Here is a 72,089-nt window from a genome sequence, read left to right as displayed (position 1 = left end):
TTAGGCAGAGAAGAAAAGCCACGGCAGAAAAGCTCTCTGTGCTCAGACATTAAGTATTTTCTGTGTGTTAATGTTTTCCTGTTTGTTTTGAATTGTTTGGAAATAATGACCCCAGAAACTGTGTACTTTGACTTGATCATACCTGATGCACAACAACAGTGAAAGTAATGGATGTTTACCCAAATTCTCCTGTGTCCTTCTCCATTCCAATCCTCTGCCTTCACTATGTATTTCTTTAGAAGCAACCCACTGCTATTAAAGCTGGTGGTTTCTCCCTTGGAAGTAGAACAGGATCCCCATGTTTATTCCTGCCATTTCATAAAACCAGTACCAATTAAGCTCAGCAGTAATCTGAGCAGGTTTATATCCAGCAATCAAGTGTGTGTGGGTCTATTTATTTTTCTCTTCAGTGAAGGATAAATGAATCTGTACCAGGTTAAGGAATATGGCACCTTTCATCTTGAAACTCTTGGAGGAATATTTATATTATTTCCACTCATTCATTCTGTGGGGTTTTGCCTACAGCATTGAGATGGATATATTTTAATCATACAGCCATATCCAAAAGACATTTTTCCCTATGTATTGAATCATGTGTGATCCTCTCCAATGAGTTCAGGAAACACAACTTTCCTGAGTTTTCAATTCAGGAAAGCTTTCTACATGAATGTATTGGAAACTTTCTTCCAGCTTATTTAGATGCTTTACCAGAACTCAACAGTCAATATATAATCTATTTTTACTCGGACTTACATCCAGGAAGGACAAGATAACATTCACAGAAGTTTATTAGTACTATTTATTTTTCCCCCCCCAGTTTGATTTCCATTTTGGCACCGATTTGGCTTCTTGAAGACTGAAGTTGCCATGTTTGGGTGCATGTGACTTAATTCAGAGTGATATACATCCTGCAAATATTTGCAGCCACAGGCAGACAGTTCTTTGCTGAGAAAACAGGGCTATCTGCTAGACTATCTTCACAAGTGGTCAAAACTGTGTAGAAATTCTCCTGCTCACATCTTCCAGAAGGAAAGGGGTTAGATAAAATAACATAACTGTATTTGTGAGTGCAAGGCAGGATTTGAACAATACTACAAAAGACAGACCCTTCCCTTCAGATTGTGCTTAATTACAAGACTGCCACAGGAAGAAGTATATAAATAAACAATACAACTGCAGTAATCACACTAAATGCATTAGTTGGTTAACAATGCAATTCAGGAGTGCTGCAACAGACCCAAAGCATTGCTGTGGCTCAATGGGAAAATGCTTTTACAAGGTTGGTCACTCCTCAGCCTAATTATAGATTAATTCTGCTACTTCTGAGGTACCTGGCTCCAGACACCATCTGGGCTTGCTCTTGTGAGCACTGCAGTAACACCTGCCTTGACTTCAGCCTCATCTCTCACATAGTCCATCTCTCACATAGTTGTCCTCAGCTTCCAGCTAGAAGTTACCAATGCCCAATGTGCCAGCCTCAGTTCTGGTGGATTTTAGCACAAGTCACCCTTTTGGCTTCCACTGGAGCTGAAGCTGATTCACTCCACAGCTGGTTTCTCAGTGACAGAGAGAGGAGCTCCTGTGACATGAACTACTCCAGTTCAGACACTGGCACAGTAACTTGCAGTTGAGAAACAGTGACAAGGTCCATTGTAAAGTGGCACTTTCAAACTCTCATAGCTGTTTTCACCCACATGTGATCACACTGCTGGTGACAGGATAATGTCCCCCGTTGGACCATTGTCTCTAGTATGGTCATGTCAAATTTTAATGCCTAAATGACAGATCAAGAAAGGAATTTGAGATAGTTTCTACTGGTTTAAAGGTATTGTTTTGAAAATGTATTACAGAAATAGCATGTAACTCCAGATACAGGGACACCATCTGAAAATAAAGTCCATTTAAATAAATTATGAAAAACAACTTTCTACGCTGCCATGGTCAAAGTATGTTAACAACTGCTTGTTGACAGTAGATGATTTAAGCTTACTCAAATCAAGTCTCTATACAGGACTTTCAGAATGGCAAAATTACATTTTCCCTCCTAACTTTTAAAGGTATCTTGAGAAGATATGTATTTTCAGCTGTAGAAAGCTTAGTTGAAACATTCCCTATCATTTTGAATAATTCAGTGGAAAATAACAGCATGGAAAATATATAATTTTGAGCAGTTAAATTTTTTGTCACTTAAAAAGAGAATGATGCAAGTTACTATATTAAAAAATATAATTAGAAAAGCAGACATCCTTCTCCCTGTATTTCAGGCAAGCTGGCAATTGCTCAAGAGTGATCAGAGACTAGCCTATTTCTCAAGGACCTCAAGAGATCATAAGAGTTTAAATCATAATCTCAGGAAAATGCCTGAAGCAATTTTTAAAATTTTCTTCTACTATGGGGGGGATTGGGGTGGGAAGAAAGGAAAAAGAAAGCTTCCTGCTCTCCAAACTGGCAGAGATACTATAAACAATGGTTTGAGGAGAGCTTGAGACACCCTACCCTGACATGGACTGAGGCAAGTCTGAACATCTGCCAGAATAAACAGACTTTATCTGGAATAGAGTAGCATACTTAAAACTGTTTTTCATGAGCAAAAGCAAGGCAGTTCAAGTGGTCATTAGTCCCAAGCAGTCCTGGTCATTATGAGCAGGCTGGAAATGAGGTGTTGATCTTTCCAAATTCCACATAACCAGAGGAACACTGGAGAAAGCCAAGACAAACCTGGAGAGAGGAGCTGTTCACACTACAATGAAAATGTTCCTCTCTCAGGGGCAGGGCAGGATGGGGACACTTACTCCAGGAGACTCCACAGCTTAGGGACTGGCCCTACATTTAAATATTACCTTTAAGGATCTGCCCCCTTTAAGTCAGCCCCTGCACTGATAAGACCTAAACTTTCTCTACAACTCTGCAGCAAAAATGATTTTCTACCTGTCATGCACTTTGATGCCAAAAAGCATCCATTAACATTTTTTGCAGAGCTTACACCACTGGAGTGTTTGGGAACCAAGCAGTTTAGGAAATTGGGGTCTCAATTCCTCTGTGTTGATGGTCTTCCTAAATAAAAGAAAACCAAATAAAAATAATTGAAACCATTTATCCTCACAATAAATTTGTGAGGTTTAATACTTTGAAGACCCTTCTAAGTCCTCATATAAACCTCTGACGTGAGGTCTCAAAATGGTGCTCTTTTGAGAAGTTTTACCTTAATTTCTCTTTAGGTTTGCTGTTATTAATTCTTTTAGCACAGAAGTTCTCAACATGAGACACCCACATAATCTGTGGTATGTTAAAACAATTTCTTTTATCAGCTAGAAAGATCTAGTTTGGCCTTTCATATGAATGTCTAGCACTAAGTAGTTTTAATTAGATCAGGATTGATAAACATGAATATTCATCACTAGTTTCCTTAACGCTAAAGTTATAACATATATACTTTTTCCTGTGGGATATAAATGTACAGATTCTCTCCTAATCTAGATTTCACTGTGTATGGCAGTCAAGCATTTTAGAGCAGACAAACACAATTTTGGTATCAACTTCAGTACACATTTGCATGATAGAAAGACACAAGCAAACAGAAGGGGAGGAGTAAATGCCTCTGTAGTGTTGCATTTCAATGAGAATTAGTGATGTTAGATTTCAGATTGTCCTTTGGGTTAAAAGTATGAAAAACCCCAAAACACAGGTATCTTTACATTATTTCAAAATTACTTAGTCTGCTCAAATCACTGCATCTTCTCTGGAAATTTCACATTTATGGGGGGTGGGGAAGTGTGATATTGAAGGGAGAATGTACCTAGCTCATAGCAAGCAATTTAACGTCTGTATGCAAGCAAGGAAAGAAGGATGAATTTTCCTCTCATTGACCCAACTCACAAACATCTTGTTTTACAAGTTCAGTCCAAATTAGAGTCATCAAAGAACGCAAAATAGCCTACAAAATAATTAATTATATTCCCATATAGTTGCCCAATCATATGCCATTTTAGTTTCTGAATATTTTTAAGAGAGTCTGATGCTGCAGCAATCAGTTTAAGACTATTATTTTCCAGAGCAGCCTTATATAATTTGGTGAGATGACAGAAATAAAATATTCAACATATTTCCCTTCTTGTGTAATTTTTGATATTTAAAGTTCTTCAGAAACAGTAATAATGAAAGAAACTTGCAGAGAAGTTTATTTTAGACCTTACATTGTTGAAACAGAGAAAGTTTATTATCTTTGTTTCTGACTGTTATTGTCCAAGCTGATAAACCAAGTGAGTGATGTTTTTCCTTGGTAAGCTTTTATTTATTTTATGTGCATGTATCATGGATTAGTATCAATATAGGTTAGGCAGTAACAATCAGAATTTAAAATAATAAATATTTTGCCAAGCACTTTGAGATGAAGGTCTGGGGAGGTTAAAAATCCAGCAAAAAACACAAACAAAACTCTTTGCAAAGGTTCTGCCTTCTCCACCCTCACTTCACAGAGCATCACTAGGTCTGACTGAGGTTAATGGCTTCAATACTATTTTCCATAACACCCACATCTGCTTTTTGCTGTTCCTGTGACATTAAACACTACATTTTCCTATACATCTGTGCACACAGTCCAGTGAAACCAGGCTGTTCAGTCCTCCTGCAAAGGGAAATGATGTGTCTCTCACAGAGTATTGTGCAGCCTCATTCAGATACCTGAGCAAACTGCTCATGATGAACAGTCCTGCAGATCTTAATAAGCACTTGAAGAACTATCTCAAGTTTACTTTACATCCCCAGTTCTGCTAGTTCTGACCATGAGCAAAATAGCAGGCCATAAAAACAGATACATGAAGCAGATTTTTCTAGGTCAGGCTCACACATATAACTCCACAGCTCAGTCACAGACAAATATTTGCTTTCATTCTGCCATCAAGAAAGTACTGAATATATTCTTTAGCCAAAATATTGATATACATCTGAATATTCTATGTAAACTCAAATCTCTTCTTGTGAAAACAATGCTTTGTGTTTTGAGGCACTAAAGCATGGCAATACTAGAAAAGTCATCAGAGAGATGCTCATTAAAACCAACTCCAGCTTCCTTGTCAGACAGAATTCTGTTTAAATTTAATATAGTAATTAATATTATATAATTATATACTTATATAAATTTAATTATATGAAAATTTTACTTACTGTATCAGGCAGAGTGAGGTTTAATACAACAGATTTGTGTAACAAATGTGCCCTAAACTGAAGAAAGAGAAGAAATCTATAAAAAAATCTTTGTGAAATCTGTAGTCTCCAAATATATAGTTTTCTTCAATGACTTATTGAACACTTAAAATTTTTTGGCTTTTTCTTCTGCAAATCTCTTATTCATCACTGATTTTTCAGACAAATTGCAAGAGAACAGTGTTTTCCTTTCTTCTTCAGATATATTGCATGTTTGCAACCATGGCTGTCTCTCTAATACACCGTCCTTTACAAATTTACAGAATGGGAGTTGGATGTAGCTGTGCTGCACCCTCTAGCACTTCAGAAAGCACCAAAGTAAATTCCAGCCATGTTTTACTCCCCCAGTTCCTAAGAGTTTGGATCCACACATCTACTTGGTCTTAGGCAAGATCCAAAGCAGGCTCATCACTGTCTCTTGAAATCTATCCAATCTATTTGTCAGGGTAGAAGGTATGGTTCTGTGAGCTGCCCATGACAGAGAAGTTTTCATCACCAGCTGCAGCTGATCCACTGCAAACTGACTGGGAATAGCATGAGGTACCTATGAACAAGTCCCAGTTTGATTGAAGTGCTGACCCACAGTAACAGTGGATTTATTGGATCCCAGAGGATTCATTCGAGCAGGAAGACTCTGCTATTTTGGATTATGAAGTCTGGCAGGACCTTAAAGGTTTTTCCTCTGTGTGTTTGTGTGCAGCTGGAGTATCACAGTGTGTGCACCATCTATGAATGCTCTTCAATATTTTAACTCTCTGCTGCTACTTGAGAAGAGAGGACTGAGAGGGGATCTTATCAATGCATATCCATATCTCAAAGGGGTGCATGGTGCCAGGGTCTTTTCAGTGGTGCCCAGTGACAGAATGAGGAGCAATGACCATGAACTAAAACATAACAAGTTCCATTTCAACAGGAGGAAGAATTTCTTTACACTGAGGGTGGCAGAGCACTGGAAGAGCTGCCCAGGGAAGGTGTGGAGTCTCCTCCTCTGGAGACATTCCAAACACACCTGGACACATTCCTGTGCCACCTGCTCTGGGTGACCCTGCCTGGGCAGGGGGTGGGACTGGATGATCTCCAGAAGTCCCTCCCAACCCCAACAATTCTGTGATTCTATAAACTCTGATACTGTACTTTGATTTCAAGATGTAGAGTCAGCACCTGAATATAAACAAGGAGAGGAAAAACAAAAGAGGAGCATAATTTATATATTCTCTGTTAAAAAGTGTGTAAGAAATGCAAAGTACCCTATAGTTTGTTCAAATCTTTACAAATATTACTGAGAATAAAGAAAAGTACATGAAGAGAGAATACTATGAGAATTAAAATTACTGAGCTAAAGTATCAATAAGTGGCCAGCTCAGGACCTGGCTGACCTGTCACAGTACATCATATAATCTCCTGTTTTTTAATTTCTGCTTCCAGACAATTAGACAAAGTACCCCTGGGAGACTGTGGACCAACACAGAAGATGTTGTCATGAACTTACTATTTATAAATCAGGTAGGCAATATACTTTGAGATTATTTTTTGCTGACACATGAAGCATAACTAGAGTGGGTTTAAGGAAATAACTCCTGCCCTCAGCATTTAATTCTTCTAGATTCTGTATGAAGCTCAGACTATAGAGAAACAGAGAAAACATAGACAAACCTTTCTTTTTGAAAATATGATTTATCCTCCTTTCAAATATAAGAAAACAAAAAGATAGATTGGGGAGGGAAGCCACAGCCATGGTACAGTGATTTTTCAATCAAAACAACATTGAAAATAATACATGTAATACTTTTCATTACTTCATTTGCTATCAGTTAGGAGATCAGAGAACCAAACACCATTTATTGTGATTTAAAATGCATGATCCTGCAGTTATATGGAAGAGCTGGTTAAATGCATAGTTGCCCTCAGAGTAAATGGTAACTCCAAGGGCTGAATTGGCTCACTTAGGACTGACTGCCAGAAATGCTTGCACTTGTGTTGGACCCCTTGTGCAACAGTGGTTTAACCAATAATCAAATTGTCTCCTTTATTGTGAAAACACAGTTGATGTTACCTTCCATGAGCTCTGGTGACTGAACCCTGAAGTCTCTCAGTGAAACAACTGCTAAGGAAATGGGGAACCTTGGCAGAAATTCAGGGATGCCCTTCTTCAGTAAAGATGCACAGACCACTGTGGTGCTGGGAGAACACATGGCTTAGAGGGATGCATTTGTTCCTGTCTGATTTTCAGACTGCAGCAGAATCACCTCAAAATAAAAACCTGCTGATTAACACCATCACCTTGGAACCTAACAAAAACCTTGGAAGCTAATAAACACCACTGAAAGCAGACCACCTTCCTCCTCACTTGGACCTGCAGTCAGCAGCACCATGCTGAGAACAGGATTTCAGATCAGCTTAAGGCTCACAGTCCTTTACAAAGTACAACCTTAGTGAATGATTTGCCATGCCCTCCAATAGTGAGACTGTGACAGTGTATATCCCAAGTGTTTTTCTGAAGGCATAAATTCACAGAAGTTCTTGCACTTGAAAATCTGCTTGTTAAATTTAGAGGGTAAAAAATGGAAAGCATAGTGAACAGTGAAATATTTTTTAAATTTTTTCCAATTTTGCAATGTTGCAAGAAAGAGAATGTGTGTGTTAATTTGTCCATGAAAATAAAGGGATATCCTTTACAGATTGAGCAACATTTTTCTTTGAAATGACACAAATATATATTGTATTGTCATGCATAGTCAATATCACTTGTGAAAGTGATTAATAACACACCAAACAGAAATAGACTACAGTTTTAAAGTCAAACCATATGAGGAATAAAGTGCTTACATAAAAACCTGAATGTACCCTAGATCTTATTCAAGAACCATGACAATTACATTATAATTAAGCTGAAAAATAATCAGTATTTATTATTTTTTTTTCTGACTTTCCATCTTTTTGTAATAGGAATGAGCTGCAGAAAGAGGAAGACTTGAAGGACAGGAGCATGATGTCATTTTGGCAGCATTCTTAAAAATATTTTATCTTTTTCATTTTGAAGTACAATCTATAAAATTGATTAGAGTGAAGAACAGAGAAAAAAGAGATTGCTCTTCATCAGGCTAAGCATAGTTCTTTTTAGTGCTCTAAAAGCTTTCATTGCATCTCTTTCTGATCCTAGTTAGCATTAAGAGCTACACAATAGAGAATAACAAAGAGAGTCAGCTCACCCACTCAAAGGGGACATATAGAAAAGAGCAGTGGCAATGCACATGTCCTTGAAGCCATGAGAATTTCTACCATACCCTCCAAAAGACTGAGCAAACACTGATGTGTGCAAGGTGAGGTGCCAGAGAGGTAACCACACAGTAAACCAAAGATTTGTAATGTACATGCTAGAAACATCATCATTTTAATTTCAGGTGCTCTTATGACTATGCTTTTTAATTTACAGGTTTTGAAGTCCCATGATTGGTGTTGCACAAATATTTTTCATTTGTGGATCTCAAAAGAGGGAAAAAGTAAGACTACGTCCATTTTGAAAAAATGGATTCAGATAATTCCCCCAAAGGCCTTGAATCATCACTAGTTCTAAAGCTGTCATTTGGTGTCCACCTGTTGATTTTAACACAGGTCCCTTTGCCAGGAAAACTTTTGTCCTCACTTTTGTACTTAGAGGAAAGCCACATGTTTAGCATTCAGTCCCTTCTTTTTAATTAATGATGCACACTTGATTTCTCCACTGGAATCTGTAAGTTGAAACGTATTCCTCTCCTTGTTCTATCAAGATTCTGTTCTTGGTATGTGCTGCCAGACCAGCCCCTCTCTGATATTTGGGAAGTGGTACAGATATTTGCCTGTGGGATATTCTTATTTTGCCATTCCATTTGCCAGTTTTTCTTGCTGGAATTAAATTATGCCAACCACCCTCTCAGTAATTCTTACCAGCATCACTTATGGCACCTTCTCTAAGCAATATATTTATAATTCAGTTATTCTTGTTATTGCCTAGAAGTCTTTCCCCACTACCTTTTGAGCAGTTGTTTTTGTGAGCTCAAAACACCACACACCTCTGGGGATGGCAGAATGAACTCAGATGCCCTCCTGGAGAGAAAATCTGTGTTGCCCAGTTTTTCTCTTTAGTATCAGAGAACAGGTAGTCAAATATTGATACCTGGTACAAAGCAGGAGAAAGGATTTTCTGAGTTTTCCTTCTTTCACAGCAGGAACCCTGCACCAGGGAAAGCATGCCCAGCTCAAATCATCACTGCTAGAGGCTACAGTGAATTGATTTTAAAGGCTGTTCCTACAACCTACTGATATTGTATGTTTTATCCCATTTTGTCTGACCATTCTTAGCAGACTGACAAAATTTAAGGGTATGAGAGAAAATCCTCAAAAGTGAGATCAGCTTGGAGCAGAAAAGTAATTCCAGAGCTCACACCAAAGTTTTATTAGTAACCGTATATTTTGTTGGAGTGGATTGCAGGGTTAATTAATAATGCTGTATAGGTAATAATTAACCTCTCTTAGATTTGGCATTGCCCACTCAAAAAAAGATGTTACTTTAGGGAATAAAAATGTAGGTCACAGGAGTATTCTAAGGACATACTTTAAGGCATTCTTGTAGATTTTCCATTCTCTGCACAGATCTATCACCTACACTGCCTGTAATAGCCTTTTGCTTATGATTCCCCCTCCCACCCCCTTTTACATCTAGTGGGTATCTTCAAAAAGACAGGAAATAATTTGCTCCTTGTCTTTTTGGCCTTGAATTTTTTCCTGCTGAAGCCATAGGCAAAATTCACACTGAAGAGAATAACACTGAGTTTTACATCTCTATTACTCGACTGTTGCATTTAACATCAGCTTTCCCATTTCTCAGCTGCCACTGATTATCTGGGCCAACAAGTGCTCTTTTTCATAAAGGTCCTGCTTGCATGGCTCCATCTTTGGTGAAACAGATAACAAAGTAAACTACATGCAAGCCTCAGAAATATCTTGTGTAAATAGATCTCTACTGTATAAAAGCTGAACTGGGAATTTCTGTTACATTTCATCACTGTTTCACTATCCTTCAGGAGTGTTAATGTCCAAGCTAAGAATCAGGTAATAATCCTGAAGAAATCATCCCATTATAAGTTAATGGCTGGATTTTCAGTTAATGGACCAAGCTGAAGACAAGGGCAGTTAACACTATAACAAACTATAGTAATATAACCAATTTCAAGGGGATTATTGCTACCATAAACTGTATTAAATGCTTTGTAAAAGGAATGGCTTGGACTTTTTTTTTTTTTTTTTTTGAGTTATGTGAGGAAGAGTAAATGAGAGACTGCTTTGTTAGCTAAGCTGTTTCCAACCAATTTACAAAGCATTTTGGACAATGGAAATGCTGCTAATAATGTCACATAATGAATATTCTGAATGCACCAGAGGTTGTTCTTCACTCTAATAAGTGGGGGAAATCATGAACTCATTTTTGTGATGAGATTTCAATGAAGCTGGTCTATAACTCAGTGTAGAAAAGAAGCACCAGGTTCAGTCTATGCTCAGTTCCAGTGTCAGAGCCCATTGCTTCACCATTTGAAAATCTCATCATCTGTCAGCCAATTACCTTACAAGACCAAGAGAGGATGAAAATAAACATATTGAGAGCCCTGTTTTACATTAAGTTCTACAAGTAAACTAGATAAGTAACTGCCAGGGAAGAGTCAAGTTATATGTATATATTATATCTATATGTTATATTTTTGTCCTTTGACCATGCAGTGGAAATAGATTTCAGTGGGGTTTTTTTCAGATGTGATGCCTTTTTCTTCAAGTATAAACTTCTGATCTGAAGAATTAACACAAAATATAAGTCATTTATTCAGATAGCAGTGCTATGCATTTCACTAATTCTACTTCTAATTTCAGTGACCAGATGCATTCTCAACTCTCATTTCATCCAAACATATGAACAGCAAAGCTTTACATGCAAGAGGGTGGAGGGAATGGAAAGAGATCTCTAAGGGATGGTTGAGCAAAGCAAAACAAAACAAAAGGATCAAAGGGGTGAAATAGCATATCCCACTGTCTGTAGGTCCCCTGATGCCTGAGCTACAATGTGACAGTAGTACACACAAGCAGAGCGTAACTTCAGACAGGTATTGGGGAATTTTTCACAGGAGTAATAAAATAACAAAATGTTCCCATCTCCTCTTTGACCTCAGCCCCTCTTCAACACCAGAAGCAATCAGAGATGAGGCTGTACAGTCTGTACCTGTTCCTAGGTTTCCTGAAGTTCACTTCTTTCTCCCTTCAACAGCTGGAGTTTGCCATGGGCCTGCCTCTCTTCATTGCTCTAGTCCACCACAGATCATCTTCATTTAGATTACTGTAATTTAAATATTATGAATTGCACATAGTGATTTAGGTTAATAAAGATTTAAACCTCTTTCCAATAAATAAGTCAGAGGCAGTATCCAACATACAAAAATACTTGCTCATTAAGAGGGTAGAAATAAGAGAGTGGAATGATAACGTCTTGAGTTATTTAGATAACTTGCACATAAAAAACCTTGAAAGACTAAAGGTCCTGTGACCATAGACACTTTAAATGGAGTGCAGTTAATCATGTTCTTTTATATTATCATCAACCCAAATATTTTCTTGGAGTGTCTATTTGAGTAGCTGCATCAGGGAACAGAAGCAAATGTCAGGCTGCTGCAGCAGGGCAGGCACTGCAGTGGGCTGGGTAAACACGAGCACAGCCTGCAAGATGCACGGTGTCTTTTGGATCTTCTCAGAGCTGATAAGGCCTCCACTGGAGTTTTGTCTGCCAGGGGAGATGTGGCCCAACAGCAGAGTCCAGACCACAGAAATGAGAGCTTCCACTCGCTCAGAAGATGCAACCAGTAAGGAAAAGTAATCAGACTTATTTAACCTTTAACTTTTCTAAGGCTACATGCTTCAAGTTCTACTCAAAATTTCTATCACTGTACCAAATCTATTTAATGGAAGTTCAGCTCAAGAATAGGTTGGAATACTAACCAGACTCTCTGAGGCACAGGTGGAATTTATCAACATCTTTGCAAATGAGAATAAATAGCCTAAATATTTCTGGGGCTCATCAAAAATTGTGATACAAAATACCTTTCATATGAAGGAAAAGCATTTCAGCAGTTAGTGATTAGAATGAAAACTTTGTAAGCCTAAGGGCCCTCTGTAACTTTCACTGTGATCTCTCACATGACCTTAGACAATTTTGAGGCGATGTTTAATCAATCAACCTCAAAAAATCCCCCAAACTGATCCCTAAGAGATACAATTTAAGATACAGCTTACATAAACTAACACTGTCCATTGGAAATAAATTCTTATTTTAAGTAACAGCATCTTCTAACAGAGCTAATAACTGATCACTCAGGTATTGCTTCATCAACCAGCTTTCTCCACACCTACTTGACATAAGCCTGTTATCAAAGAACCACCAATTTATGAATTTGCCACTGCCACAGCAGGAGAGAAGCATTTTTTCCTTCTTTTCACAGGCTAAATAAAGATATATGGATGGAAGGATATGTACCTTGGTTTCTATGTTTTCATGTTCAGTAATAGATCAGGATAAATAGGGAAGAGAAATTAAAAAAATTGTCAGTGTTGCATCTCATAAGTACTTGGTTTATCAGATGGTAGTTTCTCATCTTTATAGTGAAGGCAAACATAAACACAAAACAGAAAGAATTAAAATTAGGATGACAGAATTTTCTACATACACTGAAGAAGCGAAACATCAGTATTTCATATTTTTAGTCCTTCTATTCTCTTCCTCACACACTTGTGTATATTGAAATGGGTTTTGTGCTAGTGTTATCTCATTTGAAAAGCCTTCAGAATGGGTTTCTTCCATCCTGTTCCTCAAGCAGCTGGTCCATGTGCTTAGTATGTTTCACATATTAATCTTCTGGTTTCCATCTCAGATTTCCTTTTATCTTCAATTTCTGTCCCTTTGGCATTGTTTAAACTTTAAACCTTCCAAATAGCTGTATGAAATTCATGTTCTCTCATATCTACAGTAGAAGTAACAGTTTTGAAGAGACTAGTTTTATATGCTCTAGTTTCTTATCATCTTAATTAAGAGTTACAGTCTTTAGTTTATTAAACGCTAGGTCCCATCATGTCTCACTTTATGCTGGGATAAGCAGAACATGAGGCAATCCTTCCTCTTTCCCAGGATTTGAGAAGGATGACAAGTGGCATTCACTGTGCCAGCATTCCTCTTCTCAGAACTATGGGAAACCACAGGGATACTGTGCTCTTCCACTTTCAGGGCACTCTGCTGCAGGCTCTGGCACAATGCAAGATGAAATAGAAGGAATTGCTGCTCACCTTGCTGATGGCATTTCCTGCTGACAAAAGGTCTAGCACATATCACACACATTCACCAGCAGCCCTCATTTCAGCCTTGCTTAGTAGTCAGCTTCCTTCTTCCAAGAGAATAGCCGTGCAAAAGATAATTTCCTCTCAAGCACAGGTCATCCTCTTCTTTCTCACAGATCCCATTTTGCTCTTTTGTGCTCACGTTAATAATTTCACGGTAAGAGTTTGATCTGTCCAAAGGACTATTTGCAATTTCTTCAATTGGAAGTGCCATTACTATGCTGGTTACCTCTTTTTAATCACAAAAATGGATTCAACCCCATTACCAGCAGTACCCCTTTGAAATACCTCGCCCCCAGTGGAGGTGCCTTTCAATTATGGACTGTGAACAGTCACATCAAATTCCCTCTTTTTGTACCAGGACAGATCATTCACAATCAGAAAGCTCCTTTAACTTTCCAAGTATTGATTAGGGGAGATTTGGACTGGTTTGATGCTGCATTACATCCTGTATATCTAACAGGCTCACAGGAATGCATCCATATTTCACTGAAGCTGATTACAGCAGACAACTGGCTTTTGAGTCTCCTTACTATTATTGCAAGGCAACAAGCAGTGAGGACCATATGGCACCATTGCTACAGGACTAAGAGATTTAAGTTTTCTAAAGAACCAGCCGACCTCTGACTTGCAAATGGTAATTTTCTGATTTTTAGTCTCGGCAGCCTATACTGCATAAAACCTGTCAGTTAGCTTAACAACCTGTACACATAGAGCATAATGTCTTCCAATAACACTGCCTGCCAGGACTCACCATCTGCACTTCCTCTGCTGGGAACAGCCAAACTGTTACACACAGTTGGGCTAACACAGGGATAACACGCAAGATTCCTCAGCACAAATGTCGGGGGGCACAGGAAGGCTTCACCTTCATGTGAACAAAGGCTGGGGAGCAGCACCCTGGAAAGGCACCTGGGGGTCCTGGGCCATGGCAAGGTGGATGTGAGCGGCAGCCAGGAGGGATGTCCCTGTCCTGGGGGGTATCAGCACAGCCAGCCAGGCCAGGGAGGGGATTGTCCCACTCTGCTCTGCACTGGGGTGGCCTCACCTCAAGTGCTGGGGGTAGTTCTGGGCACCACAAGAAAAGGAAGATATAAAGCTGTTAGAAGGGCTGTGAAGGTGCTGAAGGGCCTTGGGGGTAAGCTCTATAAGGAATAGTTGAGATCACTGAGTTTGTTCAGCCTGGAGAAGAGGACACTGAGAGGAAACCTCATTGCAGTCTGCAGCTTTCTCATAAAGGGAAGTGGAGGGGCAGACTCTGATCTCTGCCCTCTGGTGCACAGTGACAGGACCTGAAGGAACAGCATCAGGCTGAGTCAGGGTCAGGCTGCATATCAGGAAAAGGTTTAAAGTGTCTAGCCAGGGGCTGGGCACTGAACAGGCTCCCCAGGGAAGGGGTCACAGCACCAGCCTGACAGTTCAAAAAGCCTTTGGGCATTGCTCTCAGAGACCTGGTGTGACTTTTGGGGCTGTCCTGTGCTGGGCCAGGAGTCACACTTCAATGATACTTGTGTGTTCCTTCCAGCTTGAGATACTCTACAGTTTTGTAGGTAAATAAAGATTCCCATTTTTATACTGTTTCCATCAGGTTCCTACACAGCAAGAGCAAAGAAATTAAGCTATGGAACAGAGTGAGGTCTTTAGGAGTGAAAAGCTCTTCAAGGCTGTGACAGGTGGCAATATCTTCATATGACATGTTCTGGGGGAGTGAAAAACAAGACTACCCTGTCCATCAGCCATGAAAAACTCAAGCCATCATTTAGACAGTGGGACAAGCATATGGAATTTTCAGTCTTGCTTTGACTAATGCAGGGGCAGCTCCTCAGCTGGTATAAACTGATTGGGTAGTGACAAAATACACAGCAGAGAGTCTGCCCACATTCTGTTTTCTCTGCTTCTGTAAATGAAAATGTCAATGCTCCCTGTGCATATGTTCCTCTACAGCAGTAGCTAATAAACACTGCTTACCCAAAGCTGTCATTGGTCCTGCTCTGCCCTGAGTGGATCCCCAAATAGTTTCCATGCTGAGTGTCCTGCAGGTAGCTCCCAGAGCTGTGCAGCTGAGGAGGCCTCAGCTGTGTCCCACTGAATATTAAGCACTCATAATGCTCTGCTTCAGTCACTCAGACAGCTTTAATTCCTCCCCAAATCCTTGATGCAACCATCTCTTCTACCTTCTGCTGTCTCCAGGGAAGGATCCTATCTCACAGTTTTTAGCTGAAGCTTTCTTCCTTGGATAAACTACAGCTTTATGTTGTCTCCCTGCTGCCCACTGAGTGAGTTACACAATTCCCACGTACTACAGCACACGGCTCTTTCTGGGTCTCAGGCTCTCAGCGTTCTGAGAACTTTCTAGTAACACCAGCCAACAAAAGCATTATTACAGGACTTCAGATTGAACCCTAGAAGGAACAGAGCTGAAAAAAAATGATGCCTTGCTTCCTGAGCCTCACTGGGGCTATCCTAAAGAATCATGGCAATCAAAAGGAGACAAGGAGGCAAGAATGATGCTGAACTCTTGAACGTGATATTTTCAGCCAGCATCAGCTGCTTTCTAATGGTGTGCATGGCTGCTTAGATAAAGGAACACGTAGGAACTGGCATCCTCTATTTCCACCGTGGAGGTACTTTTCTGGAGAAGATATCTGTTTCTGTGTTAAAACATCATCTGTGTCTGTGTCTGTGATTACACCAGCACAAGGTTTCTCTGACAGTGTTAGTGAAGGAAGTTCTGGGGAGGAGAAGACGGATAAAGGGCTGGCTCCAAAGATGTTAGATTCATTTGAGAAATAATACTGGGATACAGGGGTGTTATGTAGAAATATTGCAAAAAAATATTTTGCTGCCTTTCTTTTCCCTGCAGTGCCATATTTGCTCAGTGGATCAGTGCACTGGAACACTGATCACTTTCAGCAGTTACCTGGGCACCATGTTACAGTATTCAGCTAAATTAAGCTTCACTACAGCATTTAGGGATTTTTGCAGCCCTGGGTTTCATCCAATTTTACAGTTGGGTTGAATGAGGCACAAGTAGGTCAAACAACTTTTCTAAAGTCACAGACTAAATATATTATTTACTTATAAAATCAGAAATCCAGGACACTACTACTTTCATTCCTCTTGCATTAAATGCTAAAACTTAAAATATTTTAAAAAAGAATGAGATTATGCAAAAAAAAAAAAAATTAAAAATATTCTCTGTGATTAGTGAACAAGTGTTCCTTTATCAAAAATAGCTATGCTAGAAAACACTACTGTTACCATGTCTATTTCTTGGCTTTCCGATTTCATAGGCTTGTGAGTAACACATACACAAAAAACATATTCAACAGAAGCTAGCAGCAGTTCAAAACTGAAAATCTAAGTTTTAGGTGTGGTCAGTTATGTGGTTATGCAGGATTTCTCAAGAAAAGGTACCCTGATCCATCTGTGGGACTCCTGGTCCAGGGAATATTAATAACAGAGACTTCATCTTAAACCTAGTCAATCTAGAAAATTAGAAGTAATTAGGACTTCTTTAGTCCTGCAAGTTGTAGCATAAGATACTGACACATGGAGAAACAGAAAAAATATCTACATTTACTACCAGTTAGAAGAATTTTGACAAAAAATATTTTGAGTTTCAACATTTTATGCAAAAGTTTAACTTTTATAACAACAATATTCAGAGGGAATATTTCACAACCCTAAACTTCTATCTTCAAGGAGCATGTGTGAGGTACTCCAAGTTACAACATATCCAGATTCAGATTTCTCTGTCATATCTAGAAGACTGTTTATTTTTTTTGCCTTATATGAAGCTGCTTCTATAAACAAACACATGCCTCTTATTACCTAACCAACAGGTAGCAACATATGCTAACATACTGTTTGCACCTGGAAGAGTGAAATTCTTAGTCACATATGGACAAATATATTATTTTCACTCATATGTTTGGGATGAGATCTTTGTGAAAGAAGAATCAGAAAGATTAAGAGATTCTGAACTAAATTTAAATTTTCAGGAGGTTAACATAAGCATTCAAACTGTAAGAGACTTTCCCAAACATTCAGGCTTGGAGAATCAGAGTGGAATTAATCTACATGAAATAAATTACTCTAGAAAAGGGCAGGAACAGGAAAAGCCAAGCACTCTGGAGAACAGCAGAGGGAACTCACAGAGGATTCAAAGAGATAATGAAGCAGACCAAAGAGGAAAACAGTTCCTCTATTGTTTAATTCCATAATCTAGTTTAATCCTACTGAATGATACTCATTCCAAGCAAACTAATCAAATCAGGTCTCCATCACCTGCTTGCTAGGAATGTTAAGATGGACCGCTCTTAGAATGATTTCAATACTTTCCAGCCCTTCCAAAAAGTCACTGCTGGCTGACAGCATGAGCCACCACTTGTTCCTCAGTTTATTCACACAGGCTCGCCCATCTGTACTTCACAGGCTGATTCCAACCTTTGAAGTGACTCTTTGTGGAAGTACTTTAAAGGAGAAAGTTCTGAAAGGTACCACAAATATGGAGATGAGATGGGATGAATTGCCATGCATCAGAACAGGTTCATTTCCTGCCATTTTTCAAGGAATGGGATTCCCAAAGGCAGGGACAGTACAAAGCTGTATGAATGCATAGATCCTTACTTTATTAAAAAATAAATAAGAAAATAAAATATTACATGCAAACATGACCTGTCAAAAAGAATGCCACACATGAAGACGGACAATTCGCAGAATACTTATAAACTTCTCACCTTCTCTGGCATCTCTATAACTTTTACAGTATTTAAAGTAAAATTTTAATTCCACACATTAAATATAACAGTATTAGAGAGAATAAGAAAGCTGAGCTGATGTTCCTGCCCTATGAATGTTTTGTATTACTATAATTTATATAATGAATATAATTTATAAAATTTATATTCTTGCCCAGGACTACCCTACATCAACTGCAGTGTCTTTCTGGTCACAGGGTGTCTTTTCCTTTTCATGGTTTGCCAGGGTTCCCTTGGGTGCCTGTGCTGAGTTTGCTGCCTGCAGCTCACGTTTGCTGATCCCACCTTTGCTGATTCCATTTGCCAATTCCAGTGTTACTCTGTAACTTCCCAACTGGCACACACTGCCTCAATCACTGTCCAAAAGCTCTAATTAGCAGCCACAATATCCACAGGAAAGAGAGAGGAAGTATCTTCTGTTGCTTGTTTAGATATCTTATTTCATATACAGGATTTATCTTCAGACAAACTTGTGATGCCTGACCTCGATACATATGGAGAATTCTGTCTGGGCATTCTGCCAGACATTTTGTTTGATATCTGTATTTTCTTCCCCTTGGCCATATCCTTCTTGTATTTTTTCCCCTTCTGGCTCCCTGACTTTTTTTATAACTTCTTTAGGGCTCATTATCTTTACCCAAAGACATTGGCATTATGTATCTTTCCAGTCATGAAAACTTAAATGTTGGTCCTAAGAATACTCTGTGAAAAGGAAAGAAAAAATTTCAGAACCGTCTGATGCCTTAGGAGGCCGCCTAGAACAGAGGCTGGACAGTGTTAAAGGAATGAAGTTGGTGTTCATTAGAAAAAGGATACACCTGGGACAGTACAAGAGTCCAGCCGAGGCTACACACAAGATGGACTATGGGTTGCACACGCTTTCACACTTTTATGAGTTTTGACCCATTTACACATTGGGGTTAATTGTCTAATTACAGCTTAAGAAGTCCCATCCTCCCAGATTGCTCTCCTCAATTCACTGTTGTTTATACTCTTTGGGCCTGAAGCTGGTTTCCTTGGTTCTCGGGCTGGAAAAAGATTGTTTTGTCCAACTAAACTGTGTAGAGAACTTGCTGACACTTTCTAGGAAGTTCAGAGTTACATACTAATTCAGTACACAATCTGGAAAAAAAAACTAAACTTAAGGCATCACATCTAACTGAGGAATTTAAATTTCACTGACCTTCAATCAGGCACCTATGGCATAGTTGTAGACTCACAGAGACTGTGACAATAATATTTTTTACACTTAAAGTTATAAAAATACATATGCCCACATAGTAAAACATTTAGCACAATATCAAGTTTGACTCTTAAGGTGAATTTTTTCAATATTTTAACAAAAATTCCTGCAGAGTGTGAAAAGAAAGCAATGTTCCCCCTGATCCTTTACTATTTTCCCCTGGGAATTATGTTTAACCTTAGGAACCTTGCATGGTTTTAAAATATGTTTCTTGTTTTTATCAACTTACAGAATAGTAACTGCTTTTATCCCCATTTAAACTGTCTTAGATCGGCTGGTCCTGGCTTATCCTTAATTTTATGAGTTCTGCTAATATCAACAATCTGTGGCACTGGCAGTTTTTTGTATTAGTGACCAAGGAGACACATGAAGTACAAGGAAAGAAAAAAAAATCACAAATTAACAAACCAGGACCTTGAAATGTGAGGAACTGGGATATATCTGTCATCATCTTGCTAACATTTTTGTGTTGATAGGCTGAAGGTACCATTTTATGCATCTCTAAGTCTGCCAAAAGGCAGACAGCATCCAAAGGAAGGCTGGAGGGAAAAAAGAGAGGGGGGCAGACAGACAGATTCTTGACCAGATTTGAAAGTTTGGCAGGAAAAAGTTTTTGTCATTTCTGTTCTGCAATTTAGTTTGTCTAGGCAATTATATTAACAGAAATGCAAGGCACCTACTTGAAGATCTTGTGGATAAGCCAAAAAATATTGAATTACTTTTCAAAGAAAAAAGTGACAACAAAATACTTTGCATCAAGCTCTAGCCCAAAAAACTTCCAATCCCATTTACAGAGAAATAAATGCTATGCAAGGTGACCTTGAACTCTGTCTGAGGACAGGGCATGCACACACCCACATTAGGTGCTCAGAGGTCATTAGGAGAAAGTGTAACTTTCCAAGCTTCACACATGGTTGTGGAATTTCAAGCAAGGTGGAGTGAAGATTTACTCTTGAAAAAGGAGGAAGTCTGCCTGAAGCTAAAGCAAATTAATATTGTTGACCTTGGCCCTGAGTCTGCTCCTGTCTGAGTTAACAGAAATACTCCTGTTAATTCCACTGAGATCTGGACCAGCCTACTGTTGAGGCAAAACTGAAACCTTTAGTTTAGAGAACTCTCAGGCAATGCAGGAAGTTGTACTGAGGTACAACCTGATCTAATTTTGAAGATTTATTGTCTCACATAGGTTGGATATTTCTTTATTGTCAAGAAAACTTGCATATGCATTCCCAAAAGACTCTGAAACCTAGGGTTAAAGAAACTCCACCCAGTGTCTCTGAAAAACCATCTTTTTTGTTCTAGCGATGTTTAAAGGTGTAGACTCTACTGCCATCTTTCTGATGAGTTTATTTGAACCACAGGAGGTTTTCTTGAGCCACTGCACATAGAGGAGTCAGAACTGTGGTCATCTAGTGTCACTATATAAAGTGATTTAAATTTTTCAAAGTAGCATTTACAGCATTTACCTTGCAGATTTTCACATTAATAAAAAAAACCACAATCCCTGCATGCTTAAAAACCCTGCTGATGGACTTCAAATTATTATATATACTATTTAATGCTTGCTCATGTTGGCTGCTAAAACCTGGGTGTTTTTTACCCTGTTCAAGACTAATCCTGTAAAAGAGCTTGTGCTTAGTGTGCCTTTGTATGAGGGACAAGCAACACTCTGAACCCTTTTTTAATCTTAAGAATGGTAGGTGTAAAGTTGTCTTGTGTCTGTGATCTGAGTGGAGGAAATGACCTGTTGTGTGCAAAAATAAATCATCTCCCTTAGAAAGGCACAAACAGCGCCAAACACTGAAAGCTCCTGAGGGAATGGATTCTTCAGCTTGGATATCTTGATTATCTCAAGGCACAAAGTATAGCTATGGTCAGGGAGTTTAGGCAGAAAAAAACACATTTCTTATTCAATTTTCATCAGATTTGACTTCCTGTCCTCAGAGTATGTGGCTTATAAATTTAAGTAGATCACCTCAGTGGTTCACATTAACACAATTCCCTCCATGGTGGGGATATCATTTTAGGGATGTTGTATTTCAAAGAAAGCAACTCTTTATTTCACTGCAGTATTTCAAAGCAGGGCAGATACATTTCCATGGAGAATTGTTTTCTTTAGGAGTAGTATTGAGATGCCAGTATTGGGAAATATGAATTGATGGAAAGCTATTGAGAAACTCAACATGGAAAGAGTCACTATAACTTGTGTGAGGAGGAGCTCGATTCCAGCAACCCTTGTTTTCTCCCATGACACAAAAATAATTTTTTTTTTCCAAAGCTGCATGGATTCAGTGACTTCAGTTTGTGAAACTTTTTTTTCTTTTTAAAAGAAAAAAGAAAAAAGAGAAAAGTAAAAAAAAGGAAAAAGAAAAAAGAAAAAAGGAAAAAGAAAAAAGGAAAAAGAAAAAAGAAAAAAGAAAAAAGAAAAAAGAAAAAAGAAAAAAGAAAAAAGAAAAAAGAAAAAAAGAAAAAAGAAAAAAAGAAAAAAGAAAAAAGAAAAAAGAAAAAAGAAAAAAGAAAAAAGAAAAAAGAAAAAAGAAAAAAGAAAAAAGAAAAAAGAAAAAAGAAAAAAGAAAAAAGAAAAAAGAAAAAAGAAAAAAGAAAAAAGAAAAAAGAAAAAAAAAAAGAAAAAATAAAAAAGATGTGACATATATGAAAATATTTCATTATGCAAAAATAAGAAATTCTATATCTGATTAGCATTGTTAGAAATTTATGACTGAAAAATGAGCATGCAACAGCTGAGAACACATCATCACTGAAAGCTAGTTCTTGGAAGGTAGTAAATACAATGGTAAAGCCAAAAGTTCAATGCTAATTCTGCCCTAACTGCTTTATGTACATTAAAATATATCACATGGTTTGAGTTATTTTATATTTCATTAAATAGAAAGAGAAGACAGGTGAACTTGATAGTTTACACTTATTAATTAAGGAATTGTTCTGCTTGGAAAATCATCCTATAAATGATCTAACTAATAAAAAATAAAAAAAAAAAGAAAGAATGTCTGGATTTATGTATAGATTGTCATGGTATTTTAAATGGGTAGTGTCATACACTACATATTAATAAGACAATTACATTTTCAAAAGTATTGTAGCAATCTGTGTAAGTAAAGGATTGCACCTACCAATGAAGAAAAAAGCACACTGCTGTTTCCCAAGTCATCTGCTATTTTTCTAGCCCCTATGACAAATGGACAAACAAGAAGCTTGAAACACTCATGGCTTCAGTCACCTTTTGTAATTTTTAAGAGTATTCCGAAGGTCAAGACTTAAACAGACGGAGTTGTAATTTCTATTTTGGTCTGGTTTTAATTTGGGTAATCTTTCCATTAAATATAGCTATTTATGACATTTGTTAAAAGCCTATGCTGCTAATTTAGCTTTAAAAAAATCTAATGGAGTTGTATTGGAACTTTTCCATAAAATTAATGTTCCAGACTTAATGGATGTCTAAGGTATCGTTATTAACGGGAATATTCCATAAACTAAAATCAGAGTCTTTGAATTGGTGATCTGATACAGTTAGATCGGAACTTATTGGAAGCTGGAGTGATGCCAAAGTACCCAGGAATTCAATTTAGACACCTTATGGAGGTTTATGCTTTTATGGTATTTACTTTAATTAGTGTTTTATTAAACGCTCAATTTCACTCTCATACTTGGGCAGGAGTAGGGGCCAGCCTGTGGGTAAAGCAAGTATGACAGAGCTAAGATCACTTTCCTCTCTCTACATCTGTCAGAAATACCAGTCTTTTCCATGATTTCTAGGGTTATATTGCTTTTGGCTGTATTACCACATTGCTGAAAATGTCACATAAATTCATGCTGAGTATCACAGGCAATGCCATGGCCAAGCAAAAATACATCACAAATCATAGGCCTCTTTACAGAGTTTTGCTTAAAGATTCACTTCTATCAGTCCACACTCCTTGGTAGTGTAAATATGGACTATCTAAATATATAACTATCCAAAATTCATGGGGTGCTCGCATGCTTTGCCTTCCATTCCATGCAGAATTTAAAATTCCCATTTTATCTGGTTAATTACATAATGTGTTTTTATCCCATGGGCAAGGAATGGATTGTCACTGAAGAGAACTCCCAGCATAAAAGAGGTTATTCTTTTGCTTTGGGGCTGGTCCTAGGCCAAGAAAATCTGATTTTGTCCTTGTTGACTGCAAGAGGCTTAGAAACAATTTCTCACTCCTTGTTTTATCAACAGCAAAAGTACTGAAATAAAAAATAAAATTTAAAAATGTACAAAATTAATTTTGTATTGTCATTTACAAAGCAGTAAATAAATTGTTGGGCTATAAGAAAATCTCATGTACCCATGGCACACAGGGGGTGACTGTATTTACCATACCCTTCAGACTCATGTCTGATTTGTATGCAAAAAATGAACTCCATAAATATTAACCTTCATACTGACATATCAACTTTACAAGGCCAGTGTACTTAGTTTTTTAAGATGAAAAATATACAAAGTATATCTGTTATTTCTTCACCTCTGGAGTGAAATTTAATTTAAGATATATCTACTTCTACCCAGAGACAATAATGATTCCAATGAGAACCAAAGTCACATTTTCTTCACAGAGAGAACTCAATGATATTCTCTCATGCCGTGGCACCCTGGGGCTCAAAAAAGAGGTGTACCCTTGTATGAAAATCAAATTCTGAGCTTTCAATTATCACCTAACATAGACAGGTGTCATTATATTCTATTTTCTTCTGCAGTGCCCCTGAACTCAGTAGGCACTTTTAGCAAAACCCTGCAAACAGGGAGGCAGATGTTCTCTCTTAATTCTCTTTTCAGGTTCACCTTCTTGTGTCCAGACTAGACCATTTGCACACATGTGCACACACACGTTAATAAACACAAGGGAGATGAGAGGAACATTTAAATACTCGTTCTCAGCACGGACTCACCAAAAACAGCCACGTGCAAGGCGTGGACCTCGCCACACTTTAGTGCACGCGGACACTTCTCGTGAGGGAAGCTGCTGAGTGACCTTCCAGCATTCCTGCTATTCCCTAGCAACAGCAAATGAGGAAAGAAATGAAAAAGTATAAGAACCCTGATATTTACAATACAATTCTGAAACAGAAGAATACGCACATAGGCAATAAAACTGAGTAGTTAATGAAGCCTAGATAAAGTTCACACTCTACCTTATCCCCTAGAAAATTATTCACGTGCTTGACTCCACATATACTTTGGAATTAATTCTTGTCTTCACAAATAACTTTTCTAGTCTTGATCAAAACACTCATTGTGCTGTACTCCTTACATCTAAAAAAATTAAGGCCATACTATTTAGAGAGGAACTGGACTGGCTACTTCATTCATGGTTATGAAGTGACTATTTATTGAGAAAATATTGTATAAATATTTAGATGCCTATCTGATGTTACCAAGAGATACCCATGTGCACTAGGAATGAAATGAAAGAAAAATTAAAGGGATACAAAATTTAGAAAGGATTCATCTACAAGTTAAGAGAGAAGAAGGAAGCTTTTAAAAATAAAGAAAATATCAGGAAAACTAAACAGCACTTTTTACCTGAAAAAGAAAAAAAACTTAATATATGGTATAACAGATAAGCAATGAGATAAGAAGAGTAGAATAGATTATTAGTAATAGAAAATAGTAAAAATAAATAGATAAAATAATTTCTATAGAGGAATTTTTACACAAAGAAGGATTTTTTTCTTATCTGAAGGGCTGTAAAATCAGGGTCACCCAGCACCACTGCCTCCTTCAATAAAGGTATGCAACACCTACAGTGTAAGGTACCTTTCCTTCAGTCATTCCTACTGGTAATTTTTTGACACCTGAACAGCTCCCAGCCCAAGGATTTGACCAGAAGGATGTCAAGTACAGTTTTGCTCTAAGGTCCATCTGGCTGCCAGGGGTGCTAGACCTACAACACAGTTTCAGTAGGCAGGAGCTAATCCCACAATTTCTTAAGTGACACAAAGGTCTGAAGATATTTTCTCAGCTCAATATTTAAAAGTATTGTAGCATTTGCATTTCAATCCTCATGTTCACTAGCCCAGTGCTCTTACAGGACAGAAAGATGCCACACACAGGATCTTCTGGCTATAAATAAACAGCAATCTGACAGCTCTGTGCAGGATATAGAAATACTGCATTTAAGAGCAGGATACTGCACAGAGCAGACAATTGCCACATCAGGGCCTTTTATTACAATGAGAACTGTCCTTGCTTGAAATACCTCATCTTTTATGGGACAGAGCAGCAGCTAAGTGCTTAGGCAAGGCTGTAATGTTTTCTTCTAGACTCTGGCTGAGAGCCAATGCTCTTATGGCAGAGAGTAGTAGTTTAGTGTGGTGTATTTCTACATATTGACCCAAAGACTGTCTGCCCCAGCCATAACCTGAACATGATTACATCCTTCCCCCTCTGTAAAAATGGGGAAGTATATAAAATTCTTACCAGACTGAAGGAGTAGATGAATATCCTTGCCAGGTTTCTTCAACCAGGATTAACAAGAGCATGGGAAGGCCTGGATGTGAGCAGGTGTCCCAGATGGCATTGATATTGCTTGAGGCGTGGCTGAGGAGCACCAGGACAATTCAGAAAATGGTAAAAAGGTATCTCATACCTGTATGGCCCCACCTTTCCAGGGAGGGCACAGGAGTGTAGCTGAGAGGCCAAGCAAGCATTTCACACAAACAACACACAGTGAGGCAGGAAAGAAACTTAAGGATGAGTGCTATTCTGTGGCACTGAAAGGCTGGCAGCCCTCGCTCCAGCTCTGGGCTTCTTGTCTAGATGATATTTAAAATATTCGGCCCCCTAAAGCACACAAAAATTCATGCCCTGCTGGTGGCCTTCTTGTAGGTTTTGTTATTAGCAATGGTGATTTGGCCCTGGGCAGGGTATATTAAAGCAATCCTTGTAATCTGGATGCCAGGGAACAACAGAGACTGAAAAATCTTCCTCCAGTTAGACAAAATATATCTAATCCTATAATAGCTGGCATGAGGTGTTTGGCAGACATCCCAGAGTGAACTACAGAGCTGATCAATATTAAACATTCACAAGAAAATGGAGCAAGCCAGCAAGAAAAGATATAGGAGGTAGCCCTTATTTTGAAAGAAGAGGAAGTGCTAAAGCTAAGGGAAGCAGAATTTCTATGTGGACTAACTCAGTTAAAAGCAATTTTTTCATTTGGATGGTAAGGCTTTTGAACATGATTAACTATGAGCACAGATTTCTACCTAACTGTCTTAGGCCTCTCTAGAGTACAGCCTTTGCCAAACCTCTTCAAATTCCACAGCTTAAATATGACATTCTTTTTAAGAAAAGAGCTCTACAGATATTATTTTAGTAAGGTTACTGTATAGATTTTCTTCTATATCCTTTGTGCAAAAGAGAAGGAAAATAAAAGGAAAAAAAAAGAGAAAGAAGGTAGAAACCTGCCCTCTAGAACTTTAAAACTTGATGAAGGAAGGAAAGTAAAAGGAATCAATTAAAGAAAAAATACATCAAGTTAGCTTGTATCAAAAATGTGTAGTTTTTCAAATGCTACTCCAAAAATTCCATTCAGAATAGGATCATTTCTTAATTCATTCACACAAGGACAGAATATGATCCATGCCATTCTAAATCCCCAGGACTGTTTATATTTCTGTCACAATTAAGTTCATCTGTGCTTTGAATTTAATTCTCTGTTCCTTAGTCTTGGAGCCTCTCATTCAAGCAAGCCCATTCAGAACAGATCTGTAGGTCTTAAGTTAGAATTCTGTGGCACAGAGCTGTTTCAGACTGTAATGTTACACACAGGAGCTAAAAAGAGACTGAATATAAATAAATATTATATCAAGTGCTACAAGGTTGGCTTGTGAATTTCTTAATGTTCCACCTGACTTTCTACGCTTCATTTTATATGCCCTCAATTTAAACTGGGGTCTGAGGTTTCCTTACATGCTTCTAGTCACACTCTTTCTAGTGTTTTGGATGCCAGACTCACATATTTCAGATGTGTACCTTGCATGCAAAAGAAAGAATATTCAAATAACACTTTAGAATGTCAGCCAAGCATATTTCCCTCCAAACTCATCAGCTCATGCTGTTTCTTTTGCACTCCTCCTGACTAAAATGTACTCCAGTCCTTTTGAGTGGTTCAGAGTGACTGGAAAACCTGGAGTCTCCCTTACCTTGTGAGGACAGGAATGAGAGGCAAACCTTCAGTCACAGCCCCTGAATAAAACAGGAGATTCCAACCCTTCAGCAGGAATGAGACCAGTATTTCAAATGAAGTTTTTCTTGACCACCATGAAAAAACAGTGGATGGAGGTGATTCAGGAGTCTTGATGTGAGAAATGGGACACCTCTCCACATTTGCTTTTACCAGCAGAAGATGACAATTAACTGTTCAGCATGTCAGAAAGGGCAGTGCTTTTGTGATGCTTATCTCCAGTTTTTGCAAGGAACAATCTTAAAATTTCCTCTCCATGAATGTTTTTCTAAGTTTTTACATAATACCTTTGACTTCCCTGCTCACACTTGGCCAGTAAAGGGAGCCAAATTAAAAGGCATGACCCAGGCAACAGACAACTTTGTGTGCTCCTGTTCTCTGTAAACATAATCCTATTTCTACTCACTTCACTGGAACTAAATTCCCTTCCAGGGGGTGTCCCTAATCACACAACTCCTGTGTTGAGGTAAGCCTCAGCAGAAACCTTAAAAAGCCTCTGCCATCTACTAAGAAGGTCACTTCATATGGGAGAAAGATTCTGTACCAACTAGTAACAACTAAAATACACTTTTCTAGCTTTCCTGTGTGTTTTCTTTCTCTACTTAATTTTATTACAGCAGAGAAAAAGTAAAAACCAATCAATAAACCCTTTAATCACATAGGAATGAAGGGAGACAAGTGAATGTAACTTAATAGATGCTGTAAAATTCCAAAGAAAATTTAAAGAAACTAGGTGGAATCCTGATAAATTTTGTTGCTTTATATCTTGGTGAATGATAGCTCTGGGAACAAAATTACAGCAAGATTTGTCAGTTAGTCAAAATGGATGTTTGTAATTATGAAACAAAGTGAGTTTTAATTTGATTGTCTCAAAATAGAAAACAGAACATAAATACAAACTTTCATGGGAGATACTAGGGACAGTAAATAAATCATGATTGTTTTCAAAGACTCCAAAGAGAGCAGAGTATTTTAACATGTGCTCATTTTCAGGATTTAAGAGGCAAGAGATTTTTATTTACATTACCTGTAGAAACAATAGAGGGGATGTTGGACACTCTGATAAAGACTCTTCTAATCCTCACATTCTTGTTTCACCTGAACAGACGAAATTCATAGCCTGGTATAATTGCATTCATAGTGATAATTGATGAAAATAGTACAAATACCACATGGAATTCCAGAATTCAAAACAAAACAATTGACTTTACCTTGAGACACCTTAAATAGCAGGAATATATCCTGCTACTCCAAGATTTTTTCCTGTTCCAGTGCTAACACTCTTAATCAATTTGCTCTGTTAGGTTCCATGGCATTCTATTCAGCTGTGGAGCACTATCACAATTCACAGATAAATTGTACGTGACCTCTGTGAAACAAAACATCTGCTCTGTCACTTCAACAGTCCCTCCTTGTGTGGCATATCTAATATTGACTGTAAATAGAACCTGAACAGCCTGTTTATTCTACACCATTCCAATGACTTGCCCAGGTCCTTAAGGCTTCTGAGTATTCTCTAGCTCTCTTAGAGGATGTCTAGCTTCCAGCTGTGACTATTGCCATCACTCCTGAAGGTCTGTCTCACAACAGTGAAAGGCCACTTCAGAAGATGAACTTTCAGGTCCCAGCAAACACCTTGAGCAGGACAAGGCACACCCCAACTCCTGAGCTCTCACTTACAACTCTTTCTGTGGAAGTCAACAAGAACCTTAAAACTTGCTATGAACATGGGCAAAAGCAACAAAAGAGCTTGATGAAGGTGTGGCTGTGGGATTTCCTAGCCCTTCTCATGTCTATTCTCTCAAAGTAAGGTGGAATGTATGTTAAGAAGCTCAAGATAAGAACAGAAAGTACAGTTGGTAGGATCTGGGAACCAGAAACTGGAGAATGCCTGTGGGAAATTCACACACTCAACAGTCCCAAGCAACCTGATATGATACCTTTAACATGAGGTGGGTGAAGTCACAGTCTGCTGAGATCACCAGTCAGCTCTCAGCCTCCTGGGGTATTAATTGCAATCAAGGGGCCAAAAGCAGCTTGATTGCTTTTGTAGGGCTGATAGGAGACCAGCAACGTGTTCTTTCAGAAAGCTCCAGTTTTTATGAATCTGTCTCTTCAGCACTAAACAGTTCTGGGAACAGTTTTAACCAGTTGTGTAGTTATACTTTGGCTTAGGAAGCAATGAATTTTAGGCAGGAAACAGAAATTTGTGTATTTCTTCAGGAACTCAAAGTAATTAACAACAATACCAAAACCTCAGAAGCTATATGGCAGAAAACTAAAGCTGCTTAGGCAAATTCTGCATTAGAAATTTAAGTTTCACTGTTACAAAATCTGAAAACTTCTGACAAACTCTGTCAGGCCCTCGAACATTGTGATGAACAGCAGGATGATCCATGCTTCATTTATCCTCTTGTCTCCACTCTCATTAGTACTCAGCATAGGAAAAATTAACTGCAATGGTAATGTCATATGCAAAACAAAAAAGTTTTGCAAACAGAAGGAGGATTCTACCCTTTAGAAAAGTTCTTTCAAGTAATGAAATCAGCAGAGACTACCATTTTAATCTCACAAAAAAGAAATACAAAAATGGATTTATTCTTCTCCCTGCCATGTAGAGAAAATATCAGGCTGTTTTCTCCCCAGTAATGCTCTCTTGAGACCCTAATCATTCTTGCAGAAAACACTGCTTTTCATGTGCCTAGTAGACTTTTGCTTTCCTAGGAACCTCTCTTCCACCTGCATTCCTGATATTTCACAGATTCCATCTGCTGAAGCTGAAAGGCAAAGTTCCCTCCATTCCTGAGGAAGCACTGATACAGCCCCATTAGCCACTATCTTTGGAAATATCTGCAGATCCCTTGGAGCACTTCTGAGCTGCGTTTGGCAGCAGCACTTGAGGGTCTTCACACACTTCTGGAATGCAATTTCTTCAATCACAAAGCCATACACTTTGTAGTGTCTCTCCACAGCCTTAAATGTACTACTTCAGCTCACAGCAGACCTGGGTAGATTACTGCAGAAGAGGTGAAACCTGGTCCAGCTGATTACCAGGGTGTTGGCCACTGGGACATTCTGGCCTCTTTAATTGCCTTTAAGGAAGTTGTGGTTTCTAAGAAATCAAGTTGATCACATTGGATGAAATACATGAAACAATCCTACATTTGTGTTATCAGGAGAATCTCATCTATATATTGCCCTTGAGAACTTGCAACTAGTTGTTTCTGAGATGTTGTTTGAGTCAAATTCTGATAACTAATCATTTAATTGATATCACAGAAAAACATCAGCTATGCACTAAATATACTCTAGTACTTGGGATATTTTGTTAATAAGTTCATTTTTTATTCTTAACACAGCTGATCATGGTAGATGGATTGATGGTGTATTTTGGACCTACCAATTTTGGACCCCTTAGGAATTCTGCCAAATTTTACCCACAGCTGAGCATCTGAGCACATCAGTCTCCTCATTTCTTGGGCTTTAATATGTTAATAAATGGGAGAAGTTCCTGGTTTGGTCTGAATCCCTCCTGCATTGTAGAGCCACTTTTTGTTCCAAAAGTGAATGTAGGTTTTGCTTGTTTTCCATTTTAAACTGAACTACATGACTCAGGTGGTGTCTTTGGAGGGGAAATAGCTAATCCTTAAAAGAGAGACAGAAAGAGGGAAAAGAGAGGAAAATTCTAGAGTAAAGAAGGAAGAACTCTGCTTTGCAAATGAGTGCACCATTGTGTGAAACAAAGTTACAAGCTTGTATGTGTTCTTAAATATATAGATTCCTAAATAAAAAAAAAAACAGCCTAATTTTTCAAATACCAAGTATAATTTGGGGATAATTTATTTGCAGCATAAGACTAGAGACATTGAAGAATGAGCCAATAGGTTCTGAACTTCTGATGAAAATCTTGGGTTATTAGCCAAGAACAGAAACCAGAAAAGAACTGTATTTAACACATCTGTAAGTCAGGGTGACACATGCAACCATTGAATCCATTCCAGTTCATGGAGTGCCAGCTTGGTTCCTGCTATTCTGTATATTAATTGCTTATTTACTCTCTGATCTAATGTAATTTCTTTCCCTGTCTAAAGCTCTGGAATGGTCAAACCACAGCAACTTATCCAGATTTTAAACAAAGTCCAAAATTATTATTGATCAAAAGGTTCTTAAAATACTTAATAATCTTCAATAATTTAACAACAAAGATATATTATTTTCCAGTGTAATACTTTGACGGATAAATCAAATTTGAAAACCCCAGGTGAAAGAGTAGCACTTAGGTTAAATGTTATTGTACGATCACACCATTTATTTTAAAAAAGTTCTTTCATTTTCCTCACCCTTTGTTCTGCAAACTCAGAAGCATCTGCTCTCCTACTCAGATGTGTCAATCTATCTGAAGCAGTAAGATAATAGCTGCTTTCAGGCACTTTAAAAAATATTGAAAATTAATGGAAGTTACTATATATCTGATATTTTGTAAATATCATAAATACTTGTTCCAGAATAAAGAGACTCATAGTTTATCCTGCTTTAAACTAGTTTTTGCAGAGGGTTAGAAGGAGATGAAACTGCATTCATTGCATCTTCTAGATTTTTATCTATTTCTAATTGTTTTGGTCTGTGGTTAACCAGACAAAATATGCTGTATTTGGGTGAAAGTAAGGAAGCATCACTGAGGCCAAGTTAACCTTTAATGAATTCCTTAATAAGTTCACACAAATAAATAGAATTAAATTGATTTACACCCTGTAAGAATCTGACCAGAGACTCTGAAATAGCAACTCTGAATGAGCACATGTAAATGCACAGGGTATGAAATACCCACCTAGGGAGAAAGGGATGGTGATTTCCACCTGCCTGAACAAGTCTCCAACAAAGCTGTTTTTGCAGTATTAGTTTCATGTTTCCTTCTCACTGCTGGTTGTGCACTGATTATATGTTTCATTCCAAATATTGAATGAACTTCTGGAATTTGGTCAGATGCTTGGTGTCTTTGCTGGTCCAGCAAAATAAGTTGAATATGATCAACACAGAACTCACTTTTGCTTTACATTTTCATTGCTCGAAGGTCCTTCAACTAGAAAGCTGGCTTGTCATCTATTTAGCTTTGATTTCTTTTCTTTAGGGTTGGACTGATATTTTTTTCTGCCTGACTGGAAAAGGATGCATCGAGGCATATTTCTGAAATCAGAGGATATGTACATTACAGTAAAGCAGTAAGTACATAGCCAGCAAGAATGTTCCAGGTACAGAATAAAGAGCACAGTGGGAAGCAGTTACAAGCAGATCTTAAAGGATCATTTCTTTTCCTACAACCTTCGGTGTCAAAAATTGTTCTCCTGGCAGTTTGTCAGAGGGCATGTTAGGATGATGTGTTCTCAAAATAACCTAGAAAAATAAAAGGTCTGCTTCACAACAATTTTATTTGGCAGATGTAATTTAAAATATTTGCATGTGGGATGCTTGGTCTAAGGACAAAAAAGAAATGTTATCAATCAATGTAGTGCCTGGCAGACAATAATACTTGTCTGTTTCTTCTTCTTTTTGTTTTCTTTCTTTTTTTTATATATATATTTACTTTCTTTTTAATATATATTATAAACAAGAATCCAAACCACAGAAATTAACTTTGATTTTCCCAAGGACATACTGAATTATACACAAAGCATACATGAATCCAGACATGTCCCCAAAGCCAGAAGGCATTGCCAGGAGCATTCTTAGTTTTTCATTTCTGGCTTTTCTGTGAGTAGAACATAGTAGGGGATCCAATTCACATGCAAGGAAAATGTCATTCTACAGTACCTGAGACTAAGCCAAGAGTCAGCCCTCCTTACACAGCAAACTGTGCTTATTGTTTTATTTGCCAAGATGCATGAAACTCATTTTTTTGAAGTCTCCAGAGATAAAGTGCTCAATTGGTCAGCGTGGTTTAGTCTGTGGTTTGACAAGCGAGCACCACATGGTCACTCAGTCCCCACTGATTCTGAAAGAATCAGAAGAACAAAAGCAGCAATGTCTTTGCAACAACTTTATGCATGAAAACAAAGTAGATAAGGTGTTTACAGAGGTTATGACATCCATTTTAGGAAAGTAAAAGTAATGGCCAATTCTGGAAACACTATTTTGGACAAATGCTGTTGAGCAAATGAAATTACGGTACCTCAGCAGCTAAGGACAATTACCAAGTATTATGTTTTATTCATGTAATTTACTGATGCCTTTGACCAGTCTGACATTATGAAGATTGAGTCAGTCAGAATTTATAGACAACAAGCAGAGTCAATGACATCTTGCCTCGTTAAGAAGAAATGTTGGATCACTAAAGAAATATGTTTAGCCATTTGCCTGTCAAATCCTGGTTTTTAAAAATCCTCAGAGCTGATTTCTCCTCCTGAGTGAGTAGGCTTGACATTTATTGTCACTGTCTTCCACCTCTGGCTTGACTTGGTGGCATGATGGAAACACCAGGTACTGTGCTTTGATACAGGGCCAGGATGATCTTAAGGATGTGCAACCACATGCAAGCTCACAGACCCAGCTCTGAGCTAAAGCATGACTCCCTGATAGAGTAATTTACTGAAATTCAATGCTTTAAATTTAATACCCTAACAAGTTTCCTTTATACCCATTATTATAGGGGGGCTTTCAGGTCAAGAAAGCAATCAGGGATTCAGATATTTTAGATATAAAGGGGTCAGAGAAATGCCATCATGCCTTGAATATATTTGGGAATGTTGTATAGAACCCATTTTAAGTCAATACACAGATGCCAAAATGATTTTGTCTTATAGAACAAACATCTTATCCATAAGAACTGTAAAAATTAGGATCATATCCTCCCACTTCATATCTTCCTAACTCCCTAAAATGTTGGGAGTTTGGTGCCAGGAGAGAATTTTATGACATCACAAATTATTAGATAATATCAGTTCAGTGCATGGCTTATATTGGAAAACATTACAGATGGCATGCAAAAAAAAAAAAATGGTTGCCAACACAAGCATCTCCAGATCTTGAGATAAGATAAATCTATAAACAAGACATAATAGGTCAAATATACTGACTACAAATAAAGCAAGCTTCTGCAGAGTAATAACCATATCAGAGCTGTCTGTGTCATGTCCTGTGTCAGAACACCTCATCTGATAAATTTGTCTTCACACTTTAGCTCCAGCTAAAATTGGAGATAAAGAAAACAAATGATACATGAGGACCATACAACAGCATGTCTTGTCTACCCACATGGGAGGCTTTTTATAGAATCAGGCTTCATTTTCCTTCACTACCGCAATAAGAGACATTTAAAGGCATACACAGCATATAACTAATATACAATAGATTTGTTTCTGTATCTATGCATATATATTGTGTGTGCTCATATGTAATGAGCTATAAAAATCGAGCACATATCTGTACACAAGGTAATTTAATGGCTAAGAATAGTCAACAGTCAGTTTAGCTATGTGGATAATTTTAATAGACACATCACTTTAGAACAAGCCTTTACCATCTGTTCTGCCCTCTAGTTACAAATGCAACAGGAATATAATTCACAATTGCATAATTAAAAAGACATAAGGAATTTAATGTCTCTGATCCCCTTTAATGTAGCTTTCTTCTGTTGTGTTTTCCTTTTGCTTTGTAGAACTCCTGAATAAGCCCAAGGAAAACTTTTTCCTCTTAAATTCTCTCCATTTGCATTAGTTCCATAAAAGTCATTATTCATATAAGTAAGGTTACTGAACATATGTGGAATGCATCTGAACACAAGCTCCTGCCTGTTACCTATAAACTATTCTTATATATACACTTATAGAAAATGATAAACAATCCCTCTAGGTGCCTGGCCCTATGGACAAAGTGCTGTTAGACATCACAAATCAGAGCAATTGTGTTTTTAAATCTAACCCAGCTTCCATGTACCCTAATAAAAATGTCCTTAACTGCTTCAAGAGAATTAATTGATTCAAGAGAATGAAAGTGAAAACCAATGAGAAGATGCAAAATAAGGAGATACAATCCAAGCATAGCAACTCAGAATAAACATGCATAGTGTACTTTATACAGCATATGAAATGGAAAAAGTTGAAAAAACCAAGCACACAATATAGGGAATTGTAAAGATAATGGTGCTACAGCAACTCACCCACATCATAAATTCAGTGTTGCTATTATGCTCCTTTGAAAACATAAATATTTATTAGATAAGGAAGAGATGCAGCAAAGAAACTAGAGAAGAGAAAACAGGGCAAATACAGGGTCTGTAAGTTCCAGCCTGTATAGATCCCCTGAACTGCAGTTTTAATCTTAGAAGAACTTTCAAATACTTTGAGATCAAGTTGTTCAGTTGATAACTCCTAATAATGTTGGTAGATTTTCCCCTTCAATGTCAGTCTTGGACATTCCACTGGGATGGAGTATTAGGCTTCTGCATTTATTCTGTGGAGTTTCAATTTTCTTCCTTAACTTTTTACTGAGAATTTTACCATGAGAAACAAGCTAAATAAGCATTTCATATCAATATTGAATTTATAACACTATGGAGTATCTTTCTTAGCTATACTTTTTCAGTGGAACCAGTTTGGACCATATGCAACTTTATATGACATTGAAACAGACATTTCTGATAACACTTTAAAAGGAACTTACATACACAGTGTACATATCTGTTTTCAAAATTTGGAGGGCTAAAAGTAAAGCCAAAGAATTTATTGAGAGCAACATTCATCATTTTCCTACTGATAGCAGTTTATGGCATGCAATACCGCAGAGGTAAAGAGTAAAATATTTCTACATTTCTCTGGTGAAATCAGTTTCCTTTTAAACAGTATGTGCTAAAATGCTTTAACACAGTCAGAGAAAAGAAAAAGTAAAAAAAGTAAAAAAAGAAAAAGAAAAAAAGCACACCTAGATTAAACAAAAGCTTAGACATACAGGAAAGCCAAAATACCAGCAGGTGTTCCTCCTCACTTGGTACTCTAGCCCAGGAAAATAAACTACCACACTACATGGAGAAAGTGTGAGTCACTGAACATTGTAAATTTTCCTAATGTATCACAGCTACAGAAACACCTGTGCTAAACACAGTAACATTGTGCTAATCCTCTGCGAATATTTCAACAGCCCTCCAGTGTTTTCTTTTCTTACCAGCATGCTGGGGTGGTCAGTGTTTTTCTTTCTCCTCCTCTCCACATGCCTCCAGCGCTTCCAGGTTTGAACTCAGCCTGGGGCCAGCACCTTGCCCAGGCACAATGGCCAGCCTCAAACATCCTTCCTGGGGAGCCCGAGGCCAGCACGAGCACTTTGTGCTGCTCCTTCAGCCCAGCCAGGCACAGGCTACTCTGCTGCCATGGCTGATGGGCCTGGGCCTTAAAGTGGCTGCATGTTCAAATCAGTGTTTTCATGCCATCCCCTGTGCTGATAAAGGCCAAAGCAGGTGGAGGATGATCCCATCCAAGGGTACCAAGGGAATCACAGGGAAAAAAGCAGTCTAAAACCCAGGGGACAGTGCCTCACTGCCTCTCCTGGAGAGCAGCCCTGCACCCACACAGGCCGCGTCCATCCACCATGGCATCCCCAGGGGTGCCCACTGCCTCTGGGCTCCTCCAGGGACTGCCCTGCGGGGAGGGAAGAGGGCTCAGGGAAACCTGAAAACCTGCTGGAGCACCTGACCCCACAGATTTCCCTTCACCCACAGAGCTGGGGTCCGGGGAGGGTGACTGTGAACCTCGTCTGTGTGTCACCATCGCTTCCAGGGAAAGCCGAGGGGGAAGCACCTGCCTTGTGCAAGCCCAGGAGGGAGGAGACCTCCCTTTGGGGCCCCACAGCTTCCCCAAGCCATCGACCATCAACTCCATCCTATCTGATGATGAGCGCAGGCTGGGAATGCCATGAGAGGTCATTTAAACCTTATCATCAGCATTTAAGCAAATTGCCAATACCAGAGATTAGGCCAGGCTTTGGAGAGCAAAGGCACAGCTTTGTCCCCACGGTGCCACACAGGCAGCACCAGGCCCATGTGGAAGGCACGGCTCGCCCAGGGCAATGACCTGGGGGACTGAGAATCCGCACATCCCGGTGCATCCCGGGGAGCTCACTGGAGAGGCAGAAATCAAAAGGACACCCAGATCAAGGACTGGGATGCTGCTATTTGGAAAGAGATTACATGCAGCTAAGGTGCAGTGTCTTGCATTGCTGACAGGCTGGGGGCTGAGAAGGAGTCAGAGAGACAAAAGTAGCTTTTTTGTAGCTCACAAACTTCACAATTTACATGGCAGCTCTCTTCTAAAGTCAGGCTTTTCATCAGAGATCACTATGGTTTTCATCAATGAAATACAAAGCCAAAAACCAAACCCAAAACCCCCAAAAGTTCAGCACTTGAAGAACTGGTCACCCCTCACTGTTATTCAGGTTTAATTAAAGACCATCAGCACCACTGTCTTGTCTCCCTGCCTGGAGCTCCTGCGATTCATTCCCCACCTTGCAAGCCCAGCCCTGCACACTGGTCCCACACAACAAGAGAATTCTGACTTGCAAGTGCACAGCTCAAATATATCGTGAACACTAACTTAGGAATTATTGAGTTAAAAGAAAAAAAATTGCCACAATCTAGTATCCATGTCTTTAATAATTTTTTTCAGTTTATTTCTTAATAAAGTGGGACACTTGGAAGACATTAACACAATCAATGATGCTAAGATAAAAATTGCAGTTGAAAAGAATAGTACACACTGAAAAATGTATTTCTTTTGGCAAAACTGATAAATTTTGGTTTCTAATAACCTCTGTGTAGATAATAAATGGTAGTATTTGCTGTGAACTGAGAGGGGGAGGTCAAGAGCTACCAAGTGTAATACCAAATGAATGAGTCACAAATGACCCATTTATAATTGTCAAGTGTGTACATTCCACTTCTTCATTAATAAGTTGTCTATAAGATAGGGGAGTATAACAAGACAGCAAGAGGTACCAATCAGTTAAGTGTACTTCTTCACACAGAAAACTTTATTTTGTGGTGAAAATTGTCCTGCTGCTCTCTGAAAAATATACTTTCCATAAACCCCAGCTTGACAGGTCTTGACTATATAAGGCAGACAACACTAAAGCAAGGAATGTGAACGTGATTCTATGGCAACATTTTCAGAATTGTCTGTATGATTTTTGAGCTTACCTGCATTGCATTCCAGGGCCTGCAGACACTCTAAGCTCACCACAGACACTTGGAGAATGGCTTGAGGGTTGCAACACTGGTCTTGTCACCTTACTGGACTGGGAGCATCCCCCCTCCAGCAGAGATGACAATTTAGAATCCCTACAAGTGCACTGATTTCATTTTCCCAGTTTATAGACACAAGCTGACTCCTTCTGTCATGTTCTGACAGACAGAAAAAGCAGCTACAATGCCAAGAATGGCTTCTGATTAAATAAGTAATTCTTTTATCTCCATTGTAACTCTTAACAAGGCAAAGTGAACCTTTTAAAAGATGTTAATATGTGCCATAAATTAGGAAAAAATCCATTTTAACCTCTACCACAGTTGATATTTTAGTGGATTTACAAGACTCCACGATGTTACTCTTGAGAATTCTTTATTCCAAGTGGAACTCAACTATGTCCTAAAACCAGAGATGAAATCTGGTTTATCACCCATAGGTGTTTAATAATTCTGCTTCATTTTCTGCTTTCTATTCTTATCATGTCAACAGCACAAAAAATTACTTGCTAATGGCAAAACCAGTTGAGAATTCAACTTTCTGCTGTCATCAGTGGCTTGATTTATCTTCTATCATCTCAGAGAAATTGCCAGTTAAAGTCCACATTTTTATTCTTATCTTTCAGCCTATCCAGGTTCATGAAATAAGTCTTGCAGGCAGTTTTCTCACTGGAGTTTGAGTAAATGAGCTCTTCAGAAAACCATTGCCTGAGCAGAAACACTCCTGGTCTGTATGCAGCTCTAGCAAAAGGCAGTATGGTGGAGTTTACTCCGCCAGTTTTGTATTTTACTTGATCAAGTTTTTCGAATTCCTCAAGAATTTGGTGCAGTTGTATGAGTGGACACATGCAAGTGTCCCCCTGATTGAGGAAATGCCAACATTCTTCTGCTTCTGAATGTTTCTAATGCTTCAGAAGTTGTTCCAAAGCCACAATCCATATTCAAATCTTCATATTCCTATTCAAATCCATATTCAAAGACTTCTTTCAAAGGGCTCAGCTTCAGAATTACTCCTTAGATTCATGTTTCAGACTGTAAGGTAAGAGTGGCAAATAATCAATCATGCAATTGCCATTTGCAAAGACTTTGTTTTCTAAGATAATTAGAGTTCTTCAGGAGTTGTCCAAAGGTATTGATAAAAAGCATCAATAAATCTACTGCTGCCGTTGTTTTAGATTTTACTCACAACTTACTTTGCTGAGGTTATATCTCAATGAACTAGAATCAGAAAAAATATGACAAGGTCAGGATGTTTTATCAAAACCTTTAAAGTTTAACTAGGATGCCAATATTCTTATGTGTCATGTTCTTAATTACCTCTTCTGAAAAATAAAAAAAAGTGAAAATACCCAAGGAAATTATTACACAAAGTCAAACTTGATTTTGCTAAATCTCACAGCCTTTCTCCATTAATAACTTTATACCAGATGCTCCAGCAAGGCACCCAAGAACCAGGATTAGCAACAGTCAAACCTTAGGAGTCTGCTTAGCTTCCTCAGTAGTGCACACCAACACATGCTGTAAATGGACTGGAGGCCCTGAAGGACAAACATAATTTATTCTCCTTTGCATTGCTACTTTATGTCACCCTTTGATGCAATAAGGAGCATGAAAAAATAGTTTTTAAGACTGTAATATCTTAAGGTATTACTATAATGAAAATAGAATTTATTTTTTTCTGCGTAATACACATTGACCAAATCTGTAGCAAATTTATTGGAAAGATATTGAATTATTTTGTTGTCACATAAAGATGTTCTACAAAAAAATGTAGAAAACAACATGTTAAAAAAAGCCCTCTTCCTGTGTGGGCTGGTGCCAGTCTCAACACTGATGACTGTATTTGAGGTCTTAATAAATGCAAAATATCAAGGCAACTTAGAACCTTGAACTACAGCCACCTTCCTTAATACACCTGGAAAAAAGACACTGAAGTGAGTGGAAGTTCAACATCCACAGGATGTCAGCTTCAATAAGGTTGTTGCAAGACAGGTATAAACCTTCTGCAAGATCTTTGTAGCACCTTGTGTACCTCTTTCCTTGGAGGGTGTCTCTCCCCTGCACATGGAGCACAGCTCATCCCTGTTTTGTCACCTCACCCCGAGGGATTGCAGTCAGTGGGCTCAGCCAAGCCCACTCTAATTTCCACAAGAGCACTCTGGTGAATGTGACTACTGTCAGCATTTCTCCAGCCAGCCAGCACATTTGCCATCGCTGCCATATTGCACAGTGGTAAACTGCTGTTCCCCACCTTTGGGAGCACCTGAAACATGTGTGTGTGAGCCTGTACCTATATGTGACTGAACTGGTTTCAAGATCAGCCACACACCACTAGATAAATAAATCATTCAAATCACTCAGCATCAAAGTACTGCACGCATTGAACTCACAGGACAGTTTATTGCCCTCTCAGTGACACACAGAACATCATTTTTCACCTTTGACACTTAGCTCATAAATTCTCCAATATCTTGTAATCTGAGTAACTGAAGCTGTCAAGTGCATACTTTGTATTTCAGTTTATGCTAATATCAAGTATCCACAGCCTGAACCTGATTTTGCTCCAGCCTTTCCCAGAGTTCACTCAGGATAACAGTCTGACCACCCCAGCTTTAGCTTTCATGGAAATCCACAAGAGGAGTTTGAGCAGATGAGAATTTCATCATTCGCCTTTATTAGAGAACTTTTCCTTAGGTCCCCAGCTGCCTTTGTCAGTCTGAGGGCTGTGTGTGTGCTACTCATATCGACACTCAGGCATCTCCACAGGCTCCTCCAAGTCAGCACAAACACCAGAGCCAAGGATATTGTGTGGAACTGCTGGGAATCATCAGCCAGCTGCCCACTCGTGCTCTCCTCAAGGCAGTGACATAAAGAGCTGTGGTGGAACTCTACACAGTAAACAGTTCAGAGGAAGATAAGAAATGCTAAATAGATCATGGCAGCAAACTCCATTATTATTTAAGAAATCGTAGACAAATAATTTAAATGAAATAAAACCCAGTGCTTTGCTTAAGAGAATTATGGGGACATCTGTATTTATTATACAAAGCATTATTTCCCCAAGCTTTACTTATGTTTAAGAAAATGAATTTGCTCATATTTTGGCAATGGAAGGCATATTTTATTCTATTTTATTATTCTTTATGGGTGTTTTTGTGGACCACCTTATATATTACTTATGCAAATTTTATATCCCCACTTAAACATTGGAAGAAATTTAGTAGTGCTAAGATACAGTAGGGCATTTTAGTGACACTATTCCAATTATTTTTTTTCTTTTCAGTCCTTACTGTTAAAATTCTGAGAGTATTTCTTTCCTCTTTTTTCCCTCTATGGAGACATTGGTGATTTGTCCTGGTTTTGGCAGTAATGACAGCAGAATTATACAACCCTTTCACCACTTCAGTTTCCCTAGGATTAAGGAATGTGATAGCATTGCAGCATTCCCAAAGTGGGTCAGTACTGAGAAGCTGAGGTTTTTGGCTGTCACCAATTCAGAGGTAAATCAAAATGATGCCACCCTAAAGAGGCTATATTTTCAACAGCAGTGACTGCCACATAAATGAGCTTTAAAATTGTGCTATGATATCTTTCAAGTCATCATTATCAGTGCCAAAAATCTCCTGGATCTAAATTGCATGTCACGTATTTAATCTACATAGCATGTGGAAACAAAAAAAACATCTCTGGTACCTTGATTTTTCCCTGAGGGAAAGCACAGAAATTTTACCATGGTAAAACTGCAGGTGGCCATATGTTGAACATTAGATTTTCAGAGCTGGAAAAGCTGAATCCACATTCCAGAATGCACTGAGAATCCATATACATATGAAAATTTTAGAGAGAACTGTTACATTCTTATTCTCAATGGGTGTGTTAGTAGAACTTGTGACTTTAAGTACCCTTTTGGTAAAAAGATTGCTTTGTAACTTGAAAACACTGCAGACATGACACAAGTTGTGGATGCCAAGCTTGGCTTTTCTGATATATGGTACCACTGCTTTTATAAAAACTGTCCTCTCATTGAAGTTCTTTAATACTCTTTGTATATCACAGTAAATTTTAGTGTAAAAAAGTAATGCAAATAGGAGCTATGTGTGCTAAACTGCTTGCAGAATTAGAGCCTATTTTTATTCTTTCTATTTTGCTACTCACAGTGAGATATGCATCATGATAAATCATGCTATGAGCATTTTATACAGCAAAAAGAGGAACTTAAAGTTTAGCACTTACTGAAGTAAGGATAAATGGAAAACTGTTTCTGTGTTCCTGTGTTTCTCCTTTTGGTTCTCTGGTCCCACTGAGTATTTTAAGAGCAGATCATGGAAAATTTAAATATTTAAAGAAAACCATTGTTTCTTTGCAAAAAAATAGCACAAAGCATCAGCATCACTAATTCTTTTTTTCCTCCTCAGTTTAAAGTATACCATTATTTTATTTGAATTCCAACACAAATTCCAGATTAAATCTTAGATGTCTCACACCTGTCCAAAGTTAATAGATAGACATGTTCTCATTCTACCTGTTTATGAATTTTTCACACATTTTTCTCACCTTTCTGTCACAGAGTGATAATGGATTTTTGAGACACTAAATCCTTAAATATGCAGAAAGTGAGGCAGGGGGGCAGCTAATGTGGCTCATTTACATCAACTACAGTACAAAAGAACAGAAATTAATCATGGAGTCACAGTGAAACAAGGCATGTTATTTAGTGGAAATAATGCACTCCTGCCAACAGAGATAATGATAATTATAATATAACTTAAAACATTTTCTGTGTACATAACTCCTGCCACTACTCTATATCCTACAAATCACACTAGGATTCCTGACAAGATAAAAACCTTAATTATATCAAGCATATGAAGATGAATTAATTTTAATATGATTGGCTTCCTTTATATGATTTTAAAAAGTAGCCAAATGTTACACTTTTAAACATAGCCTGAGAACTACTTTCAATTTATCCACAACCAGTTTTTTGGCATACAACATAAGTTTGATTTTGCTCAATTATACTCCTGCATTGCATATCTCAATGTAGTACAATTGCATAATATTAGGACTTTTGAATGAAATACATCAGGTAATTATTTAAAAACTGGATCAAAACAGAAAAATTTCTTTGTTGATAACCTTTGTCATGTTTCAAATCCAAATATGCTTCCATTTTCAGTTCTAGGCACAAATCAGAATGATCTGTCTGGGAAAAATCATTTCCTCAGGTTGAACACATGCAGTATAATAATAGAAATAAAATTTTTTTGCAATCCAACTCAGTATATCGTATTCCATTACATTAAGAGACTTCCTGATAAAATCAGCAAACAAAGATTGATTAATCAATAAGTAGGTATGGCCTTATTACAGTGAACAAATTAGACACTATGGATATATTGCTTTATAGGCAAGATTTCTCTTTTACAAATATTCTCCATAATTGATTGTAGTGACCTTTTGGCAATACTGAAAAACATCCTCAATTAATAGGCTTCTTTTGCAAAACAGATCACAGTGGGGAGCACTACATGACTTGCACAGTCAGAGTTCAGAGAAAAGGAGGAAAATGGTTTTTAAACTCTTTTAGTGGGAAGCAGATGAGAGCTTTACTTTCCAAAGCAGTACTTGTTTAAAAAAAGCAATGCAAATACACTTCAGCACTGATACAATATTTCTAGAGCCACATCACCAGCTGAGTTCAAATCTCTTGGTCCCTCTGTTACGGGAGTACCGAGGAACAAACTACAACTTGTGAATTGTTGCTAATGCAGATCACAAGTCCTTTTGTTACAAACAAAGCTAAACTGCTTCTCCTCTCTGTCCTGTTCACCTGATTGGTGCAGAAGATGCCCAAGCACTACATTTAATGATGTTTTCACAGGTAACTGCATCTAATTCTGCAACAAGCTCACTAACCACATTAATAGATCTTCTGTTTTAAAGCTTCTTCTTATTCCTCCAAACCTCAGCTTTCCAGATTACAAAACCACTCGGATTAAATTTTAAAAAGACACAAACATATCAATTTTATGCCAAGACTTGAGGGCATTAGCTGAGGCAACTTGCTCACAGGAAATGGATGCAAAAGTATTTTGTGCAGCACACTTTTTCATGGAAATGGTAGGCCTTTCTATGGAGATATGGAAATTGGTAAAGGTTTGGGTGTTCGAGTCTGACTTCAAAGCTGAGACCTGGGAAATTAAAGAAAGCCTTAATGGAAACAGAAAATGAAAAGAGATAATACTTTTGGTCAAAGTATGAGAACAAAGATTGTGTAAAGATTCCTCCTGCTTTGGACTGGAAAAAGGGAAAAGAGAAACAGCAAGAACAGTGCTGTAGTTTTTGGGAAGCAAGAATAGCATTCACATTCTGAATACCAGACCATCCAGGAAAGAACTGCATTTTCCCTTTCCCACATTCAAGCATATTTTTTCTTTCCATTTAAAGGAGCAGACCCTTGCTGTTGTTAGAACTGGAAAAGATGCCTTTTGGGGCATGGAGGAGGTTTTGTTTTTCTCATTTTTCTAACTCTAGCTGAATAGAGGAAGCAGCATTTTTAGATAAAGTCAGGGTAAGAAAAGATCATCTCCTTGGAAGATGCTGTTGTCAGCTAACCCAGGAAATTTCAAATAAATTTGTAGACCAGTTAAAGACAAATCAGAGGAATAAAGATAAAACATGAGTTAAGACAATAATCCATCTCTCACACAACCCATATGAGCCTTGTCTGAGAGCTGAATATAACTATATTCTCTCCATGACAGACAAATAAATGCAACAAAAAGGTTCAATCCATTTCAGAGTGAGATTTTCCCTTCTTACTCAACAAGGCTGATATTGATGGCCTTGTGTGTAGCTGTCTACTTTTGTTAGTTTACAGGCTGTAAACATTTCAGTGTGGAGTGTCCTGAAGGAGAGTGTGTCTGTAAACTTTCTTTCTTTCTTTCCCTCTTTTAAATGAAAGCTAATTAGACTTGATTTTAGTCCTTTCTTTCGTAAGATTGAAGTCTGCTGGTTTTGTGTTGTAGCTTCTGGCTACACTGTGATCAAGTGTCGCAAAAATACCATAAAGTCCAGATGTTGTTAATTTAAACAACTTCTTATTTCCTGCCCAGCCCCACAACCTCCATTTTTTCCCATGTCAGCTTTGCACAGATTTTCGGGAAGGGAAGGGAAGGGAAGGGAAGGGAAGGGAAGGGAAGGGAAGGGAAGGGAAGGGAAGGGAAGGGAAGGGAAGGGAAGGGAAGGGAAGGGAAGGGAAGGGAAGGGAAGGGAAGGGAAGGGAAGGGAAGGGAAGGGAAGGGAAGGGAAGGGAAGGGAAGGGAAGGGAAGGGAAGGGAAGGGAAGGGAAGGGAAGGGAAGGGAAGGGAAGGGAAGGGAAGGGAAGGGAAGGGAAGGGAAGGGAAGGGAAGGGAAGGGAAGGGAAGGGAAGGGAAGGGAAGGGAAGGGAAGGGAAGGGAAGGGAAGGGAAGGGAAGGGAAGGGAAGGGAAGGGAAGGGAAGGGAAGGGAAGGGAAGGGAAGGGAAGGGAAGGGAAGGGAAGGGGATACAACGTGCGCTGTAGAAAACACTCAGCTCCATAGCTTGGATTAATAAAATAACCCTCTGAGTTTATGGATAATTGTCACTCTGCACATGATCCATGCCTCCAGTTTTAACAGATCAGCACCAAGTGAGCTAAGATTCTGTTCAACTCAACAATCCATGATGACTGGCATGTATCAGAGCTTTTAAGAAGCACAGATGTACGCATCTTCCTCTCCTAGACAAACACAGAAACCTCACACTAAATGTCAAATCTAGTCAAATTATTCACAGACATATCACCAGTTATATTCAGTTACCTTTAAGGCAATCTGTGCTTCCAAGCAAATCAGAAAACACTTTGAGAAATCTAGGCAAATTTTGAGCAGTGGTGACACAAATATACCTGGTTATACCATGTTCTCAGCCTTCTTTTTCTCTACATTTTGTGGTGGTAATTGCTTGTCTGAGATTATTGATTCAGAAAGGCCTTCTCTGACCCTCACCATAGAGTTTTTGCTGGCATAACCATTTTGTTAAATAACCTGATTTATTCCCTTTTAGGTTTGGAAATGTAGATTTGGCTCCAATTCCAATATCTCATTACATAGAGTGATAAAGAGAAAGAGAGGACATGAAAATATCTATCTTTAGTTTCACCTCATCTTTCAAGGATGTGACAAACACTAAGCACAAGCAGATATTCAGTTCATGTGTACAATGGAAAGGTTACTTGAGCTCAATACATTGACTTTCATGAAGTGCTGCCAGCACACCCTGTGATGTCTTCATTCACTGTTTTAAGTATCACCCTGGAATTATACTGAAATACAGCATTTCTAGAAAGTTGCCTGCAACATGAAGGTAAATACTTTCTTTGATAAGCATGCTTGTTTTCCTTCCTACAATTCACAGATATCCTGTCAGATCAGTCATTCTGTGTGGCTGCCTCTGCTCTCCTTGCCTTGATATCTGAGCATCTACCAACATTACAGAAATTCTATTTAGAGCCTAACTGTAGATTTTCTTAAACTATGGACATCAGGCAGATTCATAACGATTATTAATGACAAAAGTTGTGGTAAAGATGCAAATTGAACTTTTCATCCTCAGGGACAGATTTCCTCACTAGTAATTTATTAGTAATATACCTCCAGAGGAAATAGTTTAAATTGAAGAAAAATATGTATAATGTCTTAATGGATCACACCTCATACATATTGTCTAGTGTGATAAAGATCCCTTTCTCAAGAGTAGCTCTAAAAAAAGTTTGAACCAAGCTGAAGCGGGTATTTGGACATGAACTCCCAAAGTTTTTATTTATTTTTCATCACAGCTGGCCTGATGCCAGATATTACAGTATTGCTGCTTTTTTGGATGTGTTTCTTCAAGGTGAAGTCTTTGGATACTTTTTCCAAGGTTGTCATTTTGTAAAGCCACCATTTTCATGGCCAGCTCATGTGCATCATAAATACACAGGTCACCATGGCTGCATCTGCAGAGAGGAAAACCCACCTTGGCCACTGCTACACAAAAGTTATTTTTAGCAGCTGCTGGTGAGAGGGTTTTGAGTTTCTGTAAGAAAATGAGGAAAGCCTGTGAACAAGTATTTACATGATAAAGACACTCTCCAGAATCAGACTGATGGAAAGCTCTGAGATGGCCTCTGATCTGAGAAAAGGGTTCTCTGCCAAACACACCAAGATCTGTAGCTGGGCACCTGCTCCTAGCTTCTTTTAAATTAAAACTACAAGCCCAGAGTTCAGGCCAAATACAGAAAATTTCACTGACATTTTTACAATGTTGCAAATTTTTAAATTCTTTTTTGATGACTCATTTGATGTAAACAAAGCAATCCCTCCAGTCAAGAAGACTTAAAAATTTCTTTAAAAGTGTGGGCTTATATAAGATTAAATTAATCTACTGCTATTACTGACATGTTTTCAGCCTATTACAACATGGCTAATTTCCCTGTTGACAGACTGGAACGTTCTTTCTCGTTCAGATGTTTCCTTCCACAGCCACATTCTGAGACATCAGCTTGGTTCTGACTCCAAAGAACCACCCACTGAATCAGCTCCTGTGGCATCCTGCATTTTCCTCAGAGAATCTCCTCAGCCTAAGTTCTGCACATTTGATATGAATACAACCCAAAACTAAATGTAAAAAGAAATAAAAAAAAGTATATACACATAACATAGACATATTCTCTGAACATATGGAAAATGCATTGCTGCCACATGCGACTGGAGGTTATTACAGCTCTCTTTAGAAAAAAAACACATAATTTATAAAACATACGTGCTGCTTTCATGCTATTCCCTTTCCTTACCTCTAACAGAAAACCCCAGAGAAAGCAATTTATGTTTACAAAAAACAGCAGCATCTCTTGTAAAAGATAAATGCCAAATTATATAGTGAGTAGGAAAACATAGCACTGGTTGCTAGCCTGCTGCAAATGTATTAATTTTTCTCTATAGTTTTTCCTTTTTCTTTTTCTCTCTTCCTTTTCAAAATTCTCTTATCTCTTCTCAAACCAGGAAAACCCTGGAACTGACTATGAAAGAAATCTTGAAGCACAGACAGGAAGAAGAGATTTCAATTTGATGAAAATTTAAATACCTCTGTTAAAACTCATGCCTAATGGAAGGCCCCAGGAAGAGATCTGCCAATGTCTCCAGTTGCCAGTTTAGAAGAATAAAATAAATATCAGGTATCTTGTTTAAATATCTAATAGCAGTTTTGTTTTGACAATTCAATACTGAAGGAAGCAACTTGTTTGTTTAAACTGCCACCAGACTAACAGGGCAAACAGGTTTTCAGTGGAAGTCACAGTGGAAAAACAAGAAGAAATAATTGCAAGAAATATAATAGCTTTGAAAAGCCAAGTATTGTGTCAGTTCTAATAATCTTTCTTTCTTCATGGCAGATGAGGAGGTGTTTGTAAGGTGACATTGATATTAGAAGAAATAGGGCTTCTCATAATAAAGCTACACAATAATACTGGCTCCATCCCTAAATATTTGTATAGAATTAAATAACATTTTCCTTCATTATTATACTCCTCAGGAGTCATTCATGATATACATAACAAATCAATAAATCAGTAGGAATGCCTGGCAGTGATAATAGGCTTTTAAAAAGAACAAATACAAGGATTAGAATCCTAATTATAGGGGAAATAATGAAGGTGTATGATGGAACACTAGATTATATATTGCTAAAGGTGTCCCATTTAGTTACTAGACCTGTACTTTAATTCTCAGGAAGAAAATTTACCTTTAAAGCTTTACCTTTGTATTTATCTAACAATACTGAAAGCATTATAATCCCAGCTAGCACATTTAATGATTTATACTCTGTTGACATCAAACTTGTTGGATAGATTTACCTCTTCCTGTTGTAGCCACCTCACATGTTCAGGACACAAAGCAGCCAAACTTGGCTTTTCTTGCCAGCAAAGTGTCCCCCAGGTTCAGAAAGGGTCAATTTTCCTTGTCCAAGTTCTTATTGCAAGAGCTCTTGGCTCCCCAGACTCCCAAATGTGGTTTGAGCAGGAATGTGCTGTCCCTGTGGCAGGAGAGTGTGATGCTGTGATCACTGATGGCAGTGGGCAGAACGAGCTGCACATTGGCAAGAGACACAGTGGAGAACAGGATGGGCTCAGGGACAGCTTAAAGAGATGATTTACCAAAAAGATTCCCTTCATTTCTGATCTCTCCTCATCTGAAACCATTGATCTTACTGACACAAAATACATGAGCAAGAGTTTGGGTCAGGTTGAAGAGAGATAGAACACAAACCAAACCAAACCAAACCAAACCACCCCACTAATCTATAAAACCAAACTAACTAAACAAAAAAGATAGGGATAAAAAAAGGTATAATCTAATATATTCCACTAATTTATGTCCAACCTTTAAAGAACAGTTTTTGAAGCTCTTGGGAATGCTAAGAATTCCAAAGAAATGTGAAGCTTGGGATAGAGTTAGGTTGTTAGGGGATTTGTGACATATTGGAGGTGTCCTGGCTGACTGGAGGGCTCATAGAAGATTTTTTTCTGGGAAAGCCAAATTAAATGAAGAGAAAGACTTTTCATCTAATACTGAGGGATGATCTTCTTCTTATTTTTTTAATCCAGTAGTACTTCCAAGAAGGTGGTAGCATTTTAGCACCTCTGCTTCCCTGTCCTTAAAATAAGCAGATCAATTGAAAATGTCAGAGAGAACTTTAGAAGAATTGACAGCTGTGTGAAAACATTGACCATACATTGCAATTGAGCTGAAGCTTGAAAAAGGAAGTAAAGACCACAGTAGCTTAAAAAACTATTTTCCTCCTATTTTATATAAAAACATTTTAGTATCTTTTTCTAAAGAGGCTTTCATTTCAACCTTTGGTTTTTATTAAGGAGGTGGGTAGGAGCAGAGATTATTTCATTTGCCAAACTACGACAATTCTTTCTAAATTATTTTGAGGAGAATTTCAACATTTTTATGTCTCATTCAGGAAATTAAAATATATTTTAAAATTTACAAACATTTCAAAAGAAATTTTAACCTCTGGTCTGTAATGATACACAAGGAATAAGCAATACTGCAGTTTCATACATAAGATTTCTAACCTCAGAAGTTTTGGGGTTTTTTTACTCATTGTCATTTATATATACATATATTTATATATGTACATATTGCATTGTAATGCCACTATTAAATATTTAGTTTTAGGCTCTCATTTCCACAGACTTGACTAAACCTTGTATTTTAAGTGAAATCTTATTAAACCTTATTCTCACTAGTTGGTAAAGTATTCATACAGCATAAATAATGACATAGGGAGAGAGAAATTTGAGGCAGAGATCAAGGAGAGGGGAAAAAAAAAAACCAACCTGCTACAGTGGAAAAGTGATGGCAACTGAATGAGGCAAGTGAATGAGGCATGGAAAGTGTTTTAGACAAAGCAGCAGCATGAACAAAATTCTGTTAGACTCTGGACAGAGACAGCAGGAATGAATGAGAAACAGTAGGTAGGTGCTAAATGGAGCTGGTTACAAATTCCCATCCTGCCAAAATGGATTTGCTGTACACAGTATTTTTCACTGATGTATGTTCTATTTTTGTTTTCCCAGTTACTTATTTCAGGATATTATTAAATGAAAAGACAAACAGCAGACTCTGAATTTGACCTTGAGAAGAAAGCAAACCCATGGAAGTTACTAAAGCAGGGTTTTTCATTATGCTTTTCTTTTAAAAAGCCCCAGTTTTTTCATGACACATGTGACACCATATGAAATGGGGTTGTTTAGCTCAAGAAGAGCTCAGCAGTAGGTTTTCAGCCATTCTCCTGAACTGAAGAATTCAAATATCTTCAAATTTTCCCTTCTACAAACCAGCAGCATTTATTCCTCCTCTGTCCAGGTCCAGTGAGAATGAAAAATGGTTTTATTCAGCCTTTATTTCTTCCCACTTCAATTAGTAAAAGTCTCATCAAAGTAATTCAGTGTACAGTCACAGCTTCTCTCCACAACTAGGCAAAAGCTCATTAGGGTGGGAGCTTTAGGTTTGGTGTGGATATTTTTTAAAGAAAAGCCTAAGTTCCTAAACCTGTTGCCTGTCTGGAGAACCCACATCAGTGATGCCCTGATGCTCTAAGTTCGCCAAGCCTGATTACCTCAATCTCCCACAGCTCTGCTGAAAAGAGTTCCTGATGTTTCCCCATATTGCCCATAGGAGAAGAAGGAAAAATTGTTCACTTTCTTCAGATAAAAGTGGACACATGAAGTGAAAATGCTTTGGTTTCAAAGTGGACCCTAACTGTACCTTCCCATAGCTGGCACCAGACCCAAACCCACCTGGAGTCCAGCAGCTGCATGGCCAGGTGCTGTGTGTTGCCTTGCACTGTGCAAGCTCTCAACTCTGCTCTCATTAAACCTGCCTGACTATAAACCACACCTTTATTGCCAAACCAACTCTGATTCTTTGGTTTTTTTCTGTCAGAAGCTGTAATTCAGGAGGATTTGAGCTGACCCCTCTGGATTCCACAGAGCTGTGTTTGGATGTCTGTGGCTCACTGTGAGCATTCCCTCAGCAGATAAATCCCCACTGCCACAGCAACTTCTCAAAATCCCTTACAGCTCTTTGGAAGACATAACTTGGGCCTCACAGGAGACTTTCCACTCCTAGCATTGTTTTTCTTCAGTACCTCTTCCTATCAAAGCTTTTATAAAACAAAAATTACCTGAAAATATTTAGTAAGTGTGGTTTTACATCTCAATTCCTGTGACAATTTTCTAGGATCCCTCTTATTTACATCAACTCTTACATCAAAGTTGGTAATCCCCAGTAGGGATAAACTGATATATATATTTACACTCTAAAATGTGCCTATAGACCCACAGACACCCTGGAAAATAAACTTACCTTTTCCCCAGCTGAAAGTCTCTGCCTCAAGAGTGGTTCAGCCCTGGAGGACAGTGAGTGATTTTTGGCTCTTGATGTGAGTGGGTGGAAGCAGAGGGACCTTTGGGCTACACAAAGGTTCCTTTAGCTCCCTTAACATATCCCAAGACAGGTGTCTCCTATTTTGGGGGATAATCAGTCACCCAAGCCAGCAAATTGCACTGTGAGGATCCCAGGTAACCTCACCTTTATTTTGTAGAGGAACCAGTGCAGTTCTGCACACTGCTTGCCTCATGAAATCATTAATTTTATTGTGCTTGTCTAAAATCAAGACGTAGCTAAGAAACTATTTACCAAACACAGTTATCATTTCTCCATCAAATAATATTTTTATTGGTGCTTTTATAATTTGCTCAGATGTATTTCAGTCATCACATTTTATTGACATGTACTTGCTCAGTACATCATATTCGTGAGGAATCACAATATGGACAAAATGTGTTATTGAGTTGGTGCTGCCTCCTTTCCCCTACTGTTACAGCTGGAGAAAATGTTATTTCTGAAGGCTGCTGGGTTCCAGGCACAGACATGGGAAGCAGCTAATTCTTCTTTTTATAGCTGCATGAATAATTACAGACCATTTGACAACATGGAAAACCCCAGTTACATTCATTTGTTCATTTCTTTCATTTGTTCTACGGTTTAAAGGATAACTCAAATTCCTTTTCATATAAAGGATAAGGTATTTCCTTTTTAGTTTGTTTTAGGTCATTTTTGTGAAGCCAGCATGCCCCTCAGGGTGGTTATGTATCCCCAAACTGTCCTGCTATTGAGGCTGACCACAATTTTGATGGAAAGCATTCTTTGACTGCAAATTCCCTGTGGTGATATTTCAGAGCATCCAGCCTTAATCTCCTTAGCTTTTTTCTTCAGGAAGAAAATATTATTGATGAGAAATTACTGATTCTCAGTTATTCCAGTTAGTTCAATCCTTATCAATGCTATTAATTCAACAGTCAATGTAACTCATGCAATAACCTGAAGAAGCAAGTGTTAAAAGACAACAGATTACATGCAAATAGCATATTTAAATTCAGTTTCTTGTTACAAAACAGGATATTTTTGAATAACAGGATCTTGAAATAACATTAATATTTCCAGAGAATAAAGTTATTCTAATTTATAATGGACTCTAACCTTACTATGGTTACAGGCTCATTAAGTTGTTTATTTGATCAAGTAATCCTTTAGGCAGAAGCTATTAAAATTTTAAGTTTGTTTTTAATAGCTTCTGCTGCTCTAACATTTATGTTCACCCAGAATTCTGAGGTTTTGTATTTATTCTACAGCCTTGACCATATTATCCTGTTTCTCCTTGTTGCAGCACATTTGTCTCTCTGTTTAATAAAAACACCTGTTGCATTTGCTGACTTGGAAAACATGAAAATCATTACTGGATGGGTGTGGATCCCATTTTATCATTATCTGTAGAACATATCTTCAATAGCTGTGAATTAATAAACTATTTTTAACTGAGGATGGAGATATAGGTCCTCATTCTGAGCAACTGGCACATCTTTTCTATTTAAGAAAAGCAATCTCATTCCCAGTCACAGGCTACCCCTTCAGGTCTTTTAATAAGATAACCATATTCCATTTATGTAACCATATTCTATTCCATATATTACATATTCCATCACTTCAGAGCTAGTCTTTGTCAACAATATCTGGATCTTTCTGCCCATAACACAAGAGGAGACAATCCACTGCTTCCCCAAAAAGAATGATGTCAAAAGAAACTCCTCTGGCTGAGGCAGACCGATCACTTCAGTGTTATAAACTGACTCTGTAAACACTGGACTTTTGCATAGAGGTACTCAGTGCTAAAATCAGTTCTGAAACAATATCCAGACTTAGCTGGGAGACTTTCTGCATTAGTTGGGATGGAGAATACTTTAAAAAAATTGAGTTTTTATGGAAAGTTTTTGAGTTGGGAGATAGGAAGAAGAACAGCAGAGAAATCGCTGATGCTATTCTATACAGGTTTATCAGTGTACAAGAGTCTAGTGCACAGCTTAGAGCACATAGATGAGAAAACTGTATTATTGCTTGCTCTTTTTCCCCTCATCTATTTTGGGTAAACACTGGTTGTTAGCCAAGAAATAAAAAGGCACCCAACACTTGTGTGCCAGATGTGCCTTGGTATGGCAGGGCAATCTTCCTGCAGAGTGTGCTTCATACCTTTTGCTTTACAGAGCATGGATGGAATAAATTATACAATGCTTGGTCTGATCTCAGAAAGTCATTAGTGTGAATAAATTTTTTTGCACAACATCAACACTTCAGAGTGGACCCTTGAGTCTCCTAACACAGGCATGAGTAAAAACCTCACAATGCCTTTAGTTTTTTGCCAGAGTATTGTGATAGAAAGGGAAATGTCTATATCTAAAACACAGCTGGACCCTAAAGGCCTCTCAAACACTACTGGCTTGTAAGATTCCTAGGTAATCAATTAGACAATCCTGTTTCTCTTGGAAGCTGTTTGGCCAGGATGAATCAGGTGACAGGAATTGTTTCACCTTCCTTGATGAAGGTCACTGACTGTTGTCTGACAAGTCAGCAGTAATTAGACAAAAGTGCATTGCAAGCCTTAATAAATAAAGCTGTTGCTCTGCTCTGCACAATTGTGTCTGGCACCCACAAGAAAACTGAGCTGAAATTAAGCCTCCATTCATTACAAAAATAGTCTACCAGTAATTCGGAGCTATGGACTGTCTGTTGTTTGTCAATGGTATTGAATGCTTTCTATCTACTATAACAAATCCCTCAACAGTGAAATAAATGGTAGTTGATTGTATGCCAATTGTATATTTAACAGTACTCCATTGTATTGAATGCTGCTGGAAATGTAACAGGTCTTGATAGGGGGAAAATACATGCTATTTTTAAAAATAAAATATTGATGCAATTGGCTTTCCCACCCACAGTGCTTCACAAGCCTAGAAGCAAGATTAGTTTTAATAGTTCGTTAGAAAAGTTAGGGAGATTGGAGTAAAAGGATCTTTTTGACTCCAAGGCATTTTAAAAGTATGTCATTAAAAAGAACAACTATCACAGACCTCTTTACAATGAATTCTCAGATTTCCCTCTGCCTCCCCAACAGTTATAAAAAAAACAAGTAGCATCCTACAGTGCTAAAAGAAAGAATGGAATAGTAATGTTCCTCCTAATGAACACTCTCCAGCAAAGAGGAGCAATCACAGAACTAAAGCTGTAATCATTCCTTACTGGCAGCCAGTTTTACTGCCTGACTGGCAGCAGGAAGGACCAAACAATGGTGGATGGTTTCCACTTACTGCAAACTTACCCTCAGAGAGGAGAATTTTCCCTGCTGCCTTCTCTGTTTGCTGTTCTGCATTTAGGTCTCATTAGGTCACAAGAATACTTTCTTCTTCTTCACTTTTCTTTCCCTCCATGCAGACATTCTGACTTTTTGGGAGCAGACAGGTTGATGAGTTGCTGCAAGCTCCCAGGTGCTTCAGTCTGGGCCAACAAAGGCAACTTGAAGCTGCTTTTATTTTAATGTCTACTAGAAGAGTAAGATTATAACTTTTCATTCTTACAGTAGATGAACAGCACAGCTCCAAAACCATGATAAAAACTTTCCGTTGGGGATTCCCACTCATACTATTCTATGGCAAACAAGAAATTTATGAGTATTTTCCTTGTAGCTTTCCTTGCTGGCCCATCAAGACATGTGTATTCCTCTGTCTAAGGGATACCTGGATGATCCAAAAAAATAAAGAAAACCATTGACATGAACTAATGCTGCATTTAGAGCAATAAATGAGAGCATACCTTCCTTCTTTGAAAAGTACTAATCAATGTTAGCTACCATGCATCATAAAAACCTCAAGTAAGAGAAAGTGTTCTTCTCTCAGCAGGAAAAATAATAAAACCAAGCAGGTCAGCAACAATGGAAAGATCACCTATTGAAACAGTTTTTTAAATTGGCAGCCAGCTGATAATTATTGCCCTTTCACCTGGCCCAGCTGGAGAATGGGGCAGCATTTAAAAGGTTCCTCTCTTCCCATAGTTTGCATTAATGAGATTCTCAGGACTTAAGTATCTTGGTAATTTTGAGCTAGAAAAACATAATTAAATGAACAAACAAATAACAAATAAGCAAACACATATGTTTTCCTTTGTGTTTCCTTTTCAGGTGTGAAATAACTTAAATATTTCCAATATACTATTTGCAGGATCAGGAGGGAAGAAAAGGGGACAAATTCTTACAGCCCACTAGGATCAGTGCCCTGGTTATACATATGAACACTTTAAATCACACTCCACTTTCAAATCCCCATCTGACATATCAAGTAACTGCTCAATAAATACATTTTACTCATGCCACTAAAAGGCAGTGAAAACACAGCACTGTGCAAAATATGTGGGAACATATGCACACACAAAATATTCTCTCCCCTCCCTTCTCTTTTCCATGTTCCTTACAATAATGTAAAACCAGACCAAATATTACAAGTAATCAACAGCCATCATCTTTTTTCTCCTATCTCTATAACATGACTTTTTTCAATAGGTATTATGAAGTGGCTTAAGAAAGTTCTAAGAGCAGGTTTAGCTCAGAATTGTGATGCTCAGGAGGAGTGGCACATCCCATGATATCAGAAACAGTAGTGAGACCAAGTTGTTTAGAAATGAAGGGGTACAATGTGCAAAAGGTGAGCATGTCATAGGCCAAATCTGATTCATTGATTACACTGACAAAGGAAAATATACTCAAATATATACAAAATATATTCATGCCCCCATACTCTCCTTTTGATCTGTCTTTGTGAATGGATCCAAGAGAGAGAAGACTACATAAGAACAGGTTTTTGGAATTAATCCTACATTCTTTGTGTACATACCTGGGGAAGGATGCAATTTTCATTAAGGACTCATCTTCATTTTACTATTTTGCCTGACTTAAAATAATGCAAATTGAAATATATTTTTATTTAGACTCAGGTACATGACATAGTAATTAAAATACTTTCTCAACAGATTCCTTTTTGCACTGCAAGTATTATTTCTATGACAATTATTTTTAGGTTCAGCATGAGCCATGCGGATGCCAACAACATAATTAGAACAGAATTGATACAATAACAACCCACATAGTGTCTGATTATATTTCAATAGCCTTTTTTTTCCTCTTAAACAAGCTTCTATTAGTAACACGAAACTGGAACATGCCGAGGGAAACAGGCACAGTGCTCTGCAGATGAGCTGGGGATTCTCAAAGAAATGCTTATAAACTGCAGAATGGAGAATCAATTTTGCTGCATGGAGAATACTTAATTACAGGAACATTCATGCCAAGAAAATGACTTTCTGAAAACTCCATGAAAAACTGACACTGGCATCCCACTGAGAGGCTTTTTTTTGCTTTCCATAAATAGATTGCTGTGCCCAGCTATTTACTGCCTGTGATACTATGAAAGGAGGAGCAGAGGGAAGGTTTGTGAGGGTACTCTGTAGTCTGCATCCATTGAGAAAGTAGAAAACACATGCACGACACTTAAAACTGCTCAAAGTCAGCAAAAAAGGCTTGGAGCATTTGCCAAGCACACAGATCTGTGAGCTGGAAAAACAGATGAAAAAAAGGAGAGAGGACGAGGCACAATGGAACAAAAATATTCAGGCTATTTTCTAAACCTCCTTATCAAAATTGGGGCTCACAGAAGGCAATTACAAAGGCAGGGTTTTTCGAGGTGATGACAGGAACAAACAACTCTAAAGCAAGTCCTTTGGAGGATGGGTGAAAATGGATGCAAATTCATTTTTAAAGCTCAATCCCTGATAGCCCAAACAAACAGCCTGACTATGAAAGGGTGCATGGCTGCTACAGAGAAACAGCTCCTTGCCCAAACCCAGCTAAGGAGGCACAGTCCCCCTCTTATTCCTTCTCTATAAAGAAATTTGGGAAGCCTGGAGCCATCAGGCTGTCAGAGGTGGCATGACACAGGTGCCAGAAGATTTAAGTTATTATAGTTTCTACCTCCTGGTTCTGAGACCTTTGGTATATATAGTTATGGAGAGGGGAGGGAGATGAAGATGACAGAGGATGGAATTAAAAAAAAAAATTCAAGTAACTCCCAAAATCAGGGGAGAGGGAAGAAGAATAGAAAGGGAAACCACAGAGTGGAACAACAGCCATCCAGGAGAAAACACTAAAAGTAACAGTAAATAATAAGAGAATTTCCCTATTCTTTCAAATAATTTAATGTTTATTTTTGTCAAGGTTCTGTAATAACCTTCTGCAAAACCCTTCATAATGTACTATGCTGAAATCCAGTACAAGAACAAAAATAGAACCTCTAAGAAATTTTATCCATGACACCTTCACTCACATAAAATTTAGTCAAAGACTTGTGGATGTAAGCAAATATAAGCATTATATCAAGTACATCTAACAACAGGTTAAAAAACAATATGCAAAGGCAGACTTTACAATCAAAGATTATTAGCCTAACTCAGCAGTAGAAAGATAAAAAGAAAATTTTCTCTATGATTGTACTTTGTTAAAATATAAGTAAAGGGAAAATATGATCAGCCTCAGGGGTTTAAGAAAACAGTTAATAAAAATCTAGTTAATTTTTTTTTATGATGAAAACAAACCTATCTTTCTTAATAGTAAAGACACAGTACTCATTGTAATCAATTTTTATATAGCTTCTTTAAAGGAAAACTTATTGATGAAGATAAAATTTCATGCTTCTTAGCGGGTTGAAATTGGCTGATGATGAAAGCTGCAGAATTCATTGCTTCAATTAATGAGCAATAAGTTAAGAGCAAAACTCTGCAAAAATTATTTCTAATCGGATTTTTTGCTTTGCTCGTTGGATAATTTTCAGATCACATTTCAAAGGAGGCATTGTAATAAAAAACTGATTAAATTGAAATATTGTACAACTATTTAAACCTGCAGAGCTCTAGCTCCTCTTAAATAATACTGTCACGATGAGTGCTGATGCCAGTGGGTGTTAATGTCAGCATTAAAATGTAAACTTTGTTTGCTTCTGGGCCCTTCCATTGGAACAGCACAATCTCTCAATCCCCAGCACATTAAATGCCCCCCCAGAAGAAAGAGCAAATCCTGCTCTAGGTACAAACTGTGTTTGGAGAGGCTTGCAGGGGAACACACCAAAGTCAGGCTCACCTCTGAGTGCTGCCACACTGCAAAAAGGAAATAACACAAGAGCATTTTTATTTACACAGTACAACCAAACTGGAAAATCTTAAAAGATTAAAAGAACTCTTACTTTGTTAAGAAATTCATCTGAGAAAGATGAATCCAGAAGTTTCTTTGACAGTAATTAATCTTTTTCAGCTTTGCATGCAGAAAGAATTACTGGAATTTCATTACAATCCCTGTTATTTAATCAATTATGTTGGTAGGGAGGTTAAATTTACTATCAAGTGAGAATTAAGAGGAACTTAAAAGGGTGTAGGAGGAACCACAATAATGAGATATTACAGCGCTCTTTATGCAAGCCTGAATTTGAAGAAACCATTCATGAAAACATTTTAGATTGCTACTAATTAATCAGAGTGATACATATAGTCTCAAAACCACATCTGACAGCTAATGGTACTTCTCAAATAGCCTGATCCAAAGCCTATTGAAATCAAGAGAAAGATTGTCATTGACTTTGATTATGCCACACAAATGTAATTCCCATATGTACAGAGTGCCCAGTAAATGATCTGCATTACAACAATCATATTGTTATAATGATATTATTGCATGTTTCTAATGACTGCTCCATTATTTATAAGATGCCAAGCATTTGTTGAGCAGTCTCTACATCTACGAGACCCATTTTTAGGGCACAATGTAAAGTTAGTGGGAGCCTTTTACACTGATTTTAATAACTGATTCCACAGGACAAATTCCAGCACAGGATGCCAAGCACGAATGAGAATGACAGAAGGGAATCCTCTGAGGCAAAATTTATTTTTCTCATTTTTTTAAGACTAGCATTTAATTTTATAGAAATATTAATTCCTTTCTCCAAGAAACCCCCTCCACTTGCTTTTCCTAATTTTTCTAAACACAACCCCGTGAAATAAATACAGTCAGGTTCTGTCCAACTGAGAGAAAACACAATGTAAAGTGCAGGGTTCTAAGACACACTTTGATTTGTCTTCTTTGTTCCTTTCCTTCACCCACCCTCCTTTTTCTTAATATTGCTCATGGAAACTTTTCCTTTCCTCATCTATAAATAAGGATGTTTCCCAGCAGAAAGTTATTATTTTACATTAACCTATTGAGAAACTGTATATTAAAATTTCTTTGTGTAAGGGAAAATTAGAGAACATTTATGGAATCATGAATACAATTTGAATCAGCAGCAAAATCAAATCAACATACAGTATACCTATTTAATTCTATATTGGATATTTGTGGAAGTTATCTGTGTGGTTTCTTGGTGATCTAATTGGTAGTATTGATAAATTTGGCAATAATGATAAATTATTACCGGTCTTGGCAGATACTTGTGATCAATAAGACTCAGAAATTATGAAAGATCTCACAATGACAGGATTTCAGGAAGAGACTGAAATGTGTTCAATTCAACCAGTGAATAAAGGACAGTTACTGACATTTCTATAAGATGGATATGGGATAAAGCACCTAAAATTATAGAGAGCAATTAAAAAGATGTAAAAATTGACCCTTCCTATAGCACAACAGGATATCCAGGAGTTCATTGCATTCCAGAATCTCTTGTTCTCTAGCACCATATGGAACATCCTATCCACCTCCAAAAACAAGGTAACTACAATGTATTTGCATAACAATGTTAATGTTCTCTCTCATCTGAAAATGAGCAAAATTAAAGGGATATTAAAAAAGTAGTTAAACCTCAGAGCAGAGTCAGTTCACAGACATACACTTAGAACACTGAATCAACAAAAAAAATATGGCTTAATATTTCATTCTTCTAGCATTTTAATTTATTGCAGGCTCAGGTAGTTTTGCATATCTATAGACAAAATGTTTTATAAGTGTCAGTCAGGCAGAAAGGCTGTCACAAGGGTGGAGGAAGAACTTTTTTTTTTTTAGTTTGTAATAATCAACAACCTCCCCAATGACCCAACACAATGGATTACTTAATTTACATATACAGCCTATAACTGTGGCACTGTCTCCTTTCTTTGTATGTTCATGCTGTTAGCAGTGGTTAACTGAAATTAAACTGTCATGGGCTCAACAGAAAATGTCATCTGACATGAAAAGAAATGTGCTGTTTCACTGGGGTGTGAATCAGGAAACGCAGTAGTGGTCGCCTGGTATTGTTTTCCTAAGACAAAAAGAAAAAACAAGAAAACCTTTACCAATTTCATTTTTTTTTCCTAGGCTGACATCATCTTCCTAATCCCTTGGGCTTTTTTCTTCTGAGAAGGTTTCTTCAAGCTTATCACTAGAAAACAATTTGAAATGAAGCCATAATTCAGTAACTTGTTCTCTGTTTCCATTCTGTTGCCAAATGGTTCATGACTTTCCCAAATACCTCTGTTGTAAGCAATTTTTAATACAGCTTACCTTGTCAAACACTGCCAACTCCCAGCCACACACTGTGAAACAGCAGCAATTAAGCTGCCTCCTGAAGGCTATTCCTACCTGGAAGTTGAAGATGGAGCTGATTTGACATGCATGCTGACTTCCCCTAATTGAAGTGGTTTTGCTGTAGTAGCTTAGATTTACTAAAAAAAAATATAAATAAATAAAACCCCTTCTGTGTCTATTTCTTAACTATTTGTCAAAAGGAAGAATAGCAATTTTCTCATAAAATAAAGTTTGTGAAGGGTAAAGGAAAATGGACCTGTCTGAGCAGCAGTATCTGAACAAAGCTCCACATTCAAATAGCACTTAAAAATTTGACAAGAAACATGAGTGTGGCTCTGTATTATGTTGCATCACCCACTATCATCTCCCACAGTTTTGTATATTCCATCAAACAGGATCTTTTGGAACATTATATACTAAATACTAAAAATGGAATAAAAGCTCCTTCTGCATGTGAGACTGTGTCTCTTGAAACATTAACATTTAAAGAAAATCAAGCAATGTTTCTGCCACTCTTGAGGAAACATTAAGTGTTACAGGAAAATTAAATGAAAGCACAAGAATTTTTTATTTACATAACTGACCTCAAAATACAATAAAATAAATAAAAAAGCACACACCTTCCTAGGGGAAGTTTATACTGGAGGGGCTGAAGGCATCATTTCTCACATTGTTATAAAAGAGTTCTGGCTTTTAGCCTCATTTTACCAGTGATACAGGCAGCTAAAATGCTGTGCTTCAGAATGGAATTATGTTTTACCTAGAATTATAGAGGAGTCTTGGGTTGAACATTTCCATAACGTTAGTTTATTGTGTTCAGTCCTTACCCCCTTACTTCATTTTATTATTTCACTTTGTTTCTTTCATTCTCTTTTTTCTATGAGTATTTCTTTACTGTGTGTGCTTCTTTTGTTCTCACCACTCCTCTTTTATTCTGTCTTGCAGTGCTCAACACAATTAAGACAGCTAAATCAACATTACCAACCTACTCAAATTTTCTTGGCACAGTAACTATCATTTAAGATTTGTGTGTCCTACACAGCTTTCAGCTTTTTTTTATATTCTGGAAGGTCACTTCAAAGTCATCTCAGAATTACTGAACTATTTATTGATCTCCTAATCATTCTCTGTTTGCAATTCTTCAGCTGCCTCTCTTTGTGCTATTTTGTTATATTAGCTTAGCTAACAAAATAATATTTATAAAAAGAGAAGATCATAGAATCCCTAAGTTGTTCAAATGAAGAGAACAGTTAATTTCCATTGAAATTTGAGGATGGAGATAAAAGTAAGAAGATGAAGTTTGATCTTCATGGCTGTAGATGCTCTCCTGAACAAAAACAAACCAAAGCATTAACAGCTTTTGGGCTGGAGTGACATGGTTGCAATGTATGACTACAGTGTAGAAATCCCAAGCAATTTCTGGTGAATATATTATCCAGAACCATTTCAGACTTGGGTTTTGCTTTTTGGGGTTTTTGTAAGTAATCCCTGTTGCCTGTAAAATCCTCCTGATAATGAATTTAGAGACACCAAGAAGGAGAATATTTTTTCTTTAGAGAGGCAATTTGGTATTGATCCTTAAAGCTGTTTCTGTTGTGATAAAATATATTCAACAAATTAAAAGAGACCAGAATTAGATTCACAATGCAAATATTTAAAGTTTTTTAACTACAATTTACCATGTGGTTCAGACAGATCAACCCTGCATTTTAAGAAGCCAAGATTCTGTGCTGTAATACACACAAGGTCTGGGGAGAAGTTATTTTAAAGATGCACCCAGTGACCCCACAAGTTAAAGTTAAAATAAATGTCTCTGACCTCATTTGTAGTCTCTAGCACACTGCTAGCTATATCTTTTGCCAGTTCAGCAATCAATAAATATCATCCAGATTTTCAATATTCCTCTAAAGGGAAGGAACATACCCTTCTGGTCCACCTGAGCTCCTTTATTTCATGAGAAAGACAAGTTATTGTACCTTATTTTTGGTAACCATTGTTCACTGCTGGCTTTGACTTCATTTGTACACCCATTATTCAATACAAAGTTCATTGTAGGCCATGACCTAAAATTGCATCCAGACCTTTTTTCCTCAAAGGGTAATCAAAGAATCCAAAAAGACCTAAACAATCTGGTGCATTTTCTTTGCACCAACATGGCAAATTGCAGTCCCTGACTGCTTGGTGTCTATACAGATTCAGCAAACATAACCCAAATATCTCAATCTACATCTTTACTGTAATTATCAAATCATTATATAGGCAGAATAGTCACTCGTTGAAATGCTTCTCGGTACCTCCTTCTGTTTTAACATTGATAAATTATGATCTTCTAAGCAATTTTGCATGACCCCATGCTGATTTAATCTTGATAACTTGCCCAAACTTGCTCTAAATGTTACTGATCTCTTTGTGGTCTCAAATATTTAGCTTGATTATTGCAGCATTTTCAATTTCTATGGGTTATAAACAGCCAGTCTTACAGAGTAGATTATGGGAAAAGAAAAATTCTGAAGAATATGATCATGAGACATCTAAAAAGCTGCAAAGAACTCCTTTGGGAAGAGCAAAGCAAACATTTGAGATAGGAAAATTAAAAGCCTCCACATTTGTTTGGCACATTTGGAAAACCAATGGAAGTGTTTAATTATTAATGGAACCAGCTAAACATAATTGTCTTCCCAATAAAGCAAGTGAAGTCTGCTGTAAAAATTAAACATTTGCAGTTATCTTGTTTGGAGTAACTGTTGCCACACCACAATATTAAAAAATGACAAACTGGAAGGTGTTGGTGTGGTATATAAAGTGCTGGGATTTAATTTTTGTTTTCCCACCCTATGAGGAGAACGTGGGCTTCACACACTGGCTTTGGCTTAGGGAACACCTGCTGGAGTCCCTGTAGAGTATCATTTACATCATGATCAAACAAAACCATTTCATTTTCCTAATGAACTCACTGCTCCAAGATGACTTCCATATGCAGATAGCAAAAGCATAGGGGTTTTTTTGGTGTTTTGGGGTTTTTTTTAATATTCATAATAATCACTAATGGTCTTTCCTGTAGCCTTCGTAGCAGTCATGTGCACAGCCATACATTTTATAGTACAGTTGTTCATTATTACTGCTAAAAAACCCTACAGAGTTACACAAAACAACCACCTGGGCTGCAGGGTAGTATAAAAATTTCTACATTAGTGTTTTCTTTCTCCTTATTCAGTGTTTTTCACTGCTTATTCCCATTCTCCATCTTATTCAATATTTTTATCTTCTTAATATTGTGTTGTTTATTTATTTGCTTCCATTCTTAATTGCTTTAATAATCATTAGCCTTTCAAATTACCCAAAATGTGACTGACATTTCCTTTTGAAAGGATGTAAGAATTTATGGGAAAATTATTTCTTTGCATTGCTGTTTTTCTTAGTATTAGAGGGAACTGGATCTGCTTCAGGATGCAGACAGAGCCCTCCCCTGTCAAGTTGGCTCAGAGCAGTAAATCCTCCTTCCTCTGCAAGGATCTGATTCCTTTGAGTCTGAGAGTATCAACTCATTACTCAAGTGCTTAAACATCAGCACTCATTTATTTTCTCCTGGATCTGAAGTAAGAGATTCAGTGGATACAGCAGCAGGATCCACAGGAGGGGTGGAAGAGCCCTGTTCTGGGTCTGGAGTTGGCAGAATGAGCCAAAGTCTTGGGAAAGACTGACAGAAAGTCTCCTGCAGTCCATGGAAACACATTCCCTACAATGGCCTTTGGATCACAGCACAAATACTGACACAATAACACTGGATGTGAAGGAAACAAAATATCTCAGCACTGCAATAGGAACTGCAAACTGTTCTAGGTTGCACAGCTTTTTGAAAGGCTGCCTAATTCTCACTAAAAAAAGCAGTGATACGAGTATGTGACTCTACAGAAACACATCTTATTTAAAATCAAAGCAGATGAGTCATCTGACAATCTAGCTGTTGTGAAACAAAAAGAGAAATGAGAAAATTGTGTCAGTTCATTACTTGATGAGATTTTGTTTCATGTGTTTTATTTTCAATATCTGATTACCTCTGTTATTTATGTTTTCATAGACTGCTTTCATTGGCTCACTTGCTGATTTTTAAAGATAAAAGTCTAAATTACAATTAAATTGAAACTGGATTTGCTTAAAAACAAACAAGAGAAAAAGGAAGAATTTCCTGTGTAATGGCTGACAGCGAAATTGTTTGAAGTAATGGGGTCCCATTTAAATACCAAGAACTTGGCAGACCTAGGAGAACTGAATTTGCATAGGCTGTAAAATCTTAGGCGTACTTTGGAAGCTTGCTGGAGAGCCTCACAGAATATAAAACTTTTTGGCATTGCTACAAATCTTGATAAATTAATAGGAGAAATCAGAAGAGTGCTCACAACTAATTTTCTTTTCCTGGTATGAGGTTTTCTTCTTCCTCCACCTCCCCCTGCTCCCCATTTGTGTGCCAAGCCTTCCCCCTGTGCCCCTCTATGCCTCACAGAGAGCGATTCCCAGTGATTCAGGAGATGCCTGCTGGTGAAGGCACAGCTGATCAACGTGGCTTTTTCTGCTGCCAAACTCCAGCCAATGAGCTATTCATGGCTCCAGTCCCTGTTTCTGTTCATTAGGCCACTGGGAATTGCATGAATCATTCTCATTCCCTGCCGGGAAGCAATGCCAGTGTTTACTATTACTTATGCAAAATAATTTTCCAGAATCACTTTACGAATGCTGAATGCTCGGCTGACTTATAAAAACTGAAACGAATTAATAAGAAATAAATAAGCAGTCCCAACTGCATGGGTTATCAGTTTTGTGCACAAGATGAGTAAAAAGCTTAAATATTTCCACTAAGCTGGAATTACAATATTTCCCTGTTCTCTAGGGAGAAACAAAGACTGAAGTACAAAATTAAGATATGTGTTTTTCTTTCATAAAAACAGGGAGTGGACTTGGTTGAACTGAATTTTATGGGGTATGCAAATGATGCTAAGCTATAGGTTGCCTTTACCCCTCTCTTTTTTGCCTTCCTCCTGAATGGTTCCTCATTCTTTTTTCCTCACAGAGGACACAGCAGGGAAATAATGCCCCTAAACTGTACAACTGCATCTACCCTGAGATGGGGAAAGGAAACGTTCTTGCAAGTGTTAGATTAGGCAGTGAAAGAACAAAATAAATATTGACACATTGAGATATATTTATATATATATACATTTAAAGAAATAAATGTGTAAAAGTATGAATCAGAATAAGTGTTTTTAATAATTTGCGTTTCAGTTGACTACATTTGATCAGCTATAAAGACATTACTGTTAACCCAATAGAAAGGAAATTCTATTGAAAAACAGAAAGAAGCCTTTGTTGGAAAATCAGCAGAAAATTGTGCTTTAAACCTGATGGGAGCCTCAAAATAATCTCATTAAAGTGGAACACACTTATTCAAGACAGACAAAAAGGGTTCACAGCAGTCTTAAAATCTGTTTTAAGAATTTCATTTTATCTCCTTCTCAAGTAGGGTTCTCTCCAATTACTCTATATTAAATTCTCTGACATTTTAATGTTCTCAGTGAAGTAAGGATTTGTCCAGAGCAAGTCATTTTAATACTCAAGCTACAAGCCAGATCAACCTGATAAGGACAAGCCCAACCCATAAATCTGCCTTTCTGTAACTCAGAAGGATACACTGGCCCTAACTTTTCCTTGGTGCTCACCCTCTCCTCACAGCAGGATTTCTGCAGGCTGCTCAGGAAAGCCACTCTTCGTCAGGTTAAAAATATGGACAAAGAAAGGAGAGGCTTGCTCTGATTTCCTCACTACGTTACTGCTCATATCTAATTGCATTATTGACGGAGACTTTCCTTTCTGTGAAGATTTCAGGATTTACGTGTTATTATTTTTCCCTCTCTGCAGCAACAAATCTGTTTTAGCTTCAGGACTTAAAGGCCAGTGGAACATGCTCATATTCAAACACAGGACTGTTGTTTCTGTGTTTATGCAAGAATGTATTTGTATTTAACTTGTGAGGCCTCTCTTCTGTGGGTTTGTGCCTGAAATCCCCAATACTTCTCTATTTTAGCAGTAACTTCTATTTTACCTAGGAATCCACCTTTCTTCCAGTCTTCAACAGGATCTCGATACATCCTCCAAAGCCTGCCCATATCCTCAGCTTCTTTCCTGTTTTTCCCCCTGCCTGCTCTGACAGGCCATGAACAGCACCTGCCTTGAACTCACATCATAGTGAGATTTTAGCCTTTATTGTCTCTTTGTCCTCAACAGAACTATTAATTTAAAACATTATACTTTTCTCAAACATAGTTGTAACAAGTTAACAAGCACAGGATGGACAGACAAAAAATCACCCTATTGATCCCCTTTATTAGGAAAATAGGGCTTAAACAAAATGCAAATAGTTTTATTTAGTCTAAAATATTTGAAACATGATTTGAACTGTATTTTAAAATTCCTTTAAGCTCCCTTAAACTAAAAAAAAAAATCTAGTTATTTTTATAAAATCTGGGAATACATTAATATTCCTATCTCTGTTAAGTAAGGCAGCTAGAGATTTGAGTTTCTAATCCTTGATTTTATACCCTCAATGCAATGTTTTCTGTGATCCAACTGCAACTTGCAGACTTTGAACAATTTTTCCAATTATATAAATGCTGTCTTTCAATAGAAACTTATGGCAATGCATTCTTTTCTGTTCTGCAATAAATCACTGACTGCTGCCAGTTTTAGCACTGCCAAATTGACCTCTGCTACACAGCAAAGAACAAGGAGCCACCTCCATCCTTCCTTGCCACCCACAGGTGTGAGGGCTGTGAAGGCAAGACCCAAATTTTGGTGTCTCAGCAATTGTTTCTGAGGTCATCTATCACAGATTTTCCCCCTTTAGCAATGGGAACAGCTGGAAACATTTCCCTCTTGTCTCTATGGACATCTTGCTTTCTACATTCTACATCTTCAGTCTTTCCCTCCAGGGCCCCCACATTTTGTCTCCCACTGCTCAATTCAGGGATTAGCTCAGCAGAGCCTTTAACAAAGTACCTGTTTTACTGGCAACTCTCTGAGACAAAAGCATGGAGCCCAAGACTGCTGTGCCATTTAGAGGAACATGAATGCACTCTACAACACTGCAAATTAAGGTTGGAGGGAAGAAAAGGAGAGAAAATCAATTCTTAACTCCTCAGTCAGATTACTAAAGTTTTAAGGAGGACTGGCTTTGAGAGTGTGCCCAAGGCATCGTCTTGCTCAAGACAATATCTCCTGCTTTTACACTTCAAGTGACATTTCCTACATGGCTGCAGACTACAATTGTAATGAGGCAGGAATAAAAATCCTACAAGCCCTTTGTGAATTTATATTTGAGGGATGCCCTTCTGTTTGAGCAAACAGCTTCTGAAATACTAAGTACAGTCAAAAATAATATAAGGTGCATCTTTCTCTCTTAGAGGCGTCTTTTGGTGGTTACATTCAGGAACAATTTGTGCTAGGAATGATTTGCAAGGCACACAGCAGGAGGTACTACAGAAAATCTCATGACTTAGATCTAACTTCAGTAAATAAATTGTACTTCAAGATGTCCCAAAACAATTTAAGAAATAGGAGAATAGTTTCGTACTTTATTTTGCTTATTTTTAAATTAAAAAATTATCCAGTTGCAATTTGCAGATTTTGAGCACATTTTCCAGTCATACAAATGCTGTCTTTCAATGTATACTTACAGTAAGACATTATTTACTGCTGTCTGATAGATGAATGACTGCTAAAATAAGAATTCCTCCCTCCTTATTCACACCTTCCTGTAGTTGTTCCTTCCAGACCCTTCTAAGGGAATGCAAATCCAGCAACAATTAAATCAACCATATATCCCACATTGTTCAATCACATTTTAAATGTGAAAAAGTTAATGCCTTGGCTCCTAATGACCACCCAATGCATGTAACTTCCTTTGCTGTTGACTGGACAGCTGATAAAATTTGTGCAGCATTCAGAAGGTCTTGTTTATTGCTCAGATCAGTCTCAGTGCTTTTCAGTATTCATCTATGAGCTGGAATTCAATTGACATTGCAGACCAAAGGTCCTTTATAAAAACAAGGCCTATGTTAGCTCTTATTTAACAGTTGCTTCATATCCAAGGTGTCTGTATTGATTATTGTGTAGAGAATTGAATGTCCTTTCTTACCATCTCCTCCTATTTTTCTTCCTCTGAAAGCACGATGCCAGGGTGAGATACACCCTGCTTCCAACAGCTCTGCCCAGGATTTAAGGGGAGCATGGAATATTTGTGCTCAGACAACATCCAAAGAGAAATAAGAAGTTTTATAAGAAGCAGAACAGGTGAAGGTTGACTGAATTTACTAAGAATGTGCAAGCAATCAGTAAAAGCTCCAAAGAGATTTTCCCACTGTTTAGACATTGGTAAAGGTTGTATCAATTTTAATAAGAACTAAACACATACTCTCACCTTTTCTTAAATAAGATACCCTGGAGATATCCCTTTGTACCAAATGTTTTCATTCCACAACATTTGTTGCATTTCTGAGACCTGATTGTCTGGGTTCAGCTAAAGGGGCAATAATTCTTAAGACAATACAAAAACATCTCATTCATCTCTTCCTGTATTCATTCACAAACAGCCTAATGTCATAAATCTTCATTTCTATGGAAGAAAAAGCTGTAAGACTGATTTTGCTTATATTTATTAGTTGTAAAAGAGTGTCACTTCTTAAATTAAAGTTTAGGTTTAGACCTCTAAGTACCAATCAGTGTGAAAAGTAATTCTCCATTTCTCTTTTTGAGCAGCATTTACTGGTAGAATTAAACTCTCCTGATCTGCATTTTATTTATGTATAAGATATTCTACCCACTTCAACACCAATCATTTGAAAAAATAGATTACTTTTAAGGTTGTTGAAAATTTGAACTTAGTTATTGAATAGCAGTAACTGTTCACAGAAAGTCCTTTGCAGTGGTCTACTCAAATAATGCCAAAATGAATTTGAATTATAATTTCTAGTTCCCTGTTTTTTGTTGGTTTTAATTTTTCTTTTTGGACATACAAATGCATTCTAGGTTTGACATCTTAGCCCTGAAGAGCCTTTAGTTTGCAGAATATTGAATAATCCTTTGACTGTAAAAACCTTCTACAAAGTGTTAGAAGCTAATTTGGCTTAGTTAAGCATTATGTGACAATTGTCCTGACCCCCATGTGAACCTTCCCACACTAATTTCCATTCCCACAGTGAGATTTAACATTTCTAACACATTTCTACTAGACTCACACAAACTATAACTTTCTAATACAGCTGACAAATCATGCTGCTACTAAGCAATGAAGGTCATTTCAAGAAATGATACTCAACCAAATTATGGACATTTCATCCAAATTATGGACATTTCATCCAGGCTTCATGGAGTCTAGAACAGTAGGAATAGGGATTCTCCAGTATCAAGTGACAT

The 72,089-nt window shown here is 37.7% G+C and overlaps 1 long non-coding RNA gene across 1 annotated transcript; it reads right to left on the bottom strand.

Annotated features, from left to right (window-relative positions):
* Positions 1–38,463: 38,463 nt before the first annotated feature.
* On the bottom strand, positions 38,464–53,142 carry LOC147651272 (uncharacterized). The gene is made up of 2 exons (XR_015274243.1): positions 53,009–53,142; positions 38,464–40,098 (listed from the first exon to the last, which is right to left on the bottom strand). It is a non-coding gene; the product is annotated as an uncharacterized LOC147651272 (long non-coding RNA).
* Between the last annotated feature and the right edge of the window lie 18,947 nt (positions 53,143–72,089).

This window comes from Cyanistes caeruleus, chromosome 10, assembly GCF_971803275.1.
Source record: "Cyanistes caeruleus chromosome 10, bCyaCae1.hap1.1, whole genome shotgun sequence".
NCBI lineage: Eukaryota > Metazoa > Chordata > Aves > Passeriformes > Paridae > Cyanistes > Cyanistes caeruleus.
The sequence above is the reverse complement of the archived record's forward strand: the minus strand, read 5'-3'. Positions and strand labels throughout refer to the sequence as shown.